Raw genomic sequence first — 72,089 nt, forward strand, 5'->3', positions numbered from 1 at the left:
TCTGGAGGGGCCGGTGTAGTAGCAGGTCAGGGGGCACCAATTGGATCGTTGATGGTCACCCTAGTTACCCTCCTCGGAGGAGGTTGTGACACATTTTGCTGTTGTTCAGGGACTTCAGTGCTGGTAGCACTCCCCGCAGTAGATTCCCTCACATCTTGGTGAGGAGCCAGAAGGCCAACCATTCTCAGATTGGCCTTTGTGACCAGCTGGTTGACACTTTTCTCTATGTCAGTCATACTGGCTAAGAGGGTTGATCGGACCTCCATGTCCAGAGTAGGGGCTGGTCGCAACCAGGGGCCTGAAATGCACTAAATTTCTAAGGGAAATGCAGGAAGACTCAAAGAAGAAAAATATTCGACTAGGGGTGCAAAGACTTTGCCTCCTTGTGTGAAGGCCAAGTTGTTCGCGACCATGTCAGCAGTCAGAAAGTACTCCAGATGGTACTTCCCCATGTTCGAGATAAAAGTAGTATCAGTCAGGAAAGTGCGACCTATTTCCTGGTGGCAGAAATGGAAGAACCCCGTGTTTTCCTGGTTGGGGTTGAATTTTAGGTCGAACAAGTAGTTGACCTCATCTGGCGTGGGGACCGGCCACTTCTTATGGCTATAAAGGATATAGAGTGCAGAGAGCATTCTATATCCATTTGGGGTGATTTGAAAAGGAGCGACCCCAAAGTAATTGGCCACTCCTTGGAAAAAAGGATGGAGAGGTAGGATTGCTCCTGCCTCAATGTGGTATCTCGACCAGGCGCTATACGCGCCTCCAGGCAGATTCTCCCTTTGATCTCGGGTAGGTTGGACTAGGGTCACCCTAGGAAGTCCGTATTTCTTAATATAATTGGTGATCATCCTAATCGCTACTCGACTAGGAGGGGCGACGTACCATTCGACATCTGGTCGAGTGACACTTCGAAGTTAGGCTTGAGCTTGGATTCCTGGCTCAGGAGTACTCTCAGCTCTACCGCTGGTCGAGGGAATTTCTGCATGTGGAGCAGGCTGGTGTTCAGAAGTTTTTTTTTTCTTTTTCTGGGTAGTGGATTTTACTCTACTCATGGTTGGAAGGTTTGACTGAGGTCTGTTGGGTGGACTTCGAGAAAAAGGGATGTCCGGAATAAGTAACGACGATTGTTCTACGTCCATGAGTAGTTGAGCGAGCAGGTCATCGTCAATTGGTCTCTCACCTCCCCACAAATCTTGCATCAAAATCTGCAAACAGAAAAGGGGAGATGAGAACTTAGTCTAAAGACTTGTGTTGAATGTAGGAATAACGTTGCTCGCGTATAAAAGTTAAGCTTTTATACGACTAGCAACATTCTGGCAAAAACACAAAGTTTCTTACGAGCAGTTTGAGAAATAGATTAAAAACCGGAAGTAAATTTTTTTTCAGGGAAATCTTTTTCGACTCCGAGAGGGCGGGAAAAACCCAGTTTTTCAACTAGCTTAAAATCGAATTTTTACTTCAATTTTACGCCCTAAATCTACAATCTCAACTACCAAACTGACTCCTAACTCCTATGAAGTGTTATTTAACTACCTTATCACGCATCAAACATACCCATTTACCCCAAGATAGTTTTGGTCAAGAACAGCCAAGAACTCAGATACTAAACGAGTAAAAAACGATTTTGCATGGCAACATAAACGACTGAAAGGTTTGTAAAACTTACTTGGATGAAAGGTGGAGTCTGAAAGCGAAAGCTTTGAGCGTCTGAATGAAGAATCCTTAGGTTAGCGATGAAGGCTCCTGGGATTTCAAGGCTCTGAAGGTTGAAGTTCTTTGGAGTTCTTGAGAAGGAGATGACAAGTTAAAAGTAAAAAGTTTAAACGTGAATTTGGGGTATTATTTATAATGACTGCGACACGATAAAATGAGTAATCATGAATTACCCTTTTTCAAAACATGGGGAAATGTAATAGCCGTCAAACAAGTTTTTGGAAAGCCGAAAAGACCTGATTGGACATGATTGGTTGCTTTTTTCGAAGAGGCATGACGGCTCTGATAGGTTTTATGGGGCATACGAAAGGTCAGTTTCCTAAGTTTACTTAATGCTGGTCGCAACAAAGTAAACTTGGGGGGAAAATGTTTACCCAAAAATGGTTGTTGATGACATGGCAAGGATTTCTCACAGGTGGTTGACACGCGGCAGAGTTGAAGTGAAAAGGTGTTGTTCGGTTATCGACCATAGGCACATTGCTTCATTAAGACTGACTATTAGGTACAACCAGGCTGGTCGTATGATTCGGTTTATTTCCTTCTAAGATTGTAATCCTATAATAATTACATTGAATATTTCCTCTTTATTACCTTGATACGCGGTTATTAAGGAAAGTTAAGGCCCATTGGCCCATGTAACCCTCCTTGAGCCTATAAATGTGCATGAAATAGCTCAAGGAAGGGACTCTTGATCTTTGAATCTTTTTCCTGAATATTGAGAGAGAGAGCTATAGTGCGATTATCCATCGTTTTATTGTAATTCTCCCAAGGTTTGTGAAACTCAAGAACCCTAGTTCTTTGATCACGGCGTTGGGATTCAATATTAATAATAACACTAAGTGGACGTAGGTCATTACCATTCTTTGGGGCCGAACCACTATAAATTGTTGGTGTTTTCTTCTTTTCCATTAGATTAAACTCTTGATTTTCGTCTCATTTTCTGTCGTATATTTGACTCCGTGTCGTTGGCCAAATCGAGGGTCAACAATTTGGAAGTTACAAGTTTGTAGCTGAATTTGTAACACCAAACATGTTACATATTTGGATATTTCTCATATATCTAAATATTGTAACTCTCTATTATATGTTACAATATGTGACACTCTTTGTCACATTTATTTAATCTAAAAAATTATATTATAATATAATATTACATTATATTATAAAATAATATAACAGGACATAGGTTGACATAGATGGTTTATGTAGCTTTTTCTGCGTTAATGACTCATCATGGATGGAGTTGTCTACTATTTTCTTTTGCATTGGAGCTGGCGATGAAAGTTGTGTGGGTGGCTCATATTGTGTACCACCTCACAGTGTTATTGCATTTACATTTTCTCTTGGGTTCTTCTCTAGCTGGGAAGGTAATCTTCCATAATTTTGAGCTTCAAGCTTGCTTAGAGATGTAACAATCTGTCCCATTGTTGTTGACCAGCATTTTGGTCAACTACATTTAGTCAAATTGAAAGACATTAAATAATTTAAACAGATTAATTCAAGTAAAATGACACAAATAATTTATAGCGGTCTGACCCCAAGAATTAGTAATAACCTACATCCACTTGCACTTTTATTAATAAAAAAGGGTTCAGACTCAAGATCAAGAAGAATAAGGTTCAACTGAGTTTCCTAAGCTTGAGAGAGAATATAATTCGATAGAGATTCTATATGCAACGTGCACATGAGAAAATAATGACTGTGAGAGACCTCTATTTATAAAGTCTCTTAGTGGGTCATGGGCCTTACAAGCATGATCTAGACCCTACACGTGTAGTGTGAGTTTGTTACAAATGATTACATATTTAAAATAAATATGAAAAATACATTTAAATATAAATTACATAAATATCCCTTAAAACTCGAGTAATTCTTGTTATCTAACACGTTCTACGAGCAGGAGCCTTTGTGTAATAAACTTCAATCTCTTCAAGATAAATAGCTTCCTTTATATTGACTGAGCTCATTCGACTAGCTCATGAAACTCGACCATTACTCGCCAACTTTAATACGTTCTGCTGCAATGTGTCATTTTCATATGCCACATCATCATGTCCACTATTAGGTTAAACATTTGCCCCCAAGTTTATCTTAATGCGACCAACACTGGATAAACTTGCATGCTTGAGGCAAGAAGATCTTTAGCTTTGCTCAGGTAGGAAGCCATCTTTATTCCTCGAGTTTGGTATTCCCCTAGGATTCGATTTATGACTAGCTATGAATCATTGTAAATATTCATTGATAAGGCTTTAACATCTCCAGTAAGTCGAAGGCTAGCGCACAGGGCTTCATATTCCGCTTCATTGTTTGTGGCATTAAATCCAAATCTTAATGCATAATGAATCTGTGCATCCTAAAATTCAGCACGAGTCTTTTATTTAGCTCGTGTACAGCTGGCGAGTAAAGAACTATAATCGGTGATCCATAAGTCCGTATTTTCTCCACAAAGGCAACATAGTTCCCCAGGTCAATAACACGAGCTGGGGAATACAAAGCAATAAGTACGAGCTTGTAATGATTATAAGGCATAGCATCCGTGACACGAGCTCACGGTGCATTGAGCTTGGGGTGCGCTAGATACCTAACATATCCTTGGATCCCTAGAAACCCAGATATGTTATATAGACGTGCATGGTCAGACATGGCATGTGCGCGGATCCCTGAAAACCCGGACACGTAATATAATCGTGCATGGTCAGGCATGGCATGCCCGAGTATCCCTGAGGATCCAAGATTAGTTTTACTTAATGATCAGACCGTGCCTTAGGAAAAATTGTAATATTTATAATTAGTGTGGTACAGGTAACACTGGGGGTCAAGTCACGTGATGACCCCAAGGCCTATCCAAGGATTTTCTCTATAAATACTAAGATCTTGGATAGGGAAGAGAAAAATAATTTTCTGTAATGCAAAAATCTGTCAAAATTGAGAGAGAAAAACAATAATAATATAGCCTCGTGGACTAGGTGGATTTTAACCACTGAACCACGTAAAAAGACGAGTGCTCTTGAGATTCAGTTTCTTAATACGATTCATCATTAAGCACTAATTCATCCCAGGTATATTCTTAATTCACTGTTGGCAAAGAACCGTGTCAACAGTTTGGTGATTTCTTTGAGAGGAAAAAGATTAGTGCTTTTATAAAGATCCAAATCAAAGTTCATCATGGTGGTCACTCGCTCGAGGCACGACAATGAGATGGAACAACCTGGTGGGCAGGAGGCCCACCATACCGCTGTCTCCGATGAGCATGTTCTGGAAGTTCAACAACGATCGAGAAAACAACCAATGGGTCATGGCGATACCGGAAGTTCGGCGTCACTGCCTCCGAATCCAAACCCCGATTACTTGACCGCTGTAGAGATGGAGAACATGCAGTTAAGAAGCCATCTGGCCAAGGAAAACAAGCAAATCGAGGAGGTTTTGGCTCGGTTACCCTATCTTACAACCGACGTTAATGTCAGAAATAGGCAAGGTGGGTCTTGTAAGACCCACAGGAATGACTGGTCCAAACCAAATCGATTAGGTAGAGTTGCCACTCCAAGTTCTGTGCCCACAGCAAGAAATCACCCAAATGCCCAACCTGGTGGTCCTCCCAGGGATCGTCGGCAAGACAGCCAATCGGTTAGAACCTCGACCCCAAGTTCAATACCATCGTCGTATGTACCTGGGAATATTCACGGAAATTCGTGGGGAAGGGCTAGAGAAAACCCGCAGAGGCAACATATTCCATCTAATCCCCCTGCGTCATGATCAGATCGTTAGATACAAAGAGCTAGAAGTGGGGGAGCAGAACGATTGCGGGCTAATTTAATCCGCCCTGATGAGATGAGAATCACCTCACCAGTCAGACATCCCTTGTCACCTATAAGACATCCAACGCCACCTCGTTCTGCACAGAATACTTCGGCCTATGGGGATAGCAGGAGAAATCCTCCTCCAACTGCCACTGCCCATGTCCCCCAGACGCGCGGCAATGTCCCAGATCCTCAGCCTCAACCGCAAGCACTAAGTTTCGCTAACGAAAGTTACTGGATTGAGGGCCTGCGAAGTGGTAGGTCTGGTACAGATTTGAGAAATCATCTGAGTTCGGCTCAGAGCCCTTGAGTCGATCCACATACCGATCTGCGAGATCGCCTAAACTCACAGAGGAGAAATTCGGCCCACGATGGAGTCAGTTACACTCATCAAGAGGAAGGTCCCTCCGAAGTACGCAATAACGGGAATATCCTGCCAAACCAAGCTCGAACTTGGAGGGACAATAACCTGCCAAACGCGTATGACAGGATGGGAGCTGTTGAACAATCCCATAACAACCAAACAACCAAGGACCAAACTCTAGAAAGGTTAACCCAGATGGAGGAACTGATGAAAATACTCCGATCACAAAAGGAGAAGAACGAGTACGATTTAGGGGATGAGCTCAAGTTGTTCGCCCCGAGCATAGCGGCGACGACATACCCGCCAGGTTTCAAGATGCCCCATTTATCAAAATTTGACGGAGATGGGGATCTGTCCGACCACTTAGGGATGTTCAACACCCTAATGATCACCCACAACATTGGACCCAAACTAAGATGCCTGATATTCCCCTCGACTCTGATCGGGCCGGCTAGACAATGGTTTAAACAATACAAAAAACACTCTATCATCTCGTGGAAGAGTTTCTCCGCTGATTTCAAGAGAGCTTTCCGGTCTTCTCTGGTGGCTCGTATCAAGGCGGACTCCCTCGCAAATGTAAAGCAGCAGCCCGAAGAACCTCTGAAAGCATATCTGAGTAGGTTTACCAACGTTGCTGCACGAACTAGAGACGTTGATGAAAGTTCTAAGCTCATGGCGATGAGAATGAGAATTCTTGTTGGAGGCGACCTATGGAAAGAAATACAAAGAAAGGGAGTCAACATTGTGGATGAGTTCCTGAACTGGGCTCAAAGGTGGATTAACCTAGAAGAGGCACGAGCTTCAGTTGCTGGAACCAGTCATGTCCCTGTTCAACCCGTTGGAGCAGCAACAAATGTGGCCGGGGCTACAACTCAGGTCGTTGCTCAGAATAACCAAGGGGGTAATAAGAGAATGGGAAATGGGCGAGGGTGATCAGAGTAGATTAAAGAAAAACAAACCTGTGGAGAGGTTTAAACTGGTCTATGCTACTTACACCGACCTCACTGATACTAGAGAGCACATCTTCTTAACGAATTCTGGTCGCCTTCCATGGAAAAAACCCGAGCCGCTAAAGAATCAAAGGGCGAAGAATGATCCCTCAAAATTTTACCGGTTCCACAATGAAATCGGTCATAACACTGATGACTGCAGACAACTGAAAGATGAGATTGAGACTCTCATCAGGGTAGGACCTTTGGCCCAGTACGCCCAGAATCAGATAACCCCCAGGCAGCCCGCTGTACAAAACATTCCAGCAAACCTGGAGGCTCTAATAAGCCAAAATGGAGCTCAGATGAACCAAGAAAATCCTCCTCTGATAACGGGAGGAGATATAATCACCATTTCTGGAGGTCCTCATTTGGCAGGCATGAGTAGGGGTGCCCAGAAGAGGTATATCAATGAACTAAAATCCCACAACGGAGTGGAATTTGTTTCGAAGATGCGATCATCAAAGCTTCAGTGATTGGAGAAGCAACTGATCACTTTTACGGAGGAAGACGCCAGTCATGTCCAATTCCTGCTTAACGACCCTCTGGTCATATCGGTTCAGCTCACCAACCGGAGAGTTAGGAGGACACTAGTAGATAATGGAAGTTCTGTGAATCTACTTTTTAGGTCCACCTTAGAAAAAATGGGGTTGTCTGTAACAGACATGAAGGCAACTTCTCTGATTCTATATGGATTCTCTGGTGAGGGGTCAGCGACCATCGGGACAGTCGAGTTAGTTGTAACACTGGGTGAAGGACCACGAACTGTCTCTAAACTCCTGGAGTTTGTAGTAATCGATTGTCCAGTATCCTATAATGCGATCTTGGGCCAACTTATGTTGATGGCATTTGAAGCCATAACCTTTATTTGACACCTAAACAATGGCCATACATGATGGAGGCAAGGAGTCCCAGGAAGTAGAAGCTGCTTCTGGAACGGAAGAACCTCAGGAAGCCAAGGATAGAGGCATCGCCCCAAGTGATGATATTGATTCGCGAGTGGGCAAGGATAGATCTGAGCTCTAAGCTATTGAAGAGCTCGAGGAGGTAAATATCAATCGCAAAGACGCTTCGAGATTCGTTAAGATTGGGAAAAATCTTGATGATGAGAGGAAAACGGAGCTGATAAATTTTTTACAAGGGAATCTAGACGTTTTCACCTGGTCCCATGAAGACATGTTGGGAATAAGCCTGAGTGTGATCATGTACACCCTAAACTTGGATAAAAGCGTACCTGCAAAATCCCAAAAACAGAGACGTTTGGGAACAACCCGACCTAAGGCCTTGGAAGAAGAAGTGGCTCGGCTATTAAAGTGCGGGTTTATTCGTGAAGTAAAATATTTGATCTGGGTCGCGAATCCTGTCCTGGTCCCGAAGCCAAACAGAAAATGGAAGACTTGCATCGATCTCTCTGACCTGAACAAAGCTTGTCCTAAGGGTTGCTTTCCATTGCCAAGAATTGATCAGTTGGTAGATGCCATTGCGGGGCACAAACTCATGTCCTTCATGGATTCATATTCTGGATATAACCAGATCATGATGAATACTGCAGACCAGGAGCACACTAGCTTTATGACTCCAACAAATGTATACTGTTATAAAGTTATGCCCTTCAGACTAAAGAACACCGGGGCTACCTACCAACGGTTAGTTAACAGAATGTTCGTTGGCCAGATCGGAAAAAACATGGAAGTGTATGTCGACGATATGCTAGTCAAATCCAAGACCCCCGATAACCATGTATCCGACCTAAATGAATGTTTTGAGATCCTAAGGAAATATAACATGAGGTTGAATCCCCAGAAGTGTACTTTCGGAGTGGCGTCAGGAAAGTTTATGGGATTCATAGTCAATACAAGAGGGATAGAGGTAAGTCCAGATAAAATCAGGTCACTATTGGAAATTCCTTCGTCCAGCTCGCGTAAAGAAGTCCAGAGCCTGGCTGGAAGAGTGGCAACCCTTAATCGGTTCATTTTGAAATCCACTGACAAATGCTTGCCATTTTATAACTTGCTCCGAGGGAATAAGAAATTTGAATGGACTGAGGAGTGCGAACAGGCATTTCTCGATCTAAAAACGCATTTGTTCGAGCCCCCAGTATTGGCTAAGCCAGTGGTAGGAGAGCCCCTATTCCTTTATTTGGTTGTGATGGAACATGTAGCCAGTGCTGTGTTGGTTTGAGAAGAAGACCGAGTTCAAAAATTGGTATATTATATAAGAAAAAGACTTCTCGAAGCTGAATCACGGTACCCACTGATGGAAAAGATGGCGTTCTGCTTGATATTAGCCTCCAGGAAAATTAGGCCGTATTTTCAGTCCCATACAATCCACGTCATGACAGACCAACCTTTAAGGTAGGTATTGCAAAAACCTGAAGCGTCGGGACGTCTCTGAAAATGGGTGATTGAACTCAGCCAGTTCGAAATAATGTACGTACCACGGACCTCGATTAAAGGACAGGCCCTTGTTGATTTCATGGCTGAGTGCACCAGATTCCAAGTAGATTCTTTGAAAGAACCGACGCAGCAGTTGTGGAGAATCTTCATGGACGGTGCCTCTAATGAGAACGGATCCGGAGCTGGGATCATCTTGATCTCTCCGAAGGGGCACCGATTCCATTCGGCACTACGATTTGGATTTGAAGCATCAAACAACGAAGCCGAGTATGAGGCTTTGTTAGCTGGGCTTAGAGTGGCAAAGGAATTGAAGGCTAGGGTTGTCCAGTGTTATAGCGATTCACAGCTCGTGGTTAATCAAGTGTTAGGGGAATACCAAGCATGGGGTTCCAAGGTGGCGGATTACCTAGCCAAGGTGAAGAAAGAGCTATTAGAAATTGAGCATGGCACCGTTGAATAGATCCCCCGCGAGCAAAACGTTAGCGCAGACGCTTTGGCGAGGCTCGCCACCTCCAAGGAAGCTGAGACTTTGAACGTAGTACCAGTGGAATTCTTAGAAAGCCCAAGCGTGGCAGGAAATGCGATGGAGGTCGAGATGATTGACATTAGGCCAACCTGGATGACCCCCTTAGTGGAGTATCTTACGACAGGAAAGCTACGTGAAGAGAGAAAGGACACAAGAAGGATACTCTATCAAGCCCCAAGGTATGTAGTTGTGGATGGAACATTGTACCTACGTGGCCATTCCTTACCCCTTCTACGGTGTGTTCTGCTGGAGGAGGCCAAAACCATTCTGCAGGAGGTGCATGAATGGTTCTGCGGGATCATGCTGGGGGGCAAAACCTCGCCTTAAAAATATTGAGGCAGGGTTATTTTTGGCCCACTTTAACAAAGGATTCCATCTCTCATGTTCAGAAATGCGATAAATGCCAATGCTTCGCCACAGTCGCGTGAGCTGCTCTGGTCGAGCTAACGATGATTTCATCCCCATGGTCGTTTGCAATATGGGGGATTGTTTTAATTGGAGCCTTACCTATGGGAAAGGGAGGAGTTCGTTATGCGGTGGTGGCCATTGATTATTTCACGAAGTGGGTAGAGGTTGAGCCTCTGGCAACCTTCACCTCAAAAAGAGTCCTCGAATTTGTGGTCAAAAGTATTGTGTGCCAGTTTGGGCTACCCAAGAAGATTGTGTCAGACAATGGAACTCAATTCGACAGTGATCTCTTCACCGAGTTCTGTGAAAAGCAAGATATAATTTAAAGTTTCCCTTCAGTGGCGTACCCACGGGCCAATGGACAGGTTGAGGCTGTGAATAAAACCCTTAAAGCGAGTCTTAAGAAAAGGTTAGATGAGGCCAAGGGAGTCTGGCCTGAGCAGCTCCCGCAGGTACTTTGGGCATACCGAACTTCACACAGGACCTCTATGGGGCACACCCCTTTCTTCCTGACTTTTGGAAGTGAGGCTGTCCTTCCCGTCGAAGCAAAAATAACCACACACATGCTACATACATTCAGCCAGGAGTGGAATGATGAGTTGCTTAATGCTTCTCTGGATCTGATCGATGAGAAACGTGAGGATTCACAACTACAGATCGTGCATTACGAGCAAAGAATCACATGTTATTTTAATTCTAAGGTCAGAAGGCGTAGTTTCGATTTAGGCGACTTGGTCCTCCGGAGGGTTTTTCTGGCAAACAAGGACCCTAAAGACGGTGCTTTAGGCCCGAACTGGGAAGGACCCTATTAGATCGTGGAAGTCATGTGTGAAGGAACTTTCAAATTAGTTCGACCTAGTGGAGAAACAGTCCCACAGACCTGGAATGCCATCCACCTAAAGAAGTATTATCAATGATGATGCCATCCTATGTAAGGCTTTGTCCTTTCTCACCTAAATGAAAGGATCGTCATGTATTTATTGTTTTTTTTATATAGTTTAAGCTTTGTCCTTTCTCAAGTGTATTTATATATAAGTTCGGGTAATAGCATTTATACAAGCAAATGAGAAAGTTCACATTCTAGTTACTTGGGGGGCATAGAACCCAAGATAGATCAAGACAAGGTCGCCAAAGGAGCATGAGTTTGAAACATTTAAAATCCTGGATACAACCAGATCTTAAACTTAGAAGTTAGAAAAAATTGAAAATTCGATGACTTCCATAGAAACTCGAGATAACCTAATGAGAACTAAGTTTGAAATATTTCAAACCCTGGATATAACTGGGTCCAAGGCCTGACACTTAACAGGTATGATATAAATCAACACATTAATTTTGGATATAACCAAATTCAAAATATCTATCCCAATCTAAAAATCGATTCCTAAGATTTTGAGTGTGCAAATCTAAAAAAGCATAACCATGAGAGACAATCAAGGAAAAGACAAATAGATTAAAAGTTAGATATGTGAATTAAAAACAAATTGTCTCGAGGAAAAATAACCTCAAACTAGCCCAAAAGGAGAATGCTTACAAAGAAAAAAGAAAAGAAGGGACAACTTCATCAAGCCCCTCCAGGGCGCTCTGAGGATGTAACCTCTCCAGTCTCCTGCTCGTCTGCGGTGGAAGCATCCCCGATCTCAGACTGCTCTTTTAGGATCCGGGCTTTGAACTTCTCGAGGTATGGATCCCACACTTCAGAAGCCAGGAAGGAGAAGTTACCATCCTGGTTAAAGGCCCAGTAGTGATACAACATGCTTTGCATGGAGGACAGCGAGGCCGCTTTCTCCTCTTTAACAACAACCTCGGCCTCCAGCTGCTTGGCTTTGGCCTCTGCGACCTCGACTTGAAGAGCAGCCAAGGAAACCTTTGTAGCCTGCTCGCTTTCTTGAGACGATGCAAGGGCAGCCTTGGCATTGAGCTTGCCTTTTTTAGCAGTTGCAAGGGCAGCTCGCTCATTTTCCTGAGCAGCAGTCAGGGTGGTCTGGGCAACGTGGAGCCCAGCCTGAAGCTCCTCATTCCTAGCCTTGAACCAAGCTATACTACGGTGCTGAGCCAGGACCGACTGCAAAAATAAAGAAACAAGTTAGACGCATACTGGGGTAAAATAAAAATAAAAAATATATATGTTCAAATAAGGAGAGCTATCCTACTGTGAGGGTCATCTCCAAGGTGGACTCCAGGATGTTCTCTGGGCTCCTCTCTTCTATTGTCCTTAGGTCCCTCGGGTTGGCTTTGTATATGTGCTCCACCACATGGTTCACCGTCTCATAGAGAGTCCCTCGAAAAGTATCGGGGATCTTCTCCAGATCTTGAGGATTGACTGGGATGCGCACGGTGGTGGTAGGGACAATATGAGCTGGGGGATCAACTTGTGGTGTCTGATCCCGAGTAGGAGCAAGTGGAAATCAAGGAGGAGGCGGAGGAGGACCCCTTTTCTCCATCACGATGGGATTCGAAGCTTCCGAGCTCGTGCCTTTCCCCTTAGTCGGAGATTTGGAAGTATTCCCTGTCGCAGGGGGCGTCTTCTTTGCTGTGTACTTGGGTTTCTTTAAGACAGGCCCCGAGCTGGTTTTTCCCTCCTTGAAAACCATACGAAGGTCGGGAGCTCCTGGTTGTGCCATTTCTTCGCCTAAAAAGAATGAGAAGGAAGTTAATATATAAGTAAAGTCATCAATTTACATAAAAGAAATAAATGAAAGTCCTACCCTCCAGGCTAGGGGAGGAGTCTATTGTCACGACCTCCGGCCTTGGGACTGCTGGAGGAGAGGGGGAGTCCAACTCTACAATTTCTTGAGTTATGGTAGGTTTAGGCTCAACTCCTACCTTGGGGCTAGACTCATCTACATATTTCCTAAATCTAGGGGCAAAGATTCCTTGGAGCAAAGAAGGCCACGACCTACGATTGGTCCCATATTCCTCAAAAATAGTTGATCTAAAGGTTGAGGTGTTGTCTAATACAACGATACCCTTAGGATAACCCATATCATAACGTAACACTAGATGGTCCACACACTGGAGCAGGCTTAGGTTACGATATGGATTAATAGGATGGCGGTGAACGAGCTGGTTGGGGTTAAATCTAACTAACCTAAAATCAGCGACAGCCTTGTCTAATTCCCTAAAAGGATATGGGTTACCCTGGCCGGAGGAGCCGCGCGGCTGCCACCGATGCAGCTCGTTCTAGGTCAAGGCCCCAGGTAGCCTCAGAAGCCCGCCTTTTCCTCACAAGAGGGACCTCGACTTCTTCTTGTTCCTCCTCGTCAGCGGCCTCATGGTTTTCTTCTTGGGGAGGTGGGAGCTCGTGGACTACCAGAAAGGTAGCCCGAGTCCTTCTTAAGGCCAACATTTGGCCTTCGCCGATCAATTTACACGCAGCATCGTGACGTCGTTCATGAGCTGGCGGTAATCTTTCTCATGGGCTGGAAGCCCAAATAAAGTCTCATACTGACCCTCGAGGGTCACAGACATCTCTGTCCTCGTGAACATGGCTGCACAAAAAAAAAAGATAGTTAACTCAATCAGCATAAGTACAAGGAGTATGACTATTAAGCAAGAAAGAATGATTTCGCGAGATGAGAAAAGAAAAAAGACTTCCGAGGGTGATTGAAGTATCGATGCTCGCAGTTGTAGAACTCATTCGACATAAAGAATTGGTCCTTGAAGTCGTTGGGGTGGCTGGGGAGCTCAATCACCGGGGCTGAATTCGGGAATCGAGTGAGATAGAAGAAACCATCACCTCGGCCTCTTTGCTCCGGGTTGGCCTTAAGGCAAAAAAAATAGAGGATGTCCGCCGAAGTGGGGACCTCCCACTGATGTTTTAAAAAAAGGTATTTTAGCCCCGCCAGAAGCCGGTATGAGTTGGGGGGAAGCTGAAACGACACCAACTTCACATAGTTAAGGAAGTCAGTGAAGTATTGATCGAGGGGAAGGAAGGCCCCTACCTTTAAGTGCTCATCACTCCAGGCCACAAATTCGTCCTGGAGTGGCGCGCAACTCCGTTCCCCTTTGAATGGAGGGTGGGCAATAAGGACGATGGACCCAACCTCTATGTTGTGGCTCAGTATTATTTTATTGACCCTTCCTTGGGTTGTGATCTTGGAGACAATTGTCTCTGCCTCGAAGAACGCATTAGGATCAGCCGCGATCTCCATCTCTACCACGGGGCCAAAATGAGGAATAGGAGATTCGAAGGCGATCTCTTTTCCCTTGTTGGTTTGTTGAGATGAGGGACCGACTGCATTCTTCTTAGGTACACTCTTCTTGGGTGCCATAATATCGCCTAGTGAACAAGAACGACAAGTCACTTAATAGGCGACCTAATATTTTATAAAGATAAAGGCAAGGAAGCACGAAGGGAAATGGTGCTTTTGATGTCCGAGCTGAGTTAATCTCAGCCCGTTGCGTGATGCCACGCGCTTCGGTTTCCCCAACAAATCCCTGGTTTTTAGGGATCTGTGTGTCAGAAAAACCACCTAAGAAGCGTGTTCTCTAAGAAATTTGGTTTTTGGACCCCTAACCTTTCAACTTCTATAACCCCTAACGGGTAGGTTCACCCAGAAAATGCCCAGTTTCGTGAATGTCACATTTTTAAAATATATTCTAAATCTTCTCAAATAAGCCTAAAGGTTAAAGCCTATGTACCAAAAATCTGAGAAAAATACCCTAATATCCCTTTCGGCAAGGCATGGATGATCATGGTAAATAAAAGGTAGAAATTAGTAAAGAAATAGGTTGTTTGAAACAACGATACTTACAGTGTGTTCGTCAATTGAAGAAGTATGCATCGTAAGGCCTGGGAGATCCACTCCTGAGTAAATGAGCAACCGAATGCCAGAGAGATTTTGCAACAAAGGATTTTTGGGGGTTTTCTTGTTTTTCTGAGAAAGGAAAAGGTTGAGAGTGGAGAAGAGCGAAGACAATTTTTTTTTGAATGAAAGGTGATGAATTATGGAATTGACCTATCCATTTTTATACGTAAATGGCATAAAACAACGTGAACCATCCGATCCGGCCAGTTCAAGATCCGAGGGTAGTTTTTCAAGGGACGAAACAACGACAAAAGTTGACAAGACAATTATTGTAGCCCTCGAAACCTGAACATGCGCCAATTATAGTGTTCCACGTGTCTGACACTTGAGTAGTGGGCAAGCCTAGGTAATCATGACAAAAGTTTAAATGTCCATACCGTGTAAGTCAGAAGGTGACGTCATAAAACACGAGTAGGGACTTGGGGGGAAAATGTGCATCCTAAAATTCAGAACGAGTCTTTTATTTAGCTCGTGTACAGCTGGCGAGTAAATGACTATAATAGATGATCCATAAGTCCGTATTTTCTCCACAAAGGCAGCATGGTTCCCCAGGTCAATAACATGAGCTAGGGAATACAAAGCAATAAGTACGAGCTTGTAATGATTATAAGGCATAGCATCTGTGACACGAGCTCACGGTGCATTCAGCTCGGGGTACGCTAGAGACCTAACGTATCCTTAGATCCCTAGAAACCTGGATACGTTATATAGACGTGCATGGTCAGACATGGCATGTCAGCGGATCCCTAAAAACCCAAACACGTAATATAATCGTGCATGGTCAGGCATGGCAGGCCCGAGTATCCCTGCAGATCCAATATCAGTTTTACTTATGATCAGACCATGCCTTAGGAAAAATTGTAATATTTATAATTAGTGTGGTACAGGTAACAATGGGGGTCAAGTCACGTGATGACCCCAAGGTCTGTCCAAAGGTTTTCTCTATGAATAATAAGATCTTGATAAGGGAAGAGAAAAATAATTTTCTGTAATGCAAAAACTCTATCAAAATTGAGAGAGAAAAACAATAATAATATAGCCTCGTGGACTAGGTGGATTTTAACCCTGAACCACGTAAAAAGACGAGTGTTCTTGAGAATCAGTTTCTTAATACGGTTCATCATTAAGCACTAATTCATCCCAGGTATATTCTTAATTCATTGTTGGTGAAGAACCGTGTCAACAGAATGTGATGCCCTTCAGGTGTAGTTAAAATAATACCAGCTCCCGAGTTGTGCTCTTTTGAGGAACCATCTACAACACAATTTACATGTTGGCCAGGTCTCCTCATTTACATCTGGTGCTATTACTTGCTCGTTTTTGTTTGGTACACTTTTACATTCAATGATAAAATCTACCAAATCTTGCCCTTTGATTGCTGTCAGTGGCTGGTAGGTAATTTCGTATTGCCCAAACTCTATTGCCCATTTGAGCAATCGACCTGATGCTTCAGGATTTTGTAGAACTAGCCTAAGGGGTGGGTCGGTTAGGATTGTAATCGAATGAGCTTGGAAATACGACCTCTATTTTCTTGCTGCAAGCAGTAGGAAGTATACCAACTTTTCAATCAAGGGGTTTCTTGCTTCAGCTCCTATTGGCCTTTTGCTAATATAATACACTGGATGTTGGGATTTATCTTCTTTTCTTATAAGTGTTGCACTAACAACGTGTTAGGTGACTGCTAGGCATAAAAGAAGGGTTTCACCATCCATTGGTTTTGACGAGACTGGTGATTGTGCGAGATGCCCTTTAAGAGCATGGAAAGCCTTTTCATACTCTTTTGTCCATTTAAACTTGTTATTCCCCCTTAGTAGATTGAAGAATGGAACACATTTGTCTGTCGACTTTGAGACAAACATGCTAAGAGCTACAATTCGTACAATGAGGCTCTATACATCCTTTGTAACGTCCTCCTAATCCAGGACCATTACACTGTGTACTTAAAATTGTGTCAGACTTAGTAATCAAGTCATTTAGATTATAGCGTGTAACTAAGGTTAGTGACAAGGGTTAGGGTTAAAATTTTTGGTCAAGGAACTGTTGACTTTTATTTAAAAGTTTCACATAAACATGGGATCCCAAAATATTACAACTAAACTTTTAAAAAGGGAATTATACACATCAAAAGTTACATTAGCCGGCCTAAGCGGCAAAACAGGGCTATAACCTTAGTTCCTCTGAGATAACCCCAGCCGTGGTGGTCGAGCAGCCGCATATGTACATGCCACCACCGAAGCTCTCCAACTCATGGCTGGTCAAGCTTTCCCTTTCCCTTACCTGCACCACAAAGCACTCGTGAGCCGAGGCTCAGCAAGAAAACTCAACATATGCATAAACAAAGAATATAAACATCCAGACATCCCTTTTAAAAATTCAGAAACATTAATCCATAAATACTATTATTCAATACAAAAAAGTGGTCATTGGACAATTTACGGGGCCGTTGCCCTAAATAGATGACCTTAGAGCCAATCCCGAGGCCTATGCCCTAGCTACGTGACCATAGAGTCACTTGGGGACCTCGCCCTTAGCTCTGTCTCACTAGCCATAGAGCTAGTCCAACCCCATTGGTTCAATATCGACCTTAAAGGCGACCAACATAATAGTATGTTACTTGTTTAGGCCTAAGCCTTTCGACCAGCGCGTAGCGCGCTATTGCCGTCCTTGTCTCATAAGTCAAGCCTGAACCAGGATTACATACCTCAATACAGAAAACAAATGTGGATAGGCACATCCCAACAACTAAGCACACATGCACGTTAATCGTCTAATACCACTGAATAACCATTTTCCACAACACTAAACATATCCATTTAACGGGGCCACATGCCCTAACCATAGAGTTCATGCAACGATCATAACACTTAAGCATTTATCAGCAAACATGTGAAACAATAGCCTAGCATAAACATCATGGGGCCTAAGACCTTATTCATAATAACATATAACAGTTGGGCCAAGCCCTAATCACATATAACACATATTAGGTGTAGTTTTCTTACCTCAAGTCCAAGTAAGCGTACATAAGAACGACCCTGTCGCACGATCCCGTTTTGAGCCTTACCGAACACCTAGTCATAATCCATGAATGGTACTTCAATGAGTTTAAATTCCAAAGCCCAATCCTCGGGGCCTCTAATTCCACCAAACGGGGTGGTGAAATCGTCCCTCGAGCCCCTGAGCAAAAACCCTAAAAAGTACCCAAAAATCAAGTTTTGAATGCTGAGTAGCGCTACAACACTACCTGTAGGGCGCTACAGCGCTAGAGTCAGAGACTCTAGCCCCCAAAAATCGCAGCCTAGCTCCTAACCTAGCGCTACAATGCTGATACCAGAAATGCGATTTTCTGGGTTTTTCTCTTCGAATTTCCCCGAGCAAAAGCTCCAAAAATCTGACTTCAAGACCTCCAAACCCAGAATTAAACATAGAAATCCACTCTACTCATCAAAGGCAACAAAACCTACCCAAGTTTTCCCAAAAACTCAAACCAATCCCAAAAATCCATACCCAAGCTCTCAAGCTCTAAACACCATAAAAACAAAGTAAGAACTCAGAAAATTCAGAGATCGAAGCTCAAAATCATGACCTTGATGGCCGCCCAATGGTTTCCAAGCTAATCCTAGCTTGATCCTACACTCCAGGCTTCAATTTCCAAGCTTGTTTCTTCAAAAACTTCAATGTCCCTCAAGCTCCAAATAAGGCAGAAGAGAAAAACGGGAGAGAGAGTTTGGGAGAGTTCTGCCTACTTCCTTCTTGTTTCTTTCCCTCTAATCTTTAGTTTCCTATTTTGGCTAAGTATAGACAAAGCCCATAAAAGACTAAAATGCCCTTAAGTCCAAAGTTTGTCCTCTAATGCCCATAGGGGCAGAATAGTCATTTGCCACCATTTCTCAACATTTCCCCAAATAAATCTTAGATATCTTAAACAAACACCAAATAAATATCCACTACCCAATAATCCCCGGTAATGTACTAATTTACCAAAATACCCCTAGGCTCACCCCGAGCCGGGTATTTATTCCCGTTGTGACCTTTTTCGCTAATTGCTCACTAGGATCGCCTCGTGTCGTGTAACCCAAATAAACCCACATAATAATGTGGTCTCACACTTATATCACATATATGCCCGCAACAGGCCAAATTATGAAAATAACCTTTTTAAACAAAAACGGGCCCACATGCATATTTAATTCCCCTAAACATGCACAACTAGTCGTATTATCACATAATTACAATTAATATAACAATAAAACACATAATTTCATATATTACCATCCTGGCCCCCTAATCAAGGCCTTAAGCCTTATTATGAAATTCTGGGACGTTACATCCTTTATCTTGGTTGTTGACTTCATGTCAATTAAAGCCTTGATTTTCTTTAGGTTAGCCTCTATGCCACATGAATTGACAATGAATCCAAGAAATTTTCCTGAGCCTACCCCAAACAAGCATTTTAAAGGGTTTACCTTCATATTTTAATGCTTTAAAATATTAAAACATTATGCTAGATCTTGAACATGCTCCCCAGCCTTTTTGGACTTAACCAACATGTTAATTTGATACTTGAGCATCATGTTGATTAACCGTTGATATGTCGCGCCATCGTTTTTGAGTTCAAAGGGCATTGCCTTGTAACATTACAAGCCTATTTTGGTCCTGAAGCTGGTGTGCTCCTCATCGGGAGGGTGCATGCTAATCTGATTGTACCCTGAGTAGGCATCCATAAAAGTAAGGACCTCATGCCCTATCGTGGCATCAATTAGCTGGTCGATTCTTGGCAAAGGGAAGCAGTCTTTCGGGCAAGCTTTGTTTAAGTTTGTGAAGTCAACACAGGTCCTCCATTTTCCATTGGGTTTCAGTATCAGCATAGGGTTTGCAACTCATTTAGGGTAAAATTCTTCTCTTATAAACCCATTTTCTTTCAGCCTTTCAACTTCCTCATTTAAGGCCTTAGACCTTTCTTTGTCGAGTAATCTCATTTTCTGTTGAACACGCCTAAAATTTTCGTTGTCAATATTCAAGGTATGGCTAATTAAAGTAGGGATAATTCCTACCATGTCTTTGTGCGACTAGGCAAACACATCTTGGTTGTGTTTTACCTCAAGTTTGACCTCTTCAGCTAAGTTTTTCCCAATTTTTATAGTCTTGGTCGACTCTTCCTGGTCGAGTGGGACCTCTTCGAGGTCCTCAATTGGTCCCGCTCCAGTTTCATAATCCCCAAAACGAGGATCAAGGTCTACCACTTCACTTTGGGAAGTGCCCTATTAGGAGGCGTTTTGCTCGTTTGAGGAAGCTTGCTTTTGTCCCTCTGAGATGTTAATTTCCATTATTGTTGTTGGCTTGTTTTCCGCTGGTCCAGCAAAAATCATGTTGGTCGTTACAAAGTCTTTTTTAGAAGTGGTAATGGAAGAATTATAGCGTTCTCAAGCTTCCCGTTGATTCAATTTAAACATCCAATCCCAACATTGGTTGGGAACTTCATTGTTAGATGAAAAATTGACGTGATAGCTCTCAGATCAATAAGTATTGGCCTTCCAAGAAAAGGGTTGAAAGTTGAAAGGAAGGTCGACCACAACAAAAGTGGCCATGACTGTGTTGTTTGTTGGTGCGTCTCCAACTGTAACAACCAGTTTTATTGTCCTTATTGGAGTCATTCCTTCTCCAGTAAAGCCATATAAATTCTGTGTGCAGGGCTCAAGATCTCGAACAAAAAGCTTCATCCTTTCAATAGTGGTCATAAAAAGGATGTTAACTCAAGAACCATGATCCAATATGGTTCGTACAATAATCATATTGGCAATTTTGGCTTCTATTACTAAAGGATCGTTGTGCGGGAACCTGACGTGAGTCGCGTCGTCCTCGGTGAATGTAATAGGCTTACACTCGTACCAAGGCATTTTGGGAGTATGCTTTTCGACGGCCAACACCTCTTCTATTGGTTCATGGCGTAGCGTTCGGGCATATCGTTCTAGGGTCTTTCTGCTATCGCCAGCCAGGTGTAGTCCTCTGCAAATCATGTCTAATCGACATGCTACAGGGGCTGGTTGCAATGGTTGTGCTGGTGCATCAAGAGTTCCTGCAGTAGGTGGATTCTACTCGACTGGGTGATGAATATATCTTCTCATAGCCTGCTGGTTTTGACGAATCAGAAACTCGATTTTGTCCTTAAGTTGATTACACTCGTTAGTGTCATGCCCATAATTGTTATGAAAGCAACATAATTTATTGGTGTCTCTCTTGCTTATATCTTTCCTAATAGGATTTGGCTTCCTATAGGGTACATCGGCTTACGTAGCTTGAAAGACCTCTGCTCGTGACCCTAAGAGCATAGAGTATGTGGTGAAACAAGACACATATTCTCATGGCGTATCACTTGTATTGGCTCGTTTATTATCGTTATTGTTGCCACTGCTAGAATTGTTGTTCTGCTTACCACTGTTTGGATTATTCTTGTTACCATTACCATTGGTTGTCTGGTTTTGATTAGTTGCACCCGAGTTTTTTGCTGGTGCAGCATTGGTTCCAGCTTGGTTAGCTTGGTCAGCTTGCCAAATAGCTTATTCCAGTTTTATAAACTCATCTGCTCGATCAAGAAACTCTCTGGTCGAGTAGACAGTTTTTCTTCAAGCTTCCTTCAAGCTCTCAATGAAAGCACCAAAATATTGACTGTCTTATTCGCTATCAACTTAATCTGAAAGGTTAAAGGAAAAACTAGGGAAGAACACAAGGATTTTACGTGGTTCGGGCTATAAAAGAGCCCTAGTCCACAAGTCTCTATTATTTAGTGAGCTTGAAGCTTGTTATAGCAAGCTTCAATGGTGGTTCTTAGTCAGCGTGTATATTGCACTGAGTTACATAGTTTCTCTCTCTCTAAAAAAAACCCCCCTCACAAGTAGATACCCCATCCCTATTTATAGGGGCTGAGATCATTAATGCTAATCATCTATCATTAATACGAAACTCCCCCACTTTGGGGGTGTTAATGCCGAATAAATACATAAAGGCTTGTACTAAAAGAAACTACGGCCTAAGCAGATTGCACGAGGCCTATTTCAGAAAATCGCATACCAACTTTATGGGGAACGTATCTCTGACTTGTCAGGGTGCGGCGCACGTTTGCCCATGTCAGGCAGCGTTGTGGGAAATGCCGATTGTCGAGTGTACGAACTTGACACCACCAATCGAGGCTCACCAAAAGTTGTCAGACAATCGTCTGGTGGCCCACAATTCCAATTACTGACACCTAGCGGCTACCCCAGGTCCGAGGACCGGAATCATAGACCAGGGTGGCGAGTGAGTGAAGAGAGCTCCTCCGGATGTGACCTCACTCGGAGACATCCACGACTTATCTACTGGCTCGGGAGATGGCTTCACCTGGAGGTATCCTCGCCTCGAGGACAGACCTTGGGGCATGGTCTCACTCGGAGACGTCCACGACTCGTCCGAATTGGGCTTCCTGGAGGGGTTGCGCTTCGAGAACCTCATGACTTATCATGTCAATAATCACTCTTAATTTCCACGTGTCAGGAGGTGAAAATATATACAACATGCTTAAAAGTACATTTTTAAGAAAAAATATAAAAAAATTCATCTTTCATTCAAGTTAATACAAAGTGATAATATTCATATTTATTGTAGCCAAATTGATATAATGATACTAATAATATGAATATATCACTCCTTTTTTTTTCTCATTTCTTTCCAACAAGTGTCAAATTTATTAATGAAATAAATCATTCATCATTCTTATGACTTGACATATTATATATTATAAATATTTAAATGTCCCACTGATACATATAATAAGTCATTCTTTCCACATTCACAATTAGATAGAATTGTACGACTGGTACATAAAAATATATTTAACTTTGGCTATCAATTGTGTTAAGGTTTCATCAAGAACCTTTTCAAATAATTTTTGTAGTTTTTTCTAATAATTTGATAAATATAATTGTATATATTTTAACTAACGACAAAGTTTACTATAATACCAGTAATTTAGACATTCACTTCTAAGAATGTGTAATGAATAATTGACATAAGTAGTGACCATATATTTTTCTTATCACCAATAATTATTTGAGTGTCATTCACTTCAGGGAATACTATTGAAAAGACATTACTTGCTTTTGGCAAGAAAAGTTACATATATGATAACATGACTGATATATGAAATATTGATAATCTTTAAAATAAAATTTTATTTTCTATCATTTTCTTCAGGGAATGATGTTTAAATATTTTAAATGTACAATGAAATTGAAATATATGTTAACTTCTTCATTGTACAATTCACATATATTCAATTCAATAATCAAATGTATTTTTACTGAATCAATTTGTCTTTGTCGTCAATTATATTCTAATTATTTCATATTTTGATGCAATTTTCTAAAAAATACTTTTGGGACTTTAAAAATCAGTTTCTACTTGTATCAATCATAAAACATTTTAACGTTTATTCATAAATGAAATATTCTTGATAAAGATGAAACATTCACTTCAGAGAATGTTCACAAATATTTAGTGATTATATTTTTTTTTTTCCACAGAACACATAAAATATATATATCAATATATATATTTCTTTAATATATCTCAATCAAATATAATGATGAATATCACTTTTGCATAATCTTCAGGACATATGCAAGATCTTATATCAAGGATCTATAATAGATTTTTTTTCAATTTGTCAAAGACATTGGACTTTACAATTTCTAATGTAAACATTGTAAATAACTATAAAATAAACACTATGAAGAAATCAAGATCAAATATGTGAGATAATATTAACACATACATATAAATATAATTATATTTATGATAATAAGTCATTAAACCATCTCTTACGTACTATCACAATGGTGAAATAGCAACCCATATTTATACAAGTTTTATTATCAAAATATATAGTATGATAATGCTATAGACATACATTTGCAACAAAATATTTTTTATCTCAATGAAATATAATGACTAAAATCTTGATGATGACTTTTGATATCAACACAGGATAGTTGTCGAATACTGAATCATCAAGTTTAGATTTAATGAATGATTATGGCTAGATATCCATCATAATATTTTGAACTTACAAATAATGATAGTTAAAGAACCGTACTGATAATGTGTCATAAAACTATTAAGAATATTGAAATATAAGATATAAAGAAATAGTCAGAGTAATAGAGAGATGTAAAGAAAAAGTAAAACTCTTGAGTCTTATTTCAATGTGGATGGACGCCCAATTTATCTAGATAAATATGATCTAAAAAAATTAAGTAATTACCGTAAATACAATCAATAATTAATGGTAATGTTAAATTATCTATTATTATAATAGACATCTATATATATATATAATATTTATAATATGAATGTTATAATCTCTTTGTTTTATACGTTTTTTTTTATGCTCTGCTACTTTTTTTCTTCTTCTAGAAACTATTCAAAATATTTTAATTCCTCATTTGCTTTCTTCTGGAAACTATATATACAAAATTTATTAATTCCTTGCCTAAAAAAAATTAATAAAATTATTAATTCCTTTTTTGGCTGTCTTCTAGAAGCTATTCATTTCTATGCATTATTTTCAGAATTGAACTTTATTACAAAATTTATCCATTCCTTTTTTGCTATATTCTAGAAGGCTATTCCTTCCTATATATATTGACTGATTTCAGAATAAAATATAATACAAAGTTTACATAACTCTTAAGTTAAAATTACAATAATTATTAGTAAATCACTCGCATCCACTTTTCCTCCCTACCTTCCTTGCAAGTAATATTGTAAGGATTTGGTTCTCTTTCTCTCTCTGTAGAATAGATCGACTGAGGTGAGTTTTGCATATTTAATGGTTGATGAAAGGTCTCGTATGTTTCAAAAAAAAAAAAAAAAATCTTGCTTTCATTTCAACTTATCACGAAGTGTCCAAGAACCACCTTGCTGCAGCCACCGGGTATAATCTCCATTCATTTAAGGTTGGTAGTTATCTTTTTTTCCTTTTCTTTTTCACGGGTATAAATATCAGATTGCAACTAAAAGCTCTTCTGTAATTTATAAATATATATATATATATTCTTGAGACCATGAGGAACACATCAAATATATATAAGATTGGTTACGTTCCAACTATTAGGATCTAAAATAGAATCGTTGTCAATTACAAATAAACAAACCATGCACGGCAAAAACTAAAAATTGGCAATTTGACAATGAACATTTTTGCAGCTTTACAAATTCTATATGCTATTTGTTTCAACTATCCCAATTATTGGTTGCTTCTTTTATAAGGTGAAAGAGTTTATTAGGCCATGGAAGTAGCACGCACAAGTTCATCTAAAAGCCAGGTAGAAGAAGAGACACCAATAACGTTTGGCAGGAATGAAAATCAAGTACATGGCATCCTCAAGAAAAGCAATCAAAATGAGAAAGTTCCATTTCACAAGCTTTTCTCCTTGGCTGATCAAACTGATATCCTTTTGATGATTGTCGGCACTGTCGGGGCTATAGGGAATGGTTTTGCCATGCCCCTTATGACAATAGTCTTTGGGGAAGTCATCAACTATTTTGGAAACAACAGAAATAATAAACACATAGTTGATGTTGTTTCAAAGGTATATAAACGAACTTCCTAATCCTATCACATATATATATAGTACCTACTTGACAAATTCACTTTTACATGCCAATATTTCAGGTCTCTCTAAAGTTTGTGTATTTGGGTTTTGTAACTCTTGGGGCAGCATTTCTCCGTAAGTAGTTTTGATGAGAACACATATTGTGTCTCTCGCAAATTTGTGTGTTTTTTCATTAATGGTTTGCTTTTGGTTTATTTATCAGAGGTGGCTTGTTGGATGGTCACAGGAGAAAGACAGGCTGCAAGAATCAGGAGTTTATATTTGAAAACTATATTGAGACAAGATGTTTCTTTCTTTGACTTAGAAACTAACACAGGAGAGGTGGTTGGGAGAATGTCTGGTGACACTGTTCTCATACAAGATGCCATGGGCGAAAAGGTAGGATTGATCAATACGAACTAACCAATATTTTAAAAGTAAGAAAAAATATCATTCTATGTATTGACATGTTTATGCAATCTAATTTTGTAGGTTGGGAAATTTCTACAACTGGTATCGACATTTATTGCAGGTTTCGTGATAGCATTTATCAAAGGCTGGCTTCTTACACTTGTTATGATGAGCACTATTCCTTTTATGATTATAGCTGGTGCAACTTTGTCCTTAAGTATAAGCAAGATGGCATCTCATGAACAATCTGCTTATGCAAAAGCAGCTAATGTGGTTGAACAGACAATTGGCTCAATCAAAACGGTAACTATACCTTGTTTTGTTTTTCTAAGAGAAGAATAAATAGCATTATCGTTCCATATACTTTCTGAAGTCTTTCATTTTCGCTCCTTTAATATCATTGAATCTAAAGACATTTAAAATAGGTTTTACCATTAACACTATGTTTGTTAATTTTTTTTTTTTTGGTCCATCTAGGTTGCTTCGTTTGCCGGGGAGAAACAAGCAATAACAAATTATAAAAAATTTCTTATCAGTGCATACAAGTCTGGTGTTCATCAAGGCATAGCCTCTGGATTGAGTGTTGGGATTGTGATGTTAGTCATGTTCTGTAGCTATGCCTTAGCCACATGGTTTGGCGCAAAGATGATAAGAGAAAATGACTACAATGGGGGTGACGTTTTAAATGTGATATTTGCTGTGCTTACTGGATCAATGTGAGAACATCTTATTACTATACATTCTTATGTATATACATGTGTTACTTGGCTTAAATATATGGTCAAAATTTTATTAAATTTGTTGGACATGTATGTTTGAATCAGGGCCTTGGGGCAGGCATCTCCTTGTATGAGTGCATTTGCTGTTGGTCAAGCTGCAGCATTTAGGATGTTTGAGACTATCAAAAGGAAGCCGGAGATTGATGCTTATGACAACAGAGGAAAGATATTGGATGACATACGTGGAGATATTGAGTTGAAAGATGTTTACTTTAGCTATCCAGCTAGACCAAATGAGCAAATATTCAATGGATTTTCACTTGATTTTCCTAGTGGTACTACTACAGCTTTGGTTGGACCAAGTGGAAGTGGCAAGTCAACAGCCATTAGTCTTATTGAGAGATTTTATGATCCCCAAGCTGGTCAAGTTTTGATTGATGGCATCAACTTGAAGGAGTTGCAACTTAAGTGGATTCGGGGGAAAATTGGTCTTGTTAGCCAAGAACCAGTATTATTTGCTTGTAGTATTAAGGAGAATATTTCCTATGGAAAGGAAGGTGCAACACTTGAAGAGATAAGAGTTGCAACTCAACTCGCAAATGCTGCTAGTTTCATTGATAAATTACCTCAGGTTGTACTTTTTCTAGTATACTTGTAACGCTTGATATATATATAGGGGAATTTTCTTATAGCAACTTCACTTTAAGCCCTACCGGTAGGGCTCTCAGTGTTTACAATCCGTGAACAGTTTTCGGCGCGATTTTTTTTATGACCGTATATATTGTAGCTATTTAGAGCATCTTGCAAATTTTCAGAAAATTCCGAATAGTTTACAGTAGCGAAAACTAGGTTCAAACATGTTGTTGCACGCGTGACTAATTTTTTTTATGCGCGTGAAAAACAACATGTTTGAACCTAGTTTTCATTACTGTAAACTATTCGGAATTTTCTGAAAATTTGGAGTGTGCTTTAAATAGCTACAATATACACAGTCATAAAAAAAAGTTGCGCCGAAAACTGTTCACGGGTCGAGAAACACTGGAAGCCCTACCGGTAGAGCTTAAAAGTGAAGCTTATTGAAGAATTGTCATATATATATATATATATATATATATATAAAAAAAAAAACTTGAAAACTCGTTTATATTTTTCAATCTGTGTTCAGGGTCTTGATACCACTGTAGGTGAACATGGGACTCAGCTCTCTGGTGGTCAAAAACAAAGAGTTGCAATAGCAAGAGCTATCATAAAAGACCCACGAATTTTGCTTCTTGATGAAGCAACAAGTGCGCTAGATGCCGAGTCCGAAAGGACTGTGCAAAAAGCATTGGACAGAGTTATGGTCAACCGCACTACTGTCATTGTTGCTCATCGTTTGAGCACCGTCAGGAATTCTGATATGATTGCTGTCATCCATGAAGGAAAGATGGTTGAAAAAGGTAATAAACCTTTGTGATCATTCTCATATTCATATTTTTTTTTATTAATTCATCTAACACTAAAGAGAATTTTGTTATTACTTGTAACTATATATTTTATGAATTGATGATCAGGCTCACACTCAAAACTTGACAAGGACCCTAATGGAGCTTATGCTCAGCTTATAAGATTGCAACAAGTGAACAAAGAGTTAGAGCAAGTTGTCAGTGGTCAAGTAGAAACTGAAGCTAATATAGAACATGTTCAAGAATCTAGTCAAAGAGAGTCGATAACACGATCAATAAGTTGGGGATATTCCCTTGGAAGTAGAAGTCGCCACTCATTTGGTATACCTATAGACGTACATGAGACAACAATGACATTTTCAGAAGCTCCTGCGCAAGTGGTGGAAATGGAACCCCTTCCAAGTGTGCCACTAACTCGCCTTGCCGCTCTTAACAAACCAGAGATACCTTTTCTTCTTGTTGGAGTTATAGCTGCTTCTGTAAATGGTGTTGTACTCCCCATTTTTGGTCTGCTTATTTCTAGAATGATTAAGGTATTTTATGAACCTCCTCATGAGCAGCAAAAGCATTCTGTGTTTTGGGCAATGATGTTTCTTGTTCTTGGTATTGTATCATTCCTGGTGATCCTAGCACAAGATTTTTTCTTTGCTGTAGCTGGCTGTAAGTTAATACAACGCATACGATTGATGTGTTTCAAGAAACTAGTTCACATGGAAGTGGGATGGTTCAATGAGCCAGGGCACTCGAGCGGTGCCATTGGAGCAAGGCTTTCTGCAGACGCAGCAACTATCCGTGCCTTAGTTGGAGATGCACTTGGTCTACTTGTTCAAAATATTGGATCAGCAGTTGCTGGTTTGCTCATTGCATTTCTTGCAAATTGGCAGTTGGCATTGATCATTCTTCTCCTGCTTCCACTAATTGGAATCAATGGATACATTGAAGTGAAGTTCATGAAAGGGTTCAGTGCAAATACGAAGGTGTGTTCTAAAACCGATAAATATGTAGCAAAAGAAATATTTATAAATATGTTGTTATAAAATGAGCATGATTTCATGATGATGTGAATTGTGATTGGATGTTGCAGATGATGTATGAGGAAGCGAGTCAAGTAGCGAATGACTCGGTTGGGAGTATAAGAACTATTGCTTCATTTTGTGCAGAAGAGAAAGTGATGGAGCTATACAAAAAGAAATGTGAAGGCCCTGTGAAGACTGGGATATGGCAAGGCATGATTAGTGGAATAGCATTTGGTTTGTCTTTCCTTTTACTTTTTTGTGTCTATGCAACAAGTTTTTATGCCGGAGCTAGACTTGTTGAGGATGGAAAAGCTTCATTTTCAGATGTTTTCAAGGTAATCTTTCTGCTTCTCTTTTTTACTCTTTATATGTCCAATTTTAATGAGCAATTATATCATGTTTTTGCAGGTATTCTTTGCTTTAACAATGGCAGCTGTTGGTATTTCTCAATATAGCTCATTTGCTCCTGATTCTAGAAAAGCCAAGGATGTTGCAGCTTCCATATTTGCTATAATAGATCGAGACTCAAAAATAGACTCTAGTGATGAATCTGGGGAGATAATAGATAATGTGAATGGTGAGATTCATCTGAGCCATGTGAGCTTTAAGTATCCATCTAGGCCAAATGTTCAAATTTTGAGAGACCTTAGTCTAACTATCCCTTCCAACAAGGTAAACAGATTACTTCGAATACAATCTAGAACTAGCATGTTGAGTTTTAGATTCTTTACCTAAAATTTTGTGTGGTGTTTCAGACAATTGCATTGGTTGGTGAAAGTGGAAGTGGGAAATCAACTGTGATAGCTTTATTACAGAGATTTTATGATCCTGAATCAGGACACATAACACTGGATGGAGTTGAACTTCGAAGATTAAATCTCAAGTGGTTAAGGAAACAAATGGGGCTAGTGAGCCAAGAGCCGGTTTTATTCAACAGTACTATTCATGCCAACATTGCATTTGGGAAAGGAGATGCCTCAGAAACAGAGATTATGGCAGCATCAGAGTTGGCCAATGCCCACACCTTCATCAGTGGTTTAAGCCAGGTGTGTTATAACATTTTATTAGGTTGTTTCAATGACCATAGAACTTCTTTTACAAATAAGATTTTTCATTAAAATTATCTTTTGTTGAGGATTGAGTAAGGAGTGAGTACTTCTTGACAGGGTTACGAGACAGTGGTGGGAGAAAGAGGAGTACAATTGTCAGGAGGGCAAAAGCAAAGGGTGGCCATCGCGAGAGCCATTGTGAAATGTCCGAAGATCATGCTGTTGGATGAGGCGACCAGTGCGCTTGATGCAGAGTCGGAAATTATTGTCCAGCATGCACTGGACAATGTCATGGTCAACAAAACCACTGTGGTTGTGGCACATAGACTCTCAACCATCAAGAATGCTGATGTTATTGTCGTTCTTAAGAATGGAGTCATTGCAGAGAAGGGCAATCACAACACTCTCATGAACAATAAGAATGGCTTTTATGCCTCCATGGTTTCACTTCACATGAGCAATTCTAGTTCATAAAGAAAGATGAAAGAGAGGGAATTATAATATGTTTAGTTGTTTCTTCGGTATTGAAATATCTTTAAATAAAATTTGCTTACGTGTTTCTTAATCTTTATAGGATACTGCTATGTGAAATGATCTCAGTGTTTCTCTCCTTTCATTTATAAAATATCACATTGTTTTTTTAAATCGGCACATTTTTGACATTGACTTAATGAAGTAAATATTGTTAAAAATATTGACATTTTTGACATTGACTTAATCGGCACATTTATATTGAATAAGCTTTCTATAATGTCATAGTTCAGTTAAATGTGAATTATTCTAGATTGAAACATAGGTGTAATGGAATCAAAGCTATTGGGGATTTGTGTTTGCATATTGATAAGTGTTAGGGGCTAGCTAATTGACTCTCCAAGTACAAAAGACGTGTGGCACATGCTGGTGATTCAAGCTAGCAAGTCAGCCTAAACTCACAACTCTGTGTTTACAAACTCAGTGGTTAGTTACGATCTATACCACATGCATGTGTAAGGACAATGACAAAATATGAACAAACACAAAACAAGCCATGTTAAGGCAACAACAATCCATACAATAAGTAAGCATACAACATAGACATGCTATAGCCTAATTAAGGCAACAAAACAAGAAATATAGATCATAATGACACACACAAAGAACGTGGCGTTTTACTATTTATATGGCCCCTCCTATCATGTTGGTAGCAATGACAGACACTTACTAGGTCACCCCCTAAAGAGTATCAAGTGCTTTTAAGAGTCTAGCACGAGAATATATAATTTTTGCTTTGTAGACATATGAGCTGAAAAATAATTACAAATGTACCACTCAAATAATTATAAAAATTCAACTCCATTCACCATAAGTTGTAGAGATGTACAAGTTAACTGCAAATCGTAGTCTGACTCTGAAGTCTAAACCAAACTACATCGGATCGCCAAAGACACCGCACTGCTCATTCTTAAGCATAATGATCACAGTTTAGGTATGTAAGAGTGACCCTAACTATATAAGGTAAACACTTTAATTAATAATAATTAAATAAACAATGGTTCCAAAAAGTAAGAAAAGAGAAATACAAACTCCCACATTATCTAGAGACTAAAATTTTATCTTCAAAATGATTCAAATTATGGTCTTGAAAGTAAGTTTTCACTCATGTAAATTTTACTTAATAACAAACATGTTCAATTATAAATTATAAAATTCCACATAAGGTTTAGATCATTTTTAAATTATAATTTTGTTAAAAATATAATTTGACGAAATTAAATATATTATGTAAATTTCCCTAATTTTATTTTATTCAACTTTGCATCTAACCTATTTTTTTTTCTAATTTAATACTAGCAAATGATCAACTCATTCATTTGTTTTTTTAATATTTTTTCAACCCCTACAACCTGCCTAATAAATTTTTGTTTTTTAAGAGAGAAAGAATGAACAAAGATCAAGCAAAAAGCAAAAGTATGTCATTTTGTAAAACATATACTTTATTGCCCCTCTCGTTATTAACATTCTCAATCTCTCTCTCTACTAACCACCACCCCCACGATGAAAAAGCACATCTCAATGCCTCCACCACCGTTATTATCATCATCACCATTGACGCCACCACCTCCACTGCTATTGAAGCACCTGATCCAAGCTCTCTCTTTATTTTTTTAAGTTTTAATAATGAAAAATCTAATCCAAAACTTAAACTCAAGAAAATATTGACTTAAGACACTAATTTATAAATTTAAAACACTTTTGTCGATTTTTGGGTTTTATTTATGTTTTTTTTTTCATATCTAGAACTTTGAAAAATTACCGAAAAATGATGTCTAATCATAGCTAACGATGCTGATGTGGTGCCTTGAAAATATGATTTTTTGGCCAAAAACGATAGGTAACGATGTCCAAAAACGATGCTAGTGTGATGGGGTATTGAAAACATGGTTTTTGGCAACAAAAAAATAATAGCCTAACGATGCTCCTGCAATGTCTGTGCGATACTCTACGATAAGATTTGATAAAAGCTTTTATGAAACATAACTTTTTGCTCGGATATCGGTTTCAAGTGATTTTGTTTTTATTTTAAGATTTTAGAAGTGCAATTTTTAATTGTGTTGAAAACAAATTTTTAAGCCAAAAAGCATGTTTTCAAATGACAATTTTTAGGCCAAAAACCAGAAAGGGAAGACAAAATTTAAAACAATCAACAAACTCTCTAAATTGCAGATTACAATAAGCTTCAATTCATTCAAACAAAAACAACAATGGCAGACCACATTAAAAAAGAAAAGAAATCATAAAAAAAACACCTTGGGTTTCAACAATGGCAGGGCAATCTTCTTCAATGGTTTATGAGCAACGGTTTTAATATTTTTCTTGCCCGCTCCACTTGAACATTCACCAACAGTCCAAGCAATCCTCTTTAATGGCTTCTTATCAATAGTAATGGATCTTTGCGGTCCCTTTCTCTTTTGACATTAGAGAAACTTTCTTCTTTGATGAGAACTATCTAAACCAACAAACCAGACCCCAAACCATACCAGTCATTATCATTTTAGAGCAAAATACATGGTGAGAAGGTGGCGATGCAATAGACGATGGTGCAAAAAATCAGTGTACAAAATGAAAAGAAATGGTGATAACTTGATTAAACAAAAAAAAATCAAACGGAGTGTGAGAGAAGCTTAGAAATTTTTAGAGAAGACGAGGGAAAGGGGGAGAAACGGTGAGGACTGGATAAAGATGTACGTTTTAAAATGTACAAAAGGAATAAAAAACTGTATCTCTGAAAAGTAAACCAGTATATTTCAAATTATATTGAGATATACGATGATGTGAGTATTTATTTTATACTTCCGGACTTGATTTGAGCATTATTTCCTTAGTTTTTGTGTTTGAAAAAGAGGGAAGTTGCCATATAGAGAGAGAAGTAGAGTGAGGAATGTAGCCTCCAAAGAGGCAACTATGAAGCTATACTGTATTTTTATAAACATGAGCTATATTAAATTAACATAAAACCAAATATAACTATTAAGAGTATTTGCGTCATAAATATCTGATTTTTGGGATAATTCGAATGCCAAGTGTCACCTGGTCCAACTCATATTTTATTAAAAAAATTATTAATTAAGTTTAAAAATATAATTTTTTTTCTCTCTCCTTCATCATCTTCCACCCTCACTCTCTCTCTCCTTCCTCTCTTCCTCTCTCACCCACTCTCGGCCTGCCATAGTTGTTGACCTCATGGACGTCAACCCCATGGGCTCCAATGCCAAGCTCTTTGTTTCCTTTTTTTTCTTCTTCCTCCTCGTAGATGGTGGTTTATCAGAGAGAAAATAATAAATGAGAAATAATAGAGGAAAAAATTATAAAAGATGATGAAATTATGTCAGGTTTAGATATTTTAATTATTTTATTTTTAGTTTATTAGATTTCTATTATTAATTAGATATTTTTATTGTTAAAAAGTTTTAATTAGTTTTTTTTTTATAATTTTAAATCATTTAATGATATGGTATGTGCATTATGCACCAAAACATTACAAGATGACATGGACCCAATCGCTTTTATTTAAGATGAACTACTATATTAAATAACATTAAGCCTTTCCTTTCAGATATGGCTAGTACAGACTACAGAGCGCTTTACATTGAAAGAAAAGGTAGTTCAGCAATCGCAAGTTCAAAGTAACATTTACTGGGCCACGAATGAAAAGCAAGATATCCTTATTTTTTGTTGATGCTCAAAGTGACTTTGAACAGTCCGCTCTTGCTTCTCCCGAATAATTGTTAGAAATATTTAGTGGTCGGTAAAAGAAATTGACATGCTCAAGCTTCATAGAGCATATCCATACGACCAATGCATTGTTGTGATCATTATTTCCCCAATAGATTGCTAATTGAACATAGTTTCAAATCTTTATAAAGCGAAGTGAAAAAAACTCGTGTAAGCAGAAAGCTGAAAATGCAACTAGAAGTTAAAAGGTTTGTTTTTTTTCCCCACTCCCTTCTCCATTGTCCAGTTCTGGTTTCAAAGACTTGGCAGATGTTTTAACAATTTCACACCAAACAACCAACAATTACTGGACTCCGTCTTTATTTTATCATCGTTAGCCAATCAGTCAACAGTGACAACCACCTTTCCATATTTACAATTCTATCCAGCGCAGTGGTCGTCACAGCAACAAGTGTTCCACTGCAAACCTTTTGCAAGCAAATTGTCTTTGATTGCTCCATCTGTTATGTCTGCCAACAGAACTTTAACTGAATATAAGACCTCTTGAGGTTGACGAATTTAAGGAGTGGCTTTAGGTAAGGATACACTTTCAGACTATGTAAAGCGATGTTAAAAACATAAATGCCAAAATTTTAATACAAGAACAATGACAGTGAGTCCTCTGCCATCCCATCATTGCTGATTTTTCCTGAACTCTGTTAGGACAGGGTAAATGTTCTCAAATGCAGTGTAGGTCTCTTCCCTCACCTTAAAAAGGTCGAAAAATTAAGAATATAGTGATGACGGTCAGTAACAGACAGACTAGACTGACCATAAATCCAAAAGAAAAGTAACATTACATGCCTACCTTTGCTCCTGTAAGAACAATTTTTCCAGAGACAAATATAAGCAGCACAATTTTCGGTTGCTTCATCCGATAAATCAAGCCCGGAAATAGTTCTGGTTCATACTGATCACCAGAAGTGAAAGAATTCATCATTAATAGAAGAAAGAAGGGCATATTCAGCAACTTGGAGTCATTCAAAAATGTGAAAGACATTGATCCTATACAAATCCCCTCCCTTCAATAACTTTGCATTGGCCACATTTGTTCCAAATTGTTCACATTTCTTAAGATGAGCCCTAACTAACTATAAGTTTCATATACCCCCCCAAAAAAAAAACAATAATAAATCTACTTAATTAGAAAACGTAAGTTGTAGATATAATATAAACATATGGATGACTCTTACACTTGAGAAGGCACCATGTGAATATGCAAGTCCTTCAAGCCTAATGGGAAACTTAACGTCGCAGGAGCCTACTATATTCTGGATTTTGAAGTCCTGCACAAGAGGAGGAATCAACACAAGACTTAAAAGTATACAGCAAGTAAAATGAGAAACTTCTTAGTATAACTTCTCTTTCAAACACCAAAATTAATTAACAAATTAAAAGTTCAATAGAAAATAATGTATATATTCCCAATGAAAGAAAGATGATACCTTAAACTTTGCCGGAAACCCAAGTTTCTGAATGATACGAGCATACTGAACAACAGATAAAGCACATAAGAATGCAAAATTCAAAAGTATGGTCACCATGGTATAGGAATTACAGCTTTAAAAAGTAACTAGATCACAATGTTCGTCTCCAATATTTCCAATTTATCTTCATGTCTTCAAATAAGATTCCATAGTTCAGATTTCCTCCTTAATGTGAATTATTTAGCAACGTCATCTCAGGCCCCAATTTTTTAATAGTACACTCATCAAAATATTTCAAGAAACAAGCTTGATCTTGCCAACTAAAAAACTGGATAGCCTAAAATATCCTTTAACCTACAGATTAGGGAAGAAATAAAAACTACCTTTCTTGCAGCAAGTTTCGACTGTTGTTCACTTTTAGCTCCTGTACATACCTATACAGCATTGCATTAAGTAACTGAAGGAGTGAACTTCAATTTAAAATGGAATGTGATAAAGAACCCCATAAAAAGGGGCATATAAAATGCAGGAAGAGAATAAATGCGTTCAACATCTGGTTTCATAACTATGCTTTCATAATCAGACTAAGAGTAACCATACGAAAGACTTTAATATCAACATGACCAATGAAAGCAACAAAGACTAAAAATGAGGAGGCAAAGAAAAAGGAGAGAAGTTAGCAAGAAAACAATACAAGCCACATCAATTTATTTGAATTTGATTGACATATCAACTAAAAACAAGAGTTACTCTTCTGGAACCTACCATCTTGCCAGATGCAAATATCAACGCTGTGGTTTTTGGTTCCCTTATCCTCATAATAACCGCAGCAAAACGCTGCAATGGAACAACAAATTAACAAAGTGATCAGACATAAAGTCTGTTTCTTCTTACAAGCAAGGTGTTGAAACTTAGGAATAGTCCTTGTACTCACTAAATGAAAAATAACATCTAAATGAGTTATTAAATAGACTTATATAGCATGAAACAAATAGGTCATCAAAAAAAGGGCAGGAGGGACAAGAGGCAAGAGAAAAGAACATCACATGCCTTCGGATTGTATTCTGCATTTCTAGCTTGGAGCGCAATGGCCTTAAGATCCAACTTGCAATCCAAATTAACAGTGGAGACAATATTCCTGAAAACACAAACAAATTGATGAAACTAAAACTTACTCCATGTCATTCTCGGAATGTACTCAGAATTCCAAAGAGAATGCGCGTTACACACCCACCAAAGCAGGAACAACAACCAATTTAATTATTGAGAAACTAAGCAGCAAGCAGTCTGAAAAGCAACATGATTCAACTTAGTTACAGGAGCTAAATTACTTTTCCAAACATGCATATAGCAACATGTAATAAAATATTTACCCCTAATTTGGTACGCCCTCCTATATTAATTGCCCAAATGTACTATAGTTAGCAGAAAAACACAATACATTATAAGCAGGATGGAGTTCTTAGCATCAACAAATAATGATTAATACTTCATAGCACAAAGTTTAAAATTTAAGTCAAAAGCCTATAAGTAGCATGGTGCTTAAGCAAGTCCTAGACTGAGTCCAGTACAATCCTGCCCTATGGCTCCAATCTTATTTTCATGACAGTTTATGTTGTATGGAAACTATAAGAAAAGAGACACATAAATGGAAAAATTACATGCCTTCGTTCATAAATTTACATTTACACGTGATATAAGAGACGAGGGAACACTATCCAGTACCCACAATACAAAAATTGAATACCAGAAAACAATATTTACACAATATCAAGTATCCACAACACTTATTGTCGTTGACTTTTCTGAAAATTACAACAGAAAATCCACATATCAACCAAATAAACCAATAATAACACAGGTTACATAAAAAGGACTCACTGTAAAGTTGGAACTATTCCCGAAGGGTGCTTCTGGAGATCAACCGGTTGGCTCCCTTCCAAGACTTGTTCCGCCATTCTTACCAGACAGTCCCCTTGATATCAAGGAGATTGACAACTCTATTCATACCAACATAATCATGATATAAAAGAATTAGCATCACCTCAATTAAAATTATGAGCTACACTCTTCAAAATCAGAACCAAAGAAAACTCATTTTCAACTTTTGAGACTACAAAAGCTGTTTTGCTACCACAACCCACAAAAATATCCAACATTAAAGACATTAAATCAAAGATCGAGATCAAGTACTTCCTGGAGATTCCTTTACGTTTTATTTGGAATACAAAATGAAAAATAAGAGAAAAAAAATAGGGAAAAGATAAGGAAAATATTTTCCTAAAATTTTATAATAGACATTTTTTAACCTATTCTCTTTTCGAATAAATTTATAAAGTTCTAAATCTTATAAAATGACACTGAATTGAACTCTCATTTTTTTCTTTCTTTAAACTCATTTCTTGTTTGAATCCAAACAAGAAAAAATAAAATCATTTCGAATTCAATTTTTTATTTTTTCTTGCTAAAATCTGAGTTCCAAACAGAGATAAAAAATCAACGATAAATACTTTCAAATAACAAATTCTAACAAGCTCAAATTAACTGAATACAATTCACAAACCTAGGGCTTCAAAGAAAATGCATGCTTGTACACACACACGGGATCAAAAGGATTTGAAACATAAAAAACATCCACAAGCCAGAAACCACAAAACTGAATCCTCAGTAGGGAAATTCTTACTTCTGGAGCAATCACAAACCACAATATACAATGTAAAATAAATAAATAAAAATACCACACATTGCGAACGAAATCTGTATACCAAAACTCATAGAATCTTTAGCGAGAAAAAAAAAAAGAAATACAAGAAAGAAAGGGAAAACAAAAATTGAAGTACCTGTGAAAAGAAGAGAGCCAAAGAATCGAACCGACCTGATCAACGACGAGACAGAAATCGATTACGAGTTTATAGCAAGAGAGAGAAGGCGATTTGAAGGAGAGAGACACAAGGCGCGGCCGATGAGAGAGAGCAATGAAGAAGAAGAATGAGCGAGAGTTGGGGTTTTTTTTAATTTTTTTTATATATATAATTCGCACACCTATTTTATACAGGGTTACTTTTCGGATATCGGCCATCACATTCACACCACACCCATTATTTTATAAAGTTTACCCATTTTTTCATTTAACAAAAAACAGAAAATGACATATTGCTTTTTCTTTTAATTGGCGGGAAAAATTCCTATGATAAAAATATCTTCTGGAGCATCTTTCACTTTCTGGCATTTAACTCTGACATATCCACGTGGTAATTTTGTATGGGTGTAAAATATTTTATAATTTGAAAAATAAATCTAAAAATTAATTAACTAACACATTCAAGGGGAAAGAGAAATTATAAATTTAAAAATAAGGCCATTTTCTTTATCTTTTTTTTTTTTTAGGGGAGATGAGATCATTTTCTCATCCAAATAAATACTTAATCCCCAAATCAACTATATTCCCTTCCAAAATCAGCAAACCACAATTCTCAAATCAATTTTGAGGCTCATACTCACAAATCAATTTTGAGACCCATACCCTTAAGAGAAGTGCAAATTTGTGAAGCCGAAGAGATTCATTGGGGTTGGATTTGTAAGCTCTTCATAAGTTTTCTTAAATTCCATAAAATAATTCGTAAGGGTCTGATTGGTTCGCGATTAGAAAACTGTATTTTTGAAAAGTGGGATTCTGAAATGAAAATCTGAATTTAGTGACTGAAAACATGTTTCTGAAAATGTGATTGGTTTAATGTCAGTAAACTGTTTTTGAGTTTTAAAAAACTGAATCTGTGATTGAGATTAAATTTGAAAATATAACAGAAACTGAATATGTGATTGGTTTAGCTGAAAGTAAAATTTAATTATATTGATAAATTAAAATTTAATAATAGTGCATTAATTAAATTCATAACAATATTGCATTGTCATTAACTTTGATTTTTTTTATATTAAAGTTATATTTTTTTAGGACATGATTGATTAGTGATTTAAAAATTGTATTTTGAAAAAGTATGATTCTGAAAAAATAATCTAGATTTAGTGTCTGAAAATATGTTTATGAAAATGTGATTGAATGTATTGTCCGTTAACTATTTTTTAGTTTTATAAAATTGAATAATTTTTTGGTAGAAAATCTAAAAATTGAATATGTAATATATATATATATATTTTATTTTTGGTATAATAATAATTGAAGTGAAAATATTTTTTTATTTATTTGTTGTAATTTTTATTTGATCAATGATTTTTTTTAGCAAATATATTGTAAATTAGAATTAAATTATATTCTGTTATATAATTTTATAATTAATTATTTTACTAAATTTATATAGATAAAAATTTTAAAAAGTAGATTGACTTGTAAAAATGACAAAAGAAAAAAAATCAAGACTATAAGAAAAATAAAAGAAAATTAGCAAGAATTTTTTTTTTTTTAAATAGTAAGATTATACTGAAAACATTAAGGGGCTAATTGGTAGTTAATTCAAAAATATAATTTTAGAAAATTATTTTCAAATCAAATGATTTGAAAATATTGAATTTAAAAATAAATTATAAATTTTTGAGATCTTGAATGGTTGGGTGTTTTTAAAATTTAAAATATATAGAATAGAAAGAAAACACCAATTTGTTGTTTTCTCTTTTGCTGAAGGATTTTAACTTAGTTTTCAAAAATAGTTTTTTTTATTTTCTAAAACAAGTGTGTCAATCAAGTTTTAATTGCTGTTTTCATTTTTTAAAATCTGAAAATGATAAAACTGTTTTTGAATCCCCTACCAATCACACCCTAAGGGATTGCGCTTGTTTTTCTGCACAGTAAAATACTTTGCACACCTTGTATGTGCAAAAAAAAGTTCCCTTTGGCTACAAGAAATCTAAATAGTCCATCAACATTTTAACAAATTTGCAGTGATTGATCAAGCTAATAACGTTACTAACTATCAATAGAATTCTACATCTACAAAAATAATCGAGCATCTTTTCTAAGCCACGCTTGCCTTGAATCATTGTTAGTCAAATGAGTATGTAGATAAAGTCAAACAGTATTGCTCTAATCCTAATCCAAATAATTTAGGCAATTTAGTTTATTTGATAGACATCATAAGCACCATATTTGACACAAGAACAAATTTCTTCTTAGTCATAACTCCTAAACAAAAATATAAGGCAACAAACATAAAGGCAAGGTAGCAAACACAAAGGAAAAAACCAAGAACCTCAATAAGGCAAGGCAACAAGCACAACTAGAGAATATCGACCATAATGCGTGGCACATAGGGCTCACGCTTGGAGGAAGGTGACGGCGCGTGGGCTCACGTGCAGGATTCTGGGCTTTGAACGCCAAGAAATGTTAATCGACGGCTGGGCTTCCCTTCAAATAGCTTTGCCCAAATGGAACATGATGAAAAAGACACTAACCCTTAATTTGTTTTTATGTGAGACCCAAAACAAATTACAAATCAAAATCCCTATAATTATCTAATCTGATATAATGTTATTTGAGATGGAAAAAAATTGTATTCCTATATATAAATAAAAAAACTATACAAATTAGGATCTCTGTAATTGAGCTAGCTAATAAGCTAGCTATATTCAACCAATTACATCCTGTAACAATGCTTATATTTAGGGGTGGATATATTTAACACTGTAATGAAAATCATTGAACGCTGAACAATCAAGAATCTTTAGTGCAAAGATTAGAACACATGCATATAATGAACCCAAGTCCACGGAGCAGTCCAGCCTAGTCTATTTTATTGATCAATAGTAGCAGTGCAAGCTTGATATTCTCTTTGTTCTGGGACCAAAGAAAATATCCACATAGATTTGGCAACCCGTATCTTATTAGCTCCGTTTACATCATATAAATAAATATATATATATATATATATTAGCCCTGTTTATAAAAAAAATAACTAAATTCGAAACTAATGTAGAAAAAAAATATTTACCTGTTGTGACTTGCTATATCAAGTCACTATGTTGCCACATCATCATAATTGTTAGTACTCATCTATGAGAAATAACCATTGAGAAGTCTTCCATATATATATATTAGTTATATTTCTATATTAAATAGAAGCAACGTCCAATGCACGTTTGCTTAGTTTTTGGAGCCTCAGTTAAAGCACTCAGACTAGAGGGCAAGGCATCTTTCTCAGGTTTCGTTATAATCGATTCATTGGGTGGCACGACAGATTCTAGCTCAGAGGCTGGAGGCTGCTCGGTATGTTTGGCCGGGGCCTTGTTCTTCTCACGCTCAACATCGTAGTGCATCAGCTCATCATAGGCCTCTCCCAGATAGCTAAAGTCCGCTATCCTGTTGCGAGCCCTGAAATCGTAGAAGGCTTTAGCATCTGCAACCCTATCAATTTTCTCTTGCTTAAGAGCCTCAGCCAGCTTTTCTTTTTCCTCCTGAGCGGCCCTCCCATCAGTAACATTTTTCTCCTTTAATTCCTCAATCCATCTTTCCAACCGATTAATGTTGAGATTCCTCTGCTCGACTACAGATTTAAGGCCCTCATTTTCCTTGGTAATCTGCTCGGTGGCCTGTTGAAGATGCTAGACTTGCTCGGTCAGATGGGCAATCTGAGAAGTTTTATCCTCAGACTCTTTCACTAGGTCGAGTACATGTTTGCTCACCCCCTTAGCTCGGTAATAAGCATAACTAAGAGCCAGCATACCCTGCAATGTGGAATAAAGAAATTCATAACAAATAACAAGAAAAGAAAGACCATTCAGAGATCGGACGAATTTATTGCTTACTCTAGTAACATCCTGAAGACTGGTGCTAGTAATGAAGTCCAGAGACTTGCTACTAAGGGTATCCAAGAATTCGGGCTGGGAAGTAGACACCCTTTTTATGTGTCCTTGATGGATGCCAGGGATTTCTTCAGGGGCCCATGAGCCTCCTCGGCAGGATTCTCAACTGTGCCATTAGGAGCTTTGCTTGGGGTGGTCAACTCTGGTGCAGCGGCTATACGGGTACCATCCTCAACAGATAATCCTTTGCCTTTGCCTGACTTGCGTGATGGTGTGGGTGCATTTTTTCGCGAGGAGGCCTTGTCAGGGGTCTTCTCGTCTTGCTCGACAGTTCCGATAGGAGGGTCGCCCTTTTGACGTTTGGGCGGGGGAGCCTCACTGCTGGGATCACTGGAGTGTTTCTGAGCAAACTTCTTGAAAAATACTGACGACATATCTGCAAAATGAAAGCAAAGGATTAGCAAAAGTGACGAGCATAGTCGAAACAGACAAACAAAAAATTATTATAATTGGGCAAAGAATGAAAGTAAGTTTGGAAAAAGAGTCAGATTACCCTTTTCAGCTCCCCCGGGAAGCCGATTGTGTCGAATGGAAGATCCCCATCACTATTTGATGAGGCTGAGTCTACCTGCTCTATTGCAGCCTCTTTGCCTTTGCCAGGCTAAGGGTGGTGGCAGCGTTGGAGTTGCCATGCTCGGTAGGCTCCGTAATGACAATACCGGCTGATCTCCTAGTTCGGTGTGCCACATAAGGTTTGGATGAGAGAGTTGATGCTCTAGTTTTCTTCTTGGTGAGTGGTTAATTAGGCAGTTTAGAAGTAGATGAAGGTTTCGGGGGCAATTGCTTGTTAGGGGTAGCATTCTTAGCCCTTGTCTTGGGTTAGGGTAGAGCCCAGTGGATATCATTTTTTCTGCAGTAGTCAAGGCCACCAGATCCTTGTCGCTGGGATCCATGGCAGCTAGCTTTCTAGCCTTTGTATCCATTTCCTTAGTGGGGACCGACCAGCTGAAAGGACCGTTGCGACGAAATGAAAAGTGATTGGCGACAATGTTATCTGTGACAAAGTACTGACTAGCGTACTCCCCAACTTTGGAGATGCCTTAAGTGTTCGACAGGTAAATGTTGGAGTCCCGATGGCTAAAATAGAAATACCTTGTCTTGCCTTGGCGATGGCTGGATTTGAGATCAAAGAGGTAATTGATTTCGTGTGCGGAAGGTACCGTCCAGTCTAAGGATTGGTACAAAACATAAAGGGTTAAGAGAAATATGATGCCTTTAGGGCTAATCTGGGTAGGGCAAAGCCCAAAGTAATTAGCCACACTTTGATGTATGGTAGAAGAGGGAGGGTGGTGCCTGTGTTCATATGATATCTGCTCCAAGCGCAGAACTGAGCCCCAGGGTGTTCATCGGTTTGTACGGCTGCGGGTTTGAAGATGGTAACATCTCCAAGATGGAAATGCTCCCTGATATTTTGCAACTACTTATCAGAAATTGTGCTCTTAGGAGCAACATACAGAGGGGCATCTTCAACCTCTTAGGCCAGGTTCAAAATAGCCTCGGTGAGTATCTTTGTGGCATATTCCTCTTCTTTCCTAGAAGAGCTCAGCTCTTCCTCCACAGATGGGACCCTCTGTTCGGCCCCAGTGGTGACACAACGCGCCACATGGGGATCTTCGTCTTCGTTACCCTGGTTAATACGTTTCATATAGGCCATCGATTTCCAATGGTGTCTTGAAACATGGTTCGGTGGTCACCTCCCTTCTGCGCAAACAAGAAAAAGGGAAGGGTGAGGCGAGAACACCGAACAGTGCTGGTCGGTAGAAGTTCGTAGATTATATCGACTAGCCTAGACCAAACACAGAGCAGCATGATGAACCAGGAGCAGATCAAATTGAAAACAAGAAAACTCAAGAAAGTGGAAGATTTTCCCCAAAAAAAAGTTTTTGACTAGTGTTCTTCGCGTCCTTCTAGAACACCAAGCATAAATCAACAAAAAGGGGACGTTAAAACACAATTTTTACAAAATTAGAGGTTCAATAGATTACTCATTCCAAGAACTACCTGAAACATTCATTCAAACCTAAATTCAAACAATATGCAAATGCCACCCAAGGTTACACTAAAGAACGCAAACCGAGAGAAAGGAAAACATTTTCTCACACACAATGCTAAGTGAAATGGGGAAGTCTGGAAAAATTACTTGCTACAGTAATACAATGCCAGAGACGGGTTCGTAGTGTGAAGGTGGTGAGACGTAGGAATCAGAATATAGGCTGGCTCTCTCGGACAGATTGGGAGGTGGAGACTTAGGGTTTTCCAGGTCGGCTCTGGTTTGTTTGTAGCAGAGAAGAAGGTAAAAAGAAAAGAAAGGAAATGGCACCCTTATTTATAAACAAGAAGAAATAAGCTCTGCCCTATAGGAATTTAATGCGTCCGTCCAATCAGCAGTCCCCTTGGTCATTGCAGACATGTCCCCCCAAACATGTCAGCACGCACGACTCTCCAATCACCTCGGCTCAATTGCCCAATGCGGCAGCCACTCTTCGATAACTACGCGGTACACTAAATGGAGGGCCATTATGATTCCTTGTGATTCCAAAAAGTGGTGGGAAAAATTGAAAGGTCATTTTTTAGAAATACAAAGGCTATTAACTACACCAAGTGCTATGCCCCGTTGGAAATGGTGTATACTCCTGACTAGGCTGGACAGAGTGGTCCCCAGAAGAAAGTTTCCATGCTGCTTAGCACCACTGCAAACTTGGGGAGCAAATGTTATCCCACAAATTGGCATATCTGACGTGGCACTAAAATTGGGACACGTGGAGCAGGCTGGGCAGACCCCCCGGCAAGTTGGTCAATATTCACCTGCAGGGAATTCAAACAAGTTACTGCTTGGCATGCTATAAGCTCACCTGCCCGATAAGACCCCCAGATACTTGCTGGTCAGTATGACGAGCAGATATACCTGCTTGGATGAAAGACGTTGCATTCTCTGTTGGAGCTCCGCGAGAATCGCCCAACCACCCGCAAAGGGCGCCTAACAGCCTTAAAGACTTGATCAAACCTCCTAACAAATAGGACTATAACTACCTGCAAGAAAAAAGGGATATTTCCCTATCAGTTATGCTCATGCACAACCCTGGGGCAAGGCAGACAGTATAAATACAAAGCATCCACCACAGTGGAAAGGGTTCAAAATATAGCTCACCGACCAGCATTAAGAGCACACCGAGCAGTTTCACTCGGTATTGAGTAGTGACTTTGCCACATTGTATTGATTTTTGCACATAGAAATCCATTTGTAATCCCTTGTGATCTTGTGTAAATCTTCAAAGATTAATGCAAAACTAAGAGGACGTAGGTCATTACCGATCTTTGGGGCCAAACCTCTATAAGTCTTGTGGTTCTTTATTATTTATCGCCCATTATTACTAGGCTCTTGGCTCACTTATTGGTTATTGATTGTTTAATTGAAAGCTCTCTGATTAATTATTTGACTTCGTGTCAGTTGGCTAAAAAACCAGTCTACAATTAATATTCCCAAAACGAGGGTCTATACACCCCCCCCCCCCCCCCCCCGCGTTTCGGGCTGCATCCTATTTTGTTCCCTTTGAGACATCCTATACATTCTCATGTTGGGAATTTGACAAGCAGATGGAAGACTGAAGTGACTGCTCGGAGGTCATACAGGGTTGGTCAGCCTATCATGGCATTGTAAGGAGATGGGATGTTGATTACTACAAACAAAGCCATTACAGTATTGCTTGTAGGTGTCATCCCCATTGTCAAAGGCAGTCTTATGCTCCTGTTGGAGCCATGCCATTCCCTATAAACCCATACAATAGCTGCTTGCATGGTTCCAAATCTCTGGTGCTTAAATTCATCCTTTCCAAGGTACTCTTGAACAGGATGTTGGCAGATGACCCATGGTCAATCATTATTCAGGCCACGATCATATTAGCGATCTGTACTTCTACTACCAACGAGTCATTATGTGGATTATGTACGTGACTTGTGTCTTTCTTGCTGAATGTGATGGGCTCACACTCGTAGCGAGGCTGTTGGGGAGTACGTTCTTGGACAACCAGTACATCATCCTCCTGCTCGTGCCTAAGGGAATGATCATAACTTTCTCAAGCTTTGCTAGAGTTTTCTGCCAAATGCGGTCTGCCGCAGATCATATCTAGCCGACCAGCAACTGGTGGCGGTAGGAAAGGCTGATTGCTCTAATACTATTGAGACTTTTGCTGAGGAGGCTGTTGAGGATGCTGGTCGGTAGTCGGCCGTACATATCTCTTTAGATGGGCATTACTTTTTCTAATGAGGAATTCTATCTTCTCCTTCAGGTGGTTACATTCATTAGTTTCGTGATCATAGTCATTATGAAACCGGCAGAACTTGGTCATATCCCGTCTGCTAACATCCTTCCTCATTGGTGGAGGTCTTCTGTACGGTACGACTGCCTGTGTGGCGTTAAAAATGTCTACTCGGGTCTCTAACAGGATGGAGTAAGTAGTAAATTTAGGAACATATTCTCGTGGCTTAGGCTACTCGGCGGTCTTAGGCTTCTTATTGTCATTAGGGTTACCGCTACTTCCAGCCCCACTACTGCGTTTGCCATTCTTAGCCCCGTTCTTTCCTGCCTCTACAAATTTAGTGGTATTCCCAGCATCTGTTTTCCTCTGCTCAGCAGCTGACTGAGTTGGATTATCCACCTTCCGCTCGGCTTCCTCAAGCTTGATGAATTCCTCTACCGATCTAGGAACTCCTGGGTGGTATGTGCAGACTTCCTTTTAAAACCGCTCTAGAATAGACTCTTTACTTTAACTCTTGAATTTATGGCTATCAATTTATCGTCCTCACTAAGGGGTTTCACTCTGGTGGGCTCTCGCATAAAATGTTGAATGTAGTCCTTCAAAGGTTCATTGTCTCTTTGTTTTATGTCCACCAGGTCATTCGGCTCGATGGGAAGGGGCATTGCTGTGAAGAATTGGGAATAGAATGTGCGTACAAATCCATCCCATGATGTAATCGACCCTAGTTGTTTCTTGAAGAACCATTGTTGGGCGATTTCTGACAGGGTGGCTAGGAAGATCCTGCATCTGCCATCATCCTGAACCCCCTCCCCTGCAAATCAGTCTGTAGTTCAAAGTTGTGAACATGAGATACTGGGTCCTCCAGTCCAGTGTACATCTTCCATGTCGACATTTTGAACTTGATATGTATGGGCAACTGATTTATACGTTCAGAAAATGGGGAACCTCTCTGCCTCTCCATTTCAATATCTGTTAACTTGGGGGCTGTCAAGTCCCTTACCAGTCGGGTTAATAGATCTAGTTGGGCTTGGATGTTAGGATCTGCAACTGCCTGGTAGTGATGCACACGGGTGAGGAATTGGCGGGGAGTGCTCCCCCTGTCCCTGTCCCCATTTATAATTTTAATCCCCGTCCCTGTCCCATCCCCACTTATTCCCCATAGGGGACAGGGTGGGGAATCCCCTATTGGGGCTGGGAATCCGCACGGGGAACCCATTTATTTAAAAAATCAATTTTCGATTAAAATTTTAAAATAAAAATAGTAACTTATATGTAAATTAAAATACGACACAATATTTATGATTTAAAATACTAAACATGACCCCAAATAAAATTTAAAATATTAAAAAAGTTACTAATATACTATAATAACACATAAAGAAAGATATAAAATATTAGAAAATTATATAATAAATTAAACAGGGCTCCGTCGGGGCGGGGAATGTCATCCCTACCCCCACCCCATTTAATATTTGGGGATTGAAAATTATCCCCGTCCTCGCCCTGTTCCTCATTTAGACGGGGATTCGCCGCACCATTAGGGGCGGGCCCCCATCTCCATGGGGAAAATGTGCATCCCTACTGCCTGGGTTTGTTCTGCATTACGGACCTCATCCATTCTCAGGTTCCAAACAAGCTCAGGCGGAGCTATGTTTTTCGAATCCCAATTTTCCCTGTTACGATTAAGAGCATCCCGAAGGTCTTCACCTCCCATGGGAACCATTCGGTTGAAAACAGAGTTTGGCCGAGGTCTGCCCCCAGCATTCTGGCTATTTACTAGGCCTGGTACTTGAGGTACTCCCTGAAACTCTCCGCCTCGAGGTGGTTTGTTGTTCAGGATATCCTGCCATTGTGGGACAAACGGTCCTTCGGGCTGGTTACCTCTCTGACCTTGATTATGCTGTTGGCCCTCATTATTTTGCTAGAGAACTTGGCTTGCTGCCTCATCATGGTCATACCCATCAACATAATGGGGTTTGTATGCGCTACTAACCTCCGACTCATCTCTCCAGATCATACCGACCAGGTTGCTGCTGGTAGTTTTGGGGCTGGCCACTTCTATTCGGCGCTAGAGCTTGGGGGTTTCCGTTCTGACTAGCAGCACCAGGATTCCTGTCACGTCCATTGCCCTGAGATCTTGGCTAAAAGTTTCCTACTTGGTCTTGTCCCGTGTTGTTCCTTGGCAGGACCTGTTCATCAGCCAGTAAGGGTCGCTTATTGTTATTGGCTTGGGCGCCCCTACCAGACTTGTGACTGCTGGTTGGACCCTGATTCCCATCCTGAGGTTGAGTCCCTGGTCCATGTATGGCATCCTCACCAAAACCAAAAATGGGAGGACGTTGTTGGTTTTGGGCAGTAGTTCCAACTGTAGTTCCCATACCGTGGGTTTGCTGCTGTTGCATATAATTGTGGATGGATTTAGCAGCTTCTCGAGTTTGGTGTTCCATTTTGTGACAGTCAGAATTCCATGATCCGTAGGTGGAAAGATCGGGTAAAAGCTATGAAATCCCACATCGCCTGGGGAAGGTCAAGCATGATGATTCTAAGACTATGTAGGTATGGGACTACATCGTTGAAGATGGCTTAAATGGATTGATGGGTACTACCTATGCCAACAAGATGCATCTTCTTTTCGGTAGCCCATTACTTGAGAACTCCAAAGTTAAGCGTGCTTGACCTGGAGTAGTCTCATGATGGGTGACTTCCTGGGAAGTTTTCCCAGGAAGCGTGCGAGTGAGGACAAAGCACGCTGGAAAGACTCGTGTTAGTTTGCAGGGCCAGTCGTCATTCCAGAAAGCAGCCATAGTGACGTGGGGCGTTACACATTTCCTCCTGACGGGCCTGCACCTCTCAGGAATGTCGATCCATTCATTCTTGAAAATGTCTCCTTTGCTTTTTGAAAGCCTCATTAAGGGCCTCCTGCACAGTGGCTCGCCCCTGGTTCATGGTGGCAAGCTGATCTTGCATCTGCCCCACGACTTCCCTTATTTGATCAATTTTAGGGTCAAGTCCTTCAATATCTACGTGGGGCTCATACCATCCAGGACCTCCGACTCTGGGTCCTGGCTGGTCGGTACACTATGTAGCAACTCTACCTGACATTCCTGCATGGGTGATTCCAGCAGAGGCAGCAGCTCTGCGTCCTAGTGCAGTGGGCCCTGCGGTTTGCCCCTACACCAGATGGATTCCTAGGCGGGAAATCACTTCACTGCCCATTGAAATTTTTCATTGATGGGACTTGGTGAGAGACTTCAGCCTCAGGATCTGGTTGAGATTACCATCCCTGCAGCAATAGAATCCGAATGTGATTGTCTTAGGCTCTCAATGAAAGCATCAAAATGTTGACTGGTTTTTTAGCCAACTAACACGGAGTCAAATAATTAATTCGAGAGCTTTCAATTAGACAATCAATGAACCATTAATAAGCCAAGAACCTAATAATAGTGAACAATAAATAATAAAGAACACCAGGATTTATAGAGGTTCGGCCCCAAGGATTGGTAATGGCCTACTTCCTCTTAGATTTGTATTGATCTTAAGGGTTTACATAAGATAACCGGTAAATACAGGTAGATTTCTAGGTGTAAATAACAATACAGAATGGCTTGCTAAGTACCAAGCTAAGCTGCTCGGTATGTTTCAAGTATCGGTCAATAAGCAATTTCCATGAATCCCCTCCACTGTGGTGGAGGATTTGTATTTATACTGATCCTGTCACCCAGGGGTTGCGCCCGAGCGTAACTGATGGGAAAATATCCCTATATTCTCATAGGTGGTTGCATCCCTATTCTTTAGGAGCTTTGACCAAGCTTTCTGGGCTGCTAGACGCTCTTTGTAGATGGTTGGCGGTTCTTGCGGAGGGCTAACGGTGAGTGTAACTACTTTCAGTTGACTGGTATATCTATCTATCATACTGACTATTGACTGGTTTTTTGGTAAACTAACGTGGAGTTAAAATAATTATTTAGAGAGCTTTCATTAGGACAATCAATAAACTATAAATAAGCCAAGAACCTAATAACTATGAGCAATGCATGATAAAAGACACCATAAATTATAGAGCTTCGGCCCCAAGAAACGGTAATGACCTACTTCCTCTTTAATTTGTATTGATCTTTAAGGTTTACACAAGATGACCAATGAAAACAAGTACGATTCTAAGTGTAAAAACAATACAGAATGGCAGAAATCACTGCTAAGTGTTCCTAACAGGCTGGTCGGTATATTTCCGATGCTGTTCGGTAGGCTCAAGATTTTTTTCTTCCACAGTGGTGGAAGTCTTGTATTTATACTGTCCCCAATGCCCCGGGAGTTGCACCTGCACCGTAACAGCTGCAAAATATCCCTTCCTTTTTGCGGGTAGTTGTCGTCCTATTTTTTAAGAGTTTGACCGAGTTTTCAGGTGAACTATTAGGCGTGAGGAGGATGCAACTGACTTCATCCGACCAGATATACCGGGTTTCCTGGAGAGCACATCGAGCAGCCTCTTTCTTGGTGAGCATACCGTACAATAATTGTTATTCATTTGGCAAGTGTGCTCTCTCTAGCTTGTTTGACTGTTGGATGCCTATGCAACGTGTCAAAAATATGATGAAACATGCCTACAATATGATGCCACGTGTCCAATCTTCATGCCGTGTTAGCTGTGTATATTTTTGGGATAACATTTGCCCCCCAAGTTTGCAATGGTGCTGAGCAGTATGTAAAGTTTCCTTCTGGATACCACCCCGTCCAACCTAGTCGGGGGTCTATTCTCTTTGCTACGTGGCATCTTAATTTAATAGAGTTGAAGACCTTTGCACTTCTTCAAGTTTCCAAGAAATGACTTTCCACTCTTTCCCGCCTCTTTTTGATACCATAAAGTGTCATAATGGCTTCTCTTAATAATTGTGCCATTGGTTTGTTCAGTTACCGAAGAGTGGCTGACGTGTTGGGAGGTTAAGGCGAAGTGACTGGAAGGACGTGCTGGGTGGTGCGCTGACGTGTCTGGGGAGACGTTCTTGCAGCAGTTGAAGGGATGTCTCATCAATGCTCACGGGAGGAGGTAGAGCATTGTTCCTAGACTATAAATAGCTTCCTTCTCTTTGGACTTCATTTTTTACAGTCTCTTCTCCTTTCAAACTTCCCAAATGCTCAGAACTTCCCTCTTTGTGAACTTCGAGTTTTTACACCGACCAGTGCCCAGCCTGTGATCACCGAAGCTTTTCGGCTCATGTTACCCTCGCAGATCCACCACCAGTAAGTTCTTCTTTTTCCTCCTTTGTATATATGTGATTTATACGAAAATACTTATATTTTTCTTTGTGGCCGTGGGTTTTGTTCTTGCCAAACCCTTGGGTTTCTTGCATGAATGTTGTTTGCATTAGTAAATAAAAAACTGCTTTGAGTAGCTCTTGTAACGGGTAATCTGTTGTATTTTTTATTTTACAAAAAACCACTTTTTTACGGCCCATTTTGGTAGATTTATGCTCTGTGTTCTTGAAAAACACCAAGAACAGCTCTCTGATAAATTTTTCGAAAAACCCTTCATTTTCTCGGTTTCCTTTACTTTTGATCTTGTCTTCCTATTGCGCGGCATATTGTGCCGTGTTTACTCTTGAGCTGGTCGATATACCCTACGACAATTATACTGACCGGTGCTGTTCGGTTCTCTCACCTCATTTTCCCATTTTTCTTGTGTGCGCAGACTACTTGGGGGAGGTGATCACCGAACTACATCACTGTGTCTTACATTACAATGGCTCGTACCAAAAAGATAACTCGAGGCTCAAAAGAAGAAGATCCTCGCATGGCACGGCGCACTGCTGGAGGGGATCCCAAGGAGGCATCACCCCTAGAGGAGGAGCTCACTACATTGGAACAAGAAGAAGATTCTGAAAACGAGTATGCTACAGAGATTTATATTGAAGACTCCCTAAACTCATTGGCTGAGAAGGAAGATGGTCCTTTCTATGTGGCTCCTGCTAGTACTATTTCCATTAAACAAACACAGAACGTGTAGGAGCATTTTAAGCTGCAGGATGTATCCGTCATCAAGCCTCCTGCCTGTCAGATTGCCAATGACCATGGGGCCCAATTCTGTGCCTAGAGCCGATTCCATATGATTGCTGGAGCCACTCTCCCTCTTCAACCATACTTTCAGAGTGTGGTTGATTGTTTTGGGATTTGCCCAACCTAAATCAGTCCCAGAGCATTAGGTTGCTTTCCGCCCTTTACATATTGTACAAATCCTTAAATTGGCCGGTACCTTCTGCCCACAAAATTAATTACCTCTTTGACCTCAAATCTAGTCCCCGACAAGGCAGCTCAGGATATTTCTATTTCAGCCATAGAGATTCCAATATTTACCTAGGCAATACGGACAACATCTCCAAAGTTGGGGAGTATGCCAGTCAGTACTTTCTCACTAAAAATATTGCTGCCACCCACCTATCTTTTCAACGCAATGGTCCCTTTAGCTGTCCGGCCCCTACTCAGGAGATGGCTAAATGGGCTCGTAGGTTGGATGCCATGAGCCCCAACCTTAAAGATATGACGGCTCTGACCACCGCAGAGAAATTAACCAATGCTAGGCTTTACCCCAATCCAGAGGCGCAAGCTAGGGGTGCTTCCCTTACTAGATAGTCGCCTAGGAAGCACCCGCCCAGTACTAAGTCGCCCAGTTCTCAACCATCTAACAAACACAAACCAGGCTATCTGTACCCCCATCCAGACCTTGCGTGGCCCACTGAACGTCCAGACCTTGCGTGGCCCACTGAACAAAAAGCTCGGCAGGGGTAGTCATCCGAGAGCCTGTCGATCATAGTGCTCCAAAAGCTTCCATTGCTGCCCAGTTTGGAAAGGGGAAGTAGATTGAAGTGGAGCATTTAAACTCAAGCTCCTCAGACAGTGATGAGGATGCACTTCCGGGAGTAGCCGGGTGCTCAGGGGGGGGGGGGGAACGAAGAGGGTGATTTTACTCTCTTTGTATAACTTTCTTTGCATTCTTTCGTAATTATAATTTTCTGCTTGTTCCAATGCTGCTCGGTGCCTTACTAACTTTTTATTTTGATTTGTAGATATGTCGTCTGTGCTCTTTAAGAAATTTGCTTAGAAGCACGTCACCGGCCCGAGCAGTGAAGCTCCTCCAGCCAAACGCCATAAGATAGACTCACTTGCTGAACTTGTCGAGCAGGTTGCTAGGACCCGCGAACAGACTCTTTCATGAATTCGCAAATTTGCCAAAGGCAAGGGACCTCAGACTGAGGAGGTTATTCACTCGTCCCCTGCGCAAAGGTCTGGCCCCCCGAATAGAGTCCTAAAGGGTGCTGCTGAGGACCCTGCCGTGGAGTTTCATGGACCTTTAAAGAAGGCCCTAGCCATTCATCAAGGCCACGCAAAAAGGGTGTCTTCTACCCAATCTGACTTCATGAATAATCTAAGTACCAAGTCCTTGGAGTATATCACCAGTACTAGCCTCCAGGATGTTGTTAGGGTAAGTATTTGGCATTCTTGGAGCTATTGGTTTTCCTTGTCTGTCATTTGTTCTCAGTTTCCTTATTTCATGCTGCAGGGTATGCTGGTCCTTAGCTATGCTCATTATCGTGCCAAAGGTGTGAGCAAGCAGGTGATTGGGTTGGTGAAGGAGTCTGAAGGCAAAGCCTCCCAAGTTAATGAGTTGTCAGAACTGTTAGGAGTGTGTCCTAAAAGCATGTAAAGACATTTGTTTTTTCTGTGAATAAACAAATACGATGGGTTTATTATTATTGTTATATTTAGATTGTTAAATTATTGTTTGAATAATTTTGTAAATATCAGAAAAATTCCATATTCATTATTGAGGATGTGATCTTGTATTAGTACGAGAGAATTAAGATCACATGAATGAATAAAAATAGTCAACAACGACAAATTAAAGTTATGGAATTCTTTAATTGGAGTTGTAAGTACGGTTTACTGAGTATCATAATGATACAAATAATCTAGATTCGGATTATTGATGTGGAAAGACATTTCGGTAAAGGTGCTTTATATAATATGATTATATATGACATGGACCGATATGAATTAAAGTCTTTATCCAAAAACCATTTAACAATAAAGACTTATAATTCATATCATAACAGATGATCATTTATAGATCAACCTAAATCCTGAGTGTTCATGAATTCCTGTTCATGTTTATTAAATCTTTTGATTCACTCGTTAAGGTCTCTTCAAAGAATGAGGCTAATGACTTTTGTTTTGGAGATTTAATATCATGGATGGCTGGGAACATGTATCAACAATACGGAATCTAATCTTTCCTAATGGATCGTATATTAGTTCCCTTAAGGGTAAATTCTGGAACTGAATGATTTTGAGCTCAAATCTATAATTAGATTATAGATTAATTATTCACTAGTGAATTAATGGTACTTAAGGAATAAGAAGTAAATTAGAAAGGTTAAATGGTAATTCTTCCATTCTAATTTATGAACTAATTAATTAGAGGGTTGAACTATTGTAAGATGGTTATATCAATGGACGACTTAAGAAAAAGATTTCTGTAAAAGTATATCTATAACATAAAGAGTACAGTTCTGAATTTATAGTGGAGTAATATTAGAATTAATAAATTAACTATTATAATTAAAGAGTTTAATTATTTAGTTTCAATTTATTGGAGCTTAATGTTATAGGTCCATGGTCCCCAGAATGGCTCAAACAATCACAGTCAAAGGCAAATACAAAAATTGGGCAAAAAGGACTTATGTGATAAGTAAAATATTTTTCTATGTATCAAACATAATTATTGTTTAATTATGTGTAATTAATTAATTAAGAATTAATTAATTATTTGATTTAACAAAAATATAATTAATTTTGAATTAATTTATTTTTGGTATTTAAATAATAATAAAATTGGGAAAAATCACATGCTTGCACATGCATGTGGTACACGTGTGGCACAGTGCACAGGCACTGTGCTACACGCATAAGAGATGGACGGAGTCTCTTGATTCCACAATTTTAGTTATTTAAATATTAAATAAATAATGAGATATTTTAATATGATTAAAATATTATTATTTAAACAAAAATCTGATAACTGATCAGTTATTTTGAATTTGTTTAAAATAACAAATATTTTAATATATTGGATATTATTAAATATTGGATATCAGTTTTCACAGAACGTAAGTTTTCAAGGATAGAAAAATATCTAGGATTCTCTCAGAGAAAAAGATCAGTGACAAAAACAAAGGTCATTGTTCTTCACAAAAACTAGGTCCAAACTTTATCGGATCTCATGTGTTGAGAATATCTGATAAATATTTATTGCCTATTATTTGTATAGCGAGCCCACACTCGTTCTTTGTGTGACTGACAACATTTTGGAAGATCTTGGTGTGAGATCTCAAGGATTTAGCCATACAAAAAGATAGCAGCAAGGAAGGACCTGAGGTAATGTTTCTATTCTTGTCCTTGATTCAATATATATATAAGTGTGAAGAAGTAGATCTAGAAATCTTATGGGATTAATCTGACAATTTGATTGTTGTTCCGCTGCGTATAATCTCTGATTTGATCAATAAAAACCAACAAGAACAAGTTCAGAATCTTCAACGAACCTCCGAGCAGGTTACTAAGGAAAACTAGAGTCTTAAAAATGTTGTTGAGCAGAGGAACCTTGATGTTAATCGGTTGGAGAGGAGGATCAAAGAGTTGAAGGAAAAGATTGCTACTGTTGAGAAGGCCGCCCAGGAAAAGGAGGACAGACTGGCAATGTAATGACCCAAATTTCCTAATAAGGCTTAGGGCCTTTATTAGGAGGCCGAGAGGACCATAATTGATTTATTATGCAATTAAATGATTATATGCATGTTTAGGTGTACTAAATATGCATGTGAACCCATTTCTGATTAATTGGGTGATTTTCATATTTTGGCCATTTCTGGCATATTTGGCATATATGAGGCATGTGTGTGGTGCTTCATTATTTTCTTGGTTATGCTAGGGTTACTCAGCACGAGACGATCCTAGGAGGTAAGCTAGTGGGAAAGTCACAATGAGGATTATACTTGATTCGGAGTGAGTCAAGGGGTATTTAGTACATTACCGGGATATTGGGTAATGAGAATAAATATTTGATGATAAATTGGGAGTTAGTAAGATCAGGGGGAAATTCTGGGAGTTTTGACTATTTTACCCCCGGGGGACGTTTTCGGGACCCCGAGCATTAGGATTTGCTTGAGGCTACTTAAGCTTGAAGTAACCTGATAGAATCATAAAAGAACGCTCTAAACATTCTCTCTTCCTCTCGTTCCCTTTTCGACACCCGATCACCTTTTCGAAGGAAACTTGAGTTCTAGGACACAAATTCAAGCGAGGATCGAGGCATAGTGATTCTAGGGAAGATTATAAGCTTATTAGCTAGGGGATTTAGCGAGGAACGACATAATAAGAGGTAATTCAAGTTTTAAGTTCTTAATTTTTAAAGTTTTTAAGCTTGGATTGGATTTTGTGTTTTGATGAGTTTTTGGATGGATTGAAGCTTGGGTTGTATTGGTTTTGGGAGATTAGGATGTTTGGGAACTTTAATTTTGAGATTTGGATAGGTTAGGATCAGATTTGGAGCTTTGAAGCTTGAAGAACACGGAGTTGAAACACATAATTTCTGGTTTGGTCGCTGTAGCACTCGGGTGGCAGCGCTATAGTGCTAGGTGCTCTGATTTGGGGGAGTTGGGTCTGTTTGTAGCGCTGTAGCACCCAAAGGTAGCACTGTAGTGCTATACAGCCTTCAAAATGTAGTTTTTTGGTACTTTTCGGAGTTTTGACCCGAGGGCTCAGGGGATGATTCCACCACCCTGTTTGGTGGAATTGGAGGTCCCGAGAGCACGGAATTGGTCTCGAGATTGGGTTTTGGAACTTGAACTCATTGAAAAACCGTTTATGGTTGTGACTAGGTTATCGCTAAGGGATTGGAAATAGGATCGTGGTTGTGGCTTGTTTATTGGTAATCTGTGCTTGGACCAAAGGTAAGAAAATTGCACCCAATATGTGATGCATGAGATGCATGAGATACATGAGATTAGGGCATGGCATGAATGTTTAATAGGAGATTGATCAGAGCTTGAGTCTCTGTAAATGTGCATGATCATAATTATGCTAGTGAATGTTGAGTAAGCATGCTGAATGCTCTATATTTGGATATTTGACATATGATATATGCCTGGTTGCATTGCTTACTTATGAGTGGAAATGACTCCATAGTTAGAATCGACAACGGTGTTAATGTTGACTGTAAAGCTGTGACTCATTAGTTAAGTTTGGCAGTAGTACTGAGTACTTATTGTATGGAATTGACCTATGAGTCAAGAGCGGCATAAGCATAATGAACGCAGAGCCAAAAAGCTTAGATCTAATCGACATAAGCATTGAATGAATCATCATGAACATTAATGCTTGACCGACCTCAAGTTCGATGAAAACTAAAAGCGCTTGTCTAGTCTAAAGGCTAGTTACTTAGGGCCAAGGCCAAAACGCTCAGGTGACTGCAATGTCACATGGCTATGGGTGTTGAGCCCAAGTTCATGACTCACTCATCAGTCACTTATCTGATTAGGATGCAGAGCCCAAAGTGTGACTCTTTGGTCACCTATCTGATTAGGGTGCGGAGCCCAAAGTGTGACTCTTTAGTCACTCATCTAATTAGGGTAAGGAGCCCAAAGTGTGACTCAATCATCTGATTAGGGCTACAAGCCCCAACATGATTACTAGAATCTCAAAGTGTTAATCACTCATCTGATTTGGGCTACAAGCCCCAGTATGATTACCAAAATCATAAAGTGTTATTCACTCATCTGATTAAGGTGCAGAGCCCAAGCGAGTGACTTAATTGTCACTTATTTTAGATGGACACATTAGCCATCTATTCTCGATATGACTTGATAGTCATCTATACAAAAAGGTAGGGCCCATAAGTCATCTATGCAAAGGGTAGGGCCCACAACCATTATTTGGACTTATTTGCATCCATGAATGGGGTTATTATTGCTAGGCATGCCTATTATGATTTAGTAACATGTTATTACTGTTCATGAGCATATTGAGTTTTCTTGCTGAGCTTCGGCTCACGGATGCTATGTGGTGCATGTAAAGGCAAAAGAAAGCTGGACCATCCTTGAGTTGGAGAGCTTAGGTGACGATGTGTACATATGTGGCTGCTCAACCGCCACGACCGAGGGTTTAAAGAGGAACTAGGGATAAACCCTATTTTGCCGCTTAGGTCGGCTGATTGTAAATATTTTGTTGTAATTAACCTTTAAATTATATTTTTGGGATCCCAATGTATACAGTAAATGTTTTAGTAAAACGTTGTATCTTTAACCAAAAATTTTAACCCTAAATCATTAATCATACTTAGTTACACGATTATAGCCAAATAACCCAGTTAGCGAGTTTAACACTGTTTAAAATTCACAACGTAACGGTCCCTGGGTAGTAGGGAATTACAGGCAAAGGCCCTTGAGCAAAAAAATCTGACCGGGCTACTGATGCTAAGGCTTTGGAGGATTTTGGCCTGAGCACTTTCTTTGATTTTTAGGTTCGTAACAAAATAGTGGACTTCAATTATTTGGGAGAGGCTTATGATGAGCTTATGCAGTACTGCACTAAGTGGGAGAAGAACGAGGCTCCGGCTGTACCTACCGAGCAGCTGCCAGCTTCGAACTAGAAACTGTCGAGCCGCCCACCAAGCCAGTCGTCATAGCTCCTGAAGAGGATGTCTTGCCATATGACCCAAGTTCTTCAACTGAGGCTCCAACTCCTTCGGACCAGTCCAACAATCTTCTAGCTGAAACTCCTGTTGTTGACCCCGAGCAACACATCCCTGACTCTTGAAAACTCTATCTGTCTTCTTTTTTTTCTTTATATAGTGTATGTCTGAACAAAAGTGACTGAGCCGAGTAGTCTTTTTTCTTGCGCACTTATTTTCCTTTTGTTGAAACATCAGTTGAGCCGAGCAGCTTTTAATCTCGAGCGCCTTTTGTCACATGTCTATATGATATTTTTATTTGGGTATGTATCTGCTCGTACTTTATTTTTTGTTACTACTCGGTGTATACTATTTTTTTTTTGGAGCTATGCGACTCTGTTTGGACCTGTGCGGCTCTGTTTGGAGCTATGCGACTCTGTCTGGAGCTGTGCAGCTCTGTCTGTTGATTAGAGCTAACCAATTTTTTCAAACGAGTTGTAAACAATACTGTTCAACCCTATCTACAGAAATTGTTTTATGGCTCTTTTTGTTGCTTGGTATACCAAGCAACGCGCAAGCACTTTAACATTAATAAAAATTAATGCTTCTAAGTCCTTTTAATTACGCACTTTTTTTCTCTTCTTGTCTATGCATGACTATGGTGCCCCCCAAGTGACTGAGCGGGATTCGTAACTCTTGGGTTATCCTCTTGGTCACTTGCTAATTGACTAGAGTTGTTCGTAATAACCTGTTCGGGCCCACTTGGGTTTGCCAAAACCCACAAAGGTGTCATACACTGCCGTCAATTTGTGATGTAACTCACTAGTTAGTAATCATTGTAAAAATAAAGGCTTGTAATAATGGACAAAACGTGTCTTATTGACTAAAGATTAACCATACAAGCTGTGTTGCTACAAAGTAGCTTACATTCATAAACATTAATTATTACAATAAATGGAAAATGGTGCCTGTGTATAATTAATAAAACTAACTTTGGCTGGTCGGAGGTAAGGGTAATCGTGCCTATACCGGCCAGTCAACGATCACTTAAAAGCAATCTTATTGGTAGCACTTCCTTAGGTGATCCCCATTCCAATAACGGGGGACAGGTACTAGTTGGAGATATTGGTTATACCGCACTAGCTTGTATGTGCCGAGTGGTACTATCTCCATAACCTAGTAAGGGCCTTCCCAGCTGGGGCCTAGTAGTCCTGCTGAAGCATCTTGAGTTTCTGGGAATATTCTTCGTAAGACTAAGTCTCCTACGTTAAATTTTCGTTCCTTAACTGTAGAATTGAAGTACCAGGCAACTTTTTGCTGATAGGCGGCCAAGCGTATGTTGGACTTTTCATATCTTTCTTCAATTAGGTCCAAGGATTCAGCTAACAGCTGGTGATTACCATTCTGGTCGTATGTTATGCGCCTGTGAGATGGTGGAGTCACCTCTATGGGCAACATTGCTTCATACCCGTATGTAAGTGCAAAGGGGGTATCTCTAGTAGTTGTTCGCTTGGTAGTCCTATAGGACCATAGTACTTTAGGTAGTCTCTCAGGCCAGTTTCACTTAGCCTCTTCTAAACACTTCTTCAGAGTGTCTTTGAGAGTCTTGTTAACTGCTTTTACCTGTCCTTTTGCTTGTGGGTGTGAGACTGCTGAGAATTTTTTTGTGATGCCATGTCTAGTGCAGAAATCAATAAATAACTGGTTGTCAAACTGCGTGCCATTGTCAGACACTATTTTGTGGGGTAGACCAAACCTACAAATTATATTCTTTACCACAAAGTCCAATACTTTCTTGGAAGTGATTGTTGCCAGCGGCTCGACCTCCATCCATTTGGTAAAGTAATCCATTGCTACTACCGCGTACTGTACTCCCCCCTTCCTTTTGGCAACCAACCAATAAGGTTGATCCCCCAAATTGCAAAGGGCCATGGACTTTGCATATGTGTTAGTTCGTTTGGGGTTGCTCGGGGAATGTTTGCGAATCTTTGACACTTATCACATTTTCGAACATGCGATATGGAGTCCTTATTCATAGTTGGCCAGAAGTAGCCTTGCCTTAGAATTTTCTTAGATAGACTCTGCCCCCAGCATGATTCCCATAGAAACCCTCATATACCTCTTCATGAAGCCTCCCTGATTCTATTTGGTTGATGCACCTGAGCAATGGCATGGAAAATCCTCTTCTGTACATGACCTCGTCCAGGATGAGGTACCGAACAACTTTCCTTATCAATTTTCTAGACTCGTTACGAATTTTGGGCTAGATAAGCTGCAATCAGGGTCATCCAGGACAAAGTGTTGTCTATTATAAGGACTGGTTATGGCAGGTTGATACTGGGTCAGTCCAGATACTTAATGGGGGCCAAATTGGCTTTGTCTACCACGACAGTGTTGGCCAGCCTAGCCAGTGCATTTGTCGTGGCATTTTGTTCTCTAAGTATTTGCTGAATGCTGTATCTCTTAATTTGAGCAAGCAAATCTTTGATTTTACTGAGATAGGCCATCATTTTCTCTCCCTGACCAACATATTCTTCGAGGACGTGGTTGACAACTAGCTGCGAATCACTATATATCTCAAGGATTCAGCTTTCACTTCTTTAGCTAATCTTAGGCCCGCAATTAGTGCTTCATATTGTGATTCGTTATTGGATGCCTCAAACCCAAAATGAAGTGCACAATGGATGAGTTGCCCTTCAAGAGTGATTAGAGTGAGACCGACTCTAGACAACTAGTCGGTAGACGAGCCATCTACGTGTAGTTTCCAGGCTTGTTCTTTTTCGAAATCAATAGTGCTGGATTCTGTGTGTCCAACATTCTGTGCAACATTCGTGCTGCGCAGTAGCCTAGGCTCGGATGATTGCTTGGCTATGACTCTATTTGGTTCCAGTAATTTGGTACACTCAGCTAAAAAATCTACTAGAGCCTGGCCTTTAATTGCTGTTCGAGGCTGGTAGGTAATCTCGTACTGCCCAAGATCTATAGACCATTTGAGCAACCGACCAGAAGTGTTCGGCTGTTGCAAGACTTGGCGCAGTGGTTGGTCGGTAAGAACCTTGATGGGATGCGCTTGGAAGTATGGGCGAAGTTTTCTGGACAATAGGAGCAGGCAGTAAATTAATTTTTCATTTAGTGGAGAGGATACTTGCTCTCGGCTTTAACCAGCCTTTTACTGACATAGTAGACTGGATGCTGGATCTTGTTTTCTTCTTTGACCAGGACTACACTGATAGCGTGTTGAGTTACTGCCAAGTATATGCATAGTTCTTCACCCTCCAGAGGTTTTGAAAGGATCGGGGGTTGTGCCAGCTGCTGCTTTAAAGCTTGGAAGGCTTGTTCGCATTCTTCAGTCCATTCAAATTTCTTTGTGCCTCTGAGGATATTAAAAAACGGAATACACCTATCAGTTGATTTAGACACAAATCTGCTGCGTGCTGCTTTGCGTCCTATTAAGCTCTGCACGTCTTTGATTCTGGTTGGTGAGGGCATGTCCAGCAGTGCTTTTATCTTTTCGGGGTTTGCTTCTTTTCCCATGGAGTTCACCATGAACCCCAAAAATTTTCCCCACCCCACACCAAATGAGCATTTTAGGGGGTTTAATTTCATTCTATACTGCCTTAGGATATTGAAACACTCCTCCAAGTCCTCAATGTGCCCCTCAGCCCGTTTGGATTTTACCAACATATCGTCCACGTAAACTTCCATGTTATTCCCTATTTGGTCCTTGAACATACAGTTTAACAGCCGCTGATATGTTGCTCCAGCATTTTTCAGGTCGAACGACATTACTCTGTAGCAGTACAACCCCACATCTATGCGGACACTTGTATGCTCCTGGTCGGGTGGATGCATGCTTATTTGGTTGTACCCCGAGTAGGCATCCATGAAGGTTAAAATTTCATGGCCGGCTGTAGCGTCCACCAGTTGGTCAATTCTTGGAAGTGGGAAGCAGTCCTTGGGGCATGCTTTATTCAAATTTGTAAAATCTATGCATACTCTCCACTTGTTGTTAGGCTTTGGTACCAACACGGGATTGGAAACCCATACAGGATAAAAGGCTTCCCTGATAAATTTGTTATTTCGGAGCTTCTCCATTTTCTCCTTTAATGCTTTTGCCCTCGTCTAATCTAGTAACCTCATTTTTTGTTGTACGGGCTTGAAGTATTTTGTGTCACTGTTAAGGGCATGGCTTATAATGGTTGGGAAGATCCCCACCATGTCATCATGTGACCAGGCGAATACATCTTGGTTGTCCCATAGGAACTGGATCAAAGTAGATCTTATGTTCCCGGACAACCTTTTCCCTACCTTGACAACCCTGGTCGGGTAATTTGGGTCAAGTGGGACCTCTTCTAATTCTTTGACTGGACCCACCCCTGTATCAGTATCCCCAAAACGAGGGTCTATATCATCTCCCTCGCTTTCGGCTGCATCCTATTTCTGTTGACTGGGCCCTGCAGGCTGGGCGGTACAGACTGCCTTGCCTGCCTTTTTGACTGATGAATTATAACATTCTCTGGCCACTAGTTGGTTCCCCTTAAGACATCCTATACCTTCTCGGGTTGGGAATTTGAGTAATAGCTAGAAAACCGAGGTGACTGCTTGGAGGTCATATAGGGCCGGTCGGCCTATCATGGTGTTGTACGGAGAGAAAATGTCAATTACCACGAACGAAGCCTTTACCATGTTGCTTTTAGGTGCTAGCCCTACTGTTAAGGGCAACCTTATGCTTCCTACGGGGGCCATACTGTTCCCAGTAAACCCATACAACAGTTGCTCGCATGGTTCCAAGTCTCTAATGCTTAAATTCATCCTCTCTAGGGTATTCTTGAATAAAATGTTGGCAGACGAGCCGTGATCAATCATTGTCTTAGCCACAATCATGTTGGAGATTTGCACCTCTACCACCAAAGGGACATTATGCGGATGATGTACGTGACTTATGTCTTCCTCATTGAATGTGATGGGTTCACATTTGTATCGAGGTTGTTTGGGAGTACGGTCCTGGACAGCCAGTACATCTTCCTCTCGCTCGTGTCTAAGGGAACGGGCGTATCTTTCTCGAGCCTTGTCGCTGTTACCGGCCAAATGTGGTCCTCCACAGATCATATCCAGCCGGCTAGCAACTGGTAGTGGTAGAAGTGATTGATTGCTTTGATACTGTTGGGGAGGCTGTTGCTGAGGAGGTTGTTGAAGATGTGGGTCGGTGGTCGGTCGTACATATCTCTTTAGATGAGCATTATTCTGCCGAATGAGTAATTCTATTTCCTCTTTTAGATGATTGCACTCATTGGTTTCATGACTGTAATCATTGTGAAACCGACAAAATTTATTCATATCTTGTCTACTAGCATCTTTCCTTATTGGTGGTGGTCTCCTGTAAGGTACTACTGCCTGGGTGGCATTGAAAACATTTGCTTGGAACTCCATTAGGATAGTGTAAGTAGTAGAATTTTGGCACGTATACTCGCAGTTTTGGCTGCTCGGTGGTCTTAGGCTTCTTATTGTCATTCTGGTTACTGTTACCCCCAGCTCCGTTACCGCGTTTGCTGTTCTTGCCCCCATTTTTACTTCCTTCTGCAGGGTTGGTGGTGTTCCCATCACTTGTTTTCTCCTGCTTGGCAGCCGCCTGGGTAGGATTATCCACCTTCCATTCAGCTTGCTCGAACTAGATAAATTCTTCTGCCCTATCAAGGAATTCTTGAGTGGTGCGCGCTGACTTCCTCTTCAAGCTACTCCATAATAGACTTTTTACATTGACTCCCAAATTGATGGCTATCAACTTACCATCATCATTAAGGGACTTCACTCTGGTGGCCTCTTGCATGAAATGTTGAATATAGTCTTTTAAAGGCTCGTTGTCCCTTTGTTTTATGTCAACCAAATCATTTGGCTCGGCAGGAAGGGGCATTGCCGAGGAGAACTGTGAATAGAATATACGGACAAAACCGTCCCATGACGTGATTGATCCTGGCTGTAACTTGAAAAACCATGGCTGGCGGTCTCTGACAGGGTGGCCGGGAAGATCCTGCACCTAGCATTACCTCGAACCCCCTGGAGGTCACTTTGCAACTCAAAGTTGTGTATGTGGGATACTGGGTCTTCCCGCCCAGTATACATTTTCCATGTTGGCATCTTGAATTTAATGGGTATAGGTAGTTGATTAATGCGTTCCAAAAATGGGGAACCTCTCTGTCTTTCTATTTCAATATCTGTTAATTTGGGGGCTGTCAAATCCCTCACTAATTGGGTTAACAGATCCAATTAGGCTTGGATGTTAAGGTCTGCAGCTGCCCGAGGTTGTGCTGCATTGCAGACCTCATCCATTCTCGGGTCTCGAAAAGGCTCAGGTGGAGCTACGTTGTTTGAGTCCCAATTTTCCGTGCTACGATTAAGAGCGTCTCGAAGGTCTTCACCTCCCATGGGACCCATTCGATTGAAAACAGAGTTTGGCCGAGGCCTGCCCCCAGCATTTTGACTGTCTGTTCTTCCTGGTACTGGAGGTACTCCCTGGAACCCTCCACCTTGCGGTGGTTGGTTGTTAGGGATTTCCTGCCCTTTTGAGACAAATGGTCCTTCGGGCTGGTTACCCCTGACCTTGGTTATTATGCTGGCGAACTTGGCTAGTTGCCTCATCTTGATCATACCCATCAGCGTAATGGGGTCTGAATGCACTACTAACATTTGGCTCCTCCCTTCTGGATCTTGGTAAGTACTCTTTGTTATATTATTTTATAATATAATGTTTTAGATTAAATAAATGTGACCAAGAGTGTTACATATTGTAACATATAATAGAGAGTTACAATATTTAGATATATGAGATATATCCAAATATGTAACATATTTGGTGTTACAAATTTGTAACTTCCAAATATCACTCATTATTGTGTAGATTTGTTGTTACACAATATTGAGATGAATTTCTTAAAGCCATATAAGAAATGGCTGATAGAGATGTGATTTTAACTCCCATATTGTGTATGGAAGTTACAAAATCAAGTGGGAATAAATTTGGAACATTTTGAAAAAATTGGAAAATTGGTTGCTGGAAAATGTCTAGGGCCGGTGTGCCTGTTTGTTAGGCCGCGACCCAAGTGGCAGAATCACTCTGAGGGTCGCGGCGCTTGTTTGTCAGGCCGCGACCCAAGTGGCTGACAACATCTTCCAACTTTCGGTTTTATCCAATTTTGAATGTTTCCAACAGCCAAATAACTCCCAAATTCTCTATTTTAATTCCATAAACATCCAATTAATCATTGGTAACATCCATGGAGTTGGTGGAATTTGAAATTCAAAGGGTGTCTCAAAACTCTATAAATAGGAGCCTAATGTTCACTTGTTAGATACAATATTTCTATCCATTAGAGCACTTGGCTAGAAACACCTTGAGGCTTGATTATTCTAGAAAGCATTTCCAAAAATCGGTGAGAGATCCCTTAGTGCTTGAGTTAGGGGGAAATATGCTTTTGGACAAAGGTTTCAAACCTTGTTCAAGTTGGTGATCCCCAACACTCTTCACTTTGGTAGTGTGAGTGAGAGTTGTTTTTATTTTGTTTTCTTGTTCTTTCTTTCATTCTATTTCTCTTCATCTTCATATTCTTCTCTTTTGTTTATTTGTATTTCTTGTTTTGAGTTGTAATCTTCTTTTCTTTTTATTTCAAACACTTCACTTTATTTGTATTATTTTGCATAGAGTTGTATTTCTCTGTTTCTCTTCTTCTATTTCTTCTATTATTTATTTGTATTTTCAGTCATAGAGTTGTAACTTTATTTAATCAATAATTATTTATTTGTAATATTTTGTTTAGAGTTGTAATTATCTTACCATTTTCATTGAGGCAAAACTATTTTTCCCAACATTCAAAAGCTTAGCCCTTGTTTGTTTCAATGGAAGGTGAGACCATCAAGATTATGAATCAAGACCTAGTGGGGTTGGATAGGTTTGATGGATCCAATTGAACTAGGTGGTAAGACAAGGTAAGAGTAATTGTATACACTATTTTATATAATAGTGATGAAATTTATTTCATGTATTAGCATGTTTTCAAATGTTGATATATGAATAATTGTGTAGATGTTAACATGTTAATACAATGTGAGATACATTGTAATATAATTGACAAATCTATTTGTGAAAGTTAATGTGTAATTCTTAGAAGTGAACTTTTGACAAGCTCTACATATTGTAGGGATTGTTAATCTTATGTGAGATAGTAGTGCATACATTTGACATGAAAATTATGTTTTGAGAATTTATAAAAGCATGATAATTAGGTAGTTTTTGACATGCCTATGTATTGATTTTATGAATCAATAGTATATATCAATATGTGGATATGTGAATTATTGTATGATATTTGTGATATACTTACAATATAATTATGTGATTCAAAATGCATGCTAATATGATGGATACATGTTGACAAATCATGTGAAATTTCTTTGAGACATAATCATGTTAATATATAAAAGTATTTTGATATATACATGAGAATTATCATGATTTTTATGGTGTGCCATATAATATGATTATTAAGGTGATAATAATATAAATATTTTTTATCCTCTATTATTGCAATGTGATGAGTTGCCATTTATTTTGTAAATAAAGAGAATTATTTGAATTAAAATTTCTCATTTAAGTGTTGATCATCTCAACTTATGAGATAAAAAAAGATGAACCTAAGGGGGTCACATCTTTTGATATGTGTCTTGCTATTGCAAGAAAATGGATTAAGGGATCCAAAATTATGGGATGACATATTGACCTATAGGCTTGGAGTCTAAAAGTGTGGTCAAAAGAGAAAACATTTGAGAATTATTTAGTGACAACAATTCTCAAATATTCAATGTCTCAATGAGGTGACATTACAAAATTGGAGAAGCAATTTTGAATCTTTATACCAATAGTGAATAAGGTTGAAGAGAATTTTATTCATTCTTGTTAAAGATGGTAATATGTTTTAAATTAATCTCAATGAGGAGATAATGTTAAACCAAAGCATTAGAAATCAATTTTGACATACATTTGACATGAAAATTATTTTTTGAGATTTTATAAATCATGATAATTAGGTAGTTTTTGACATGCCTATATATTGATTTTGTGAATCAATAAAATATATCAATATATAGATATGTGAATTATTGTATGATATTTGTGATATACTTACAATATAATTATGAGATTCAAAATGCATGCTAATATGATGGATATATGTTGACAAATTATATGAAATTTCTTTGAGACATAATTATGTTAATATATAAAAGTATATTGATTTATACATGAGAATTATCATGATTATTATGGTGTGCCATATAATATGATTATTAAGGTGATAATAATATAAATATGTTTTATCCTATATTATTGCAATGTGATGAGTTACCATTTATTTGGTAAATAAAGAGAATTATTTGAGAAATTAAAATTTCTCATTTAAGTGTTGACCATCTCAACTTATGAGATAAGAAAAGATGAACCTAAAAAGGTTACATCTTTTGATAAGTATCTTGCTATTGCAAGAAAAATTCATCAAGGTGGATCCAAATTATGGGATAACATATTGACCTATAGGCTTGGAGTCTAAAGTGTGGTCAAAAGAGAAAATATTTGAGAATTATTTAGTGACAATAATTCTCAAATATTCAATATCTCAATGAGGTGACATTACAAAATTGGAGAAGCAATTTTGAATCTTTATACCAATAATGAATAAGGTTGAAGAGAATTTTATTCATTCTTGTTAAAGATGGTGATATGTTTTAAATTAATCTCAATGAGGAGATAATGTTAAACCAAAGCATTAGAAATCAAAGTGTTTAAATAAATCATTGAGGGTTTATTTTCTTTGATTTAAGTGTTTAAAATTGACATCTTCAAATTGATTTTGATGAGAAAATCAATGGATGTCAAAATGATTTTTTTTTTCTCAAAAGAATCTCAAAGAGACTCTTAGAAAACGCACAAAAGTTGGTTAAGTGACTTTGAGATTATTTAATCAACTAAATAAAAAGATTAAGGTGCTAACAAGTGATAGAGGAGGAGAGTACTTGTAACGACCCAAATTCGCTAATAAGGCTTAAGGGCCTTGATTAGCATGCCTGGAGGGCATAATGGAGATTACGTGTGATTTTAGTGATTAAGATGTATAATTATGATTTAAAGCATGTTATATGATTACTTGAGTACTTGAGATGCATGACTATGCGTGTTTGTATGCATGTAGGCCCAGATTAGGGTAGAAGGGCATAATCGTAATTTTGGCCATTAAGGGCATAACTGCTTTGATATATGTGATAATTGTTGAGACCACATTATTATGTGGATATATCTGCGATCTGTGACTCGAGACGATCCTAGTGAGCTAAGTAGCGGAAAAGTCATAGCGGGGATTTATACCCGGCTCGGGGTGAGCTCATGGGTGTAAATGGGAATTTAGTGGATGAGCTGGAGATTATTGTAACATTGAGGAATGCTATTGGTGATTAATTAGGTATCGGGAATTAAGCGGGAAATAATAGAGACATTCGAGGAAGTAGCGGGAATTAGGTAAAATGACTAAAATGCCCTTAAGTGGACTAAATGATTATAGTTAATTGGGAGGGCATAAAGGTCATTGGACTCTTAAGGATGGGTATTACTGAGGTTTTAAGTTAGTGGAATTTATAGAATATCAAGGAAGTCTGAAAAAGAAGGGAAAACAGAGAGAGTTTCTCTAAAGTCGGTTTACACTTTCCTTCATCTGTTTCTTGAGAATTTCTGGAGTAAAGCTTAGAGGAGAGCTGGGATAACTAAACATCAAGGATCTTGACCTAAGACTAAGGAATTGACAGAGGTTTAGCAGGGTTTCACCAACACTTGAGGTAAGGTTCTAGAGTTCATCCATTTCTGTTTCTGGTTTTTAAGTTGTGGTGCTTGAATTGAATTGAATGGAACTTTGGGGAATTCAGGCTTAGGGCTGAGGAGTAGTAAGCCAAGGGAGCCTAGGGATAGCTTGTGGGCGAAATTCTATCAAAGGTATGAATTCTAAGCTTTAGTTCTGATGTTCAGCTGGTTTATGTTGGGTTTTAGAGTTTGGAGGTGGCTATGGTGAATTTTGAGTTTGTGATTGCATGTGCTTGGATTTCAGATGGTTAGGGTGTTTGGGATGAGTGGAGTGTGGTCATGAGGTTGTTTTTAAGTTTGGGTAAGAGTTGGAAGAGGTTTGGTTGAGGTTGGCTCGAGAAAATCGCATAAGGGAAATTTTGGGTGTTGGGCTGTCTGTGACTAGCGCTACAGCGCTAGCCTTTGGGCGCTGTAGCGCTAGGCCATTTTTGCTGGAAGGGTTTTGGCTTCTGTCTGTAGCGCTATAGCGCCCTCCCAAGAGCGCTGTAGCGCTACCCTGCCTTCTGAAGGGGATTTTAAGGTAATTTGCAAGGGTTTTTGACCTAAGGTTTGGGGTTTGGTTCCACCACCTTGTTTGGTGGAACTAGGTCATCCCGAGGGCTCGGGTTTGGCCCCGGGGCTAGGTTTTGAACTTGAGGGTTGATGTTGACTTTGGCCATGATTGTGTTTAGGTGAGCGCTAGGGCTCGAGTGGGATCGTGCTCAAGGTGTCGAAGGATTAAAGCTATTGAATTGAAAGGTAAGAAAACTGCACCCGAATGTATGGTTGTGAATGGGACTAAGTGCTCCCGAAAGTTGTATTGTGTCATCGTTGGTATTATGCCAAGGGACACGTATAAGCGGTCTAAGAGTACCGCTCATGAGTTTAGCGCACGGAGCGCGAATTGGCCATTGAGTGCAGGAAATAAAAGGATAACAGAGGGAGCTGCCTGTGAGCGCTAGCCCTGGTTATCGTCTGTGCATTATGTATTTGATGAGATGCTATCAGTGTAATTCATTTGTTGCTAGTTGTTCATGCTCTGTTGTTTCTATGTTTTCTTGCTGGGCCTTGGCTCACGGGTGCTTCGTGGTGCAGGTAAGGGCAAGGGCAAGCTGGACCAGGCCTGAGGTGGAGAGCTCCGAGGTGAAATGTACATAGCCAGCCGTTCGATCACCACGGTCGAGAAGTGTGTCAGGACAGAGATTACCTAACAGCTCGCTTTTGCCTTAGTATGGCCAGTTGATGTATCTAAACGTTGTAACTTTTGTAAATGGTTTTTAAACTGTCAATTTTGGGGATCCCATGTACGTAAACAATGTTTAGTAATGAAAACGTACTTTTGAGACCAAAACACTTTTAACCCTAGTTCCTCTACTATTTCAGTAACACGCTTTTACTTTAATGACTTGATTAGCAAGTCTGGCACTTTATAAACACACAGTGTAACGGTCTTGGCTATCCAGGGCGTTACAACTTGGTATC

General features: G+C 39.5%; 2 protein-coding genes across 4 annotated transcripts; one reads left to right on the plus strand and one right to left on the minus strand.

Moving 5' to 3' along the window:
• The first annotated feature begins 25,497 nt into the window (after positions 1 to 25,497).
• LOC133803670 (ABC transporter B family member 11-like) lies at positions 25,498 to 30,746 on the plus strand. Its single transcript, XM_062241786.1, has 12 exons — positions 25,498 to 25,629; positions 25,713 to 25,767; positions 25,856 to 26,031; positions 26,125 to 26,346; positions 26,521 to 26,759; positions 26,868 to 27,393; positions 27,928 to 28,201; positions 28,316 to 29,184; positions 29,304 to 29,558; positions 29,632 to 29,895; positions 29,979 to 30,269; positions 30,390 to 30,746. The coding sequence occupies exons 1-12, from the start codon at positions 25,498 to 25,500 to the stop codon at positions 30,744 to 30,746; spliced, it is 3,660 nt and encodes a 1,219-aa protein (XP_062097770.1).
• A 3,549-nt stretch (positions 30,747 to 34,295) lies between these two features.
• On the minus strand, positions 34,296 to 39,044 carry LOC133803166 (TATA-box-binding protein). Of its 3 annotated transcripts, none has more exons than XM_062241129.1 (9): positions 38,826 to 38,960; positions 37,832 to 37,950; positions 37,001 to 37,088; positions 36,716 to 36,787; positions 36,334 to 36,384; positions 35,969 to 36,013; positions 35,717 to 35,809; positions 35,332 to 35,433; positions 34,296 to 35,231 (listed from the first exon to the last, which is right to left on the minus strand). In XM_062241129.1, exons 2-9 carry the CDS (start codon positions 37,906 to 37,908, stop codon positions 35,157 to 35,159), a joined length of 603 nt encoding a protein of 200 aa, XP_062097113.1. In that variant the 5' UTR covers positions 37,909 to 37,950; positions 38,826 to 38,960; the 3' UTR covers positions 34,296 to 35,156. The 3 variants fall into 3 exon arrangements, with proteins under 3 accessions (XP_062097113.1, XP_062097112.1, XP_062097110.1); XM_062241128.1 differs by having other exon boundaries at positions 38,791 to 38,951; XM_062241126.1 differs by lacking the exon at positions 37,832 to 37,950 and having other exon boundaries at positions 38,791 to 39,044.
• Between the last annotated feature and the right edge of the window lie 33,045 nt (positions 39,045 to 72,089).

This window comes from Humulus lupulus, chromosome X (assembly GCF_963169125.1).
Source record: "Humulus lupulus chromosome X, drHumLupu1.1, whole genome shotgun sequence".
NCBI lineage: Eukaryota > Viridiplantae > Streptophyta > Magnoliopsida > Rosales > Cannabaceae > Humulus > Humulus lupulus.

Coding starts and splice junctions, on each gene's coding strand:
- LOC133803670 (XM_062241786.1), top strand. CDS start 25,498: ATGATTGTCGGCACTGTCGGGGCTATAGGGAATGGTTTTGCCATGCCC. Junction 26,760..26,867: donor GCTGTGCTTACTGGATCAAT/GTGAGAACATCT, acceptor TGTTTGAATCAG/GGCCTTGGGGCAGGCATCTC. Junction 30,270..30,389: donor TCATCAGTGGTTTAAGCCAG/GTGTGTTATAAC, acceptor ACTTCTTGACAG/GGTTACGAGACAGTGGTGGG.
- LOC133803166 (XM_062241126.1), bottom strand. CDS start 39,029: ATGGCCGATATCCGAAAAGTAACCCTGTATAAAATAGGTGTGCGAATT. Junction 37,089..38,790: donor TGGCTCTCTTCTTTTCACAG/GTACTTCAATTT, acceptor TTGTGTTTTCAG/GAATATTGTCTCCACTGTTA. Junction 35,232..35,331: donor TTGTTCTTACAGGAGCAAAG/GTAGGCATGTAA, acceptor GACCTTTTTAAG/GTGAGGGAAGAGACCTACAC.